This window comes from Rhinopithecus roxellana, chromosome 1 (assembly GCF_007565055.1).
Source record: "Rhinopithecus roxellana isolate Shanxi Qingling chromosome 1, ASM756505v1, whole genome shotgun sequence".
Lineage (NCBI taxonomy): Eukaryota > Metazoa > Chordata > Mammalia > Primates > Cercopithecidae > Rhinopithecus > Rhinopithecus roxellana.
Window position 1 is genome coordinate 27,645,424 of NC_044549.1, and position 72,089 is coordinate 27,717,512.

General features: G+C 35.8%; 1 pseudogene; it reads right to left on the reverse strand.

Moving 5' to 3' along the window:
* Positions 1–42,636: 42,636 nt before the first annotated feature.
* Positions 42,637–42,735, reverse strand: LOC115892127 (annotated as a pseudogene).
* Between the last annotated feature and the right edge of the window lie 29,354 nt (positions 42,736–72,089).

Below are 72,089 nucleotides of genomic sequence, written 5' to 3' on the forward strand. Positions count from 1 at the left end.
TGTTTTATAGCTTTCAGCATGCAAGTCCTATACATGTTTTATTACATTTACACCTAAGTACTTCTTTTTTATCTCTGAGTGTTTTTATATGGTATTGTATTTTGAATTTTGGTGTCCATGTGTTCATTACTAGTACATAGCAACACAATTAATTGTATATGCTTATCTTGTATCCTGCAACTTTGCTGAGCTCATTTATTAGTTACAGGAGTTTTGGGGTAGATTTATTGGGATTTTCTACATAAACAATCATGTTATCTGTAAATAGGGACAGTTTTATTTCTCCCTGTCTCATCTATATGATTTTAATTTCCTTTTCCTGCTGTAGCGCACTACATAGAACTTCCATCACTATATTGAGTAAGAGTGGTGAAAGCTGACCTCCACGGTTTTTCCTGATTCAGAAACACATTTGGAAAAAATTAACACACCATTATGATAAAAACTCTCATAAAATAGAATGGAAGAAATTTCTTCAACTTGATAAGAATTGACAAAACAGTATAGCTACCATTATATTTAATGGCAAAAGACTTAATATTTTCTTTCTAATTCAGTTCTGTAAGTTCCTGCATCACTTATTTTGCAACTTGTTCAGTGCATAAGCATTAGGATCATACATTCTTGACAGAGTGACATATTTGATTGTTTATAATATATATCATTATAAAACATTCTTCTCTGTTTCTGGCAATTTTCTTTGATCAATCCAGCCTTCTCTGGATTAATACCTGTGTGATATTCTCCCATTTTTTAATTTTAATTTACCTACATCATTATATATAAAATAAATATATTATAGATATCATAAAATTAGGTTATAGTTTTTAATTTATTCTGCCAATTGCTGTCTTTTAATTGAAATCATTTTTATTTAATATAATTTTTACATTTTAGGGCCTAAATCTGCCATTTTAGATTGTTTGGGTGTGGGGAGGGTCATTCTCTTTGTTTTCCTTTACGTGTTTTTGTTTCCCTGTTTTTTTATGGATTATTTGAACTTCTTAGAACTTCATTTTTATTTTTCTATAGTGCTTTTTGTGTGTCGCTTTGTGTATATAATCTTGTAGTGGTTCCTGTAGATTTTTCATTATTTATAGATTACACCACATTCTACTTGCATTGACATTTTGCCAGTTTGAGTAAAATTTAAAAATCTTATTTCCTGTGGTGTTCCTTTACCTTCCCCAATTTATAATCTAATCAACCTAAATATTTCCTCTATTTACATTTAGAACCACATCAAGTGGTTTTATATTTTTGCTTCAACCATCAAACATAATTTAGAAAACTCAAGAAGATAAAGAAATATATTGTACTTGTCCATGTTTTTGCTTACTATGTATTTGTTCTTTCCTCATTTCCTAAGATTCTTTCTTCTGTTGTTATTCTTGCATTTAATGAACTTCCTTTAGCTATTCTTTTAGGACAAATTCTGAGCGGGTGACAAATTCTCTTAGCTTTGGATCATCTGATATTACATGATTTCCCCTTTCATTTCTAAAAAATAATTTCACTAGATAAAGGATTCTGGGATGACAGTTCTGTTCTTTTTATTTCAGCAATTCAAAAATATTGTGCCACTTTTTTCTGGTCTTCATAACTTCTGATGACTAATCCATTGTCACTCATATGGTTTTTCCACTTCAGGTAGTGTCACACCTCTCTCTGTCTTTCTCTCTCTCTCCCTTTCTCTCTCTCTACTTTAAGGAATTTTTCTTTATCTATAATGTTAACCACTATGTATGTCAGTATCGATTTTTTTTATTTAACTTGTCCGGGTTTTGTTCAGCTTCTTGAATCTATAGGTTTATGTATTTTGCCAAATTTGGCAAGTTTTTCAACCATTATTTCTTTGAATACTTCTTCAACTCCATACACTTTCTTCTCCTTTCTAGGACTCTGATAACATAAATAGTGTATCCTTCTAGGAATCTGATAACATAAATAGTGAAATAGTAACACAGGTCCCTAAGACTTTGTTCATTTTATAGTCTATTTTCTCAACTTTTTTTTTAGATTGGGTAATTTCCATTGTTCTATTTTCAAGTTCACTGATTCTTTTATCTCTCCTACCATTCTGCTGTGGAGCAAATTCATTGAGTTTTTAAAACTTTTGGTTATTATATTTTTAAGTTCTAGAATTTTCATTTGGTTCTCTTTATATATTCTATTTCTTTGCTGAGACTTTCCTTTTTTTGAGCCTGTTAGTGTTCATTGAGGTATATTTATTATGGCTGCTTTAAAATCTTTTTCAGTTAATTATGACATCTCTGTCTGTTTGATGTTGGCATCTATTGACTGCCTTTTTTCATTCAGTGTGAGATCTTCCTTATTTTTTGTATAATGTATGACTTTTTATTGAAACCTGAACATTATAGGTATTATATCATAAAACTCTGTATCTTAATTAAACCTTCTGCTTTAGTTGACTTTTCTGACACCACTCAAGTCGGGGAAGGAATGGCACTGACTTGTTACTGCCCAGTACAAGAAGATGTCCAGGTTCTCCACCAAGCCTTTGTATGTACCTGAGGTGGGATTCCTTGTTACTTTCGAGCAGGGTTGGAGTTCCTTCCCTCCAATAGGCCTCCACTGATAACTCCCTTGCTAGAAAAGGTAGAAGTGCCTGCTATTGCTCATAGCCTAGCTTCCACTAACTCTACAAGGAGATGGCCCTCTTATCAGTGGGTGGTGGTTTGAGGCCTGACTCTACTAAACCTCCTCTGATACCACCCTAGAAGGGAAGAAGAGAAGCACTTTATTACTGCTGGGTAGTGGGGGAAGTTCAGACTTGCCACTTGGTCTCCTCTGACACCCCGACACCCTGCAGGAATGAAAGTCCTCGTTCTTATTTGGTTTTTCTGTCAACACCTTGTCAGGGTGGGGGCTCATTAGTGCCTGGCCAAGATGTTCCTTCTTGGTCTTTGCTGGAATGGGTAGGAAATTTTTCTGTGATTTGTGCCTGAAGCAAAGTGGTTATTGTCCAAAAGTTTTCTGCCTTGCTAGGCTGCCCCTTTCCTGCTCTTTTGGCTAAACAGAAACGACATTTGTTGGTTTTGTTCTGTTCTGTTTTGTCTTGTTTTATTTTGTTGTCTGCTCCTGTTGGCATTTCTAGGTTGCCAGCTTTTTCAGCTTCAAGTCTAGGATATTCCAAGCAAAACACAACCCAGGAACTCATTGCTGTGCCATTCCTTGGGTCATGAAGTCCCTAGCCATCTACCTTTCTGTCTCCGCCTTTCAGAGACTTTTTATATTTGTTTTATGTACAATATTCAGGGTTTTTTTGTTGTACTTAGTGAGAGTAATAAAAAAAATACATGTACTCCATCTTCACAAAATAGCAGTTTCATCATTTGCATTTTAAGGGTTACATGGGGTTGTTACATGGGGAATAGACTACAGCAGAAATGGAGCAAGAAAGCACATAAACTAGACCACAGTAGATGTTATCCAAAAGAAGTTCTGCAACTTATTAGCTACAATCTGGGCATGTTATTTGATCCTTTAACATATTAGTTGAATGTATTACTTGATAAATTACATCATATATTTTGACAGTGAGGCCAAGAGAATTTTGTGGAATATTAATTGTGGAGGGTAAAGAGAAGATTTAAAGATAACTCCTGGGTTTGAAACTGAATGGTGATACACTATTGATTGACAGAGATGAGAGAAGTAAGAGTATGGAGGATCAAGAGTTTGGATTTAGACATGATGAATTCTGGATATCGATGTAGATACTGACAAATATTTAAAAAGCAGCTGGAGCCCGGGGAAGAGATTGGGGCTAGAGGTGTAAATCTGGGATTAATCAGCCTACAAAACCAGCTACACAACTAGATGAGTATAGGGAAAGAAGATAAGATAAAATAATCTACCAACCTGAGAATAAATGATGTTCCCTTGAGGTAGTTGTGGAAGAAGGCAATAACAGAAATAAAATGATGAATATTGAAAATAAGAAGCACTTTCCATGAGTGAAGCTATGGGGTTCATACATCTTCACACATATAGGGGCATCCACAGGGGTCACATCGGAAAATCCTGAGCTGCCAGAAAGTCTTCAAACTTTAAGGAAGAAATATCTCCCTGCACCATGGTCTTTTGAATAGTTCCATGCTGGACTCTGACATATCCCCCAACATTATCTGAATATCAAGGTACAGTCAGCTCAGCTTACTGCCAAGCAAGCACTTTCCTGAGGCAACTTAGAATATGCTAATAGGAATGTAAAAACACTAAATTTATTTTACGTACATAAGACTCATACTGGATTATTCATCTTCAGCTGTGAATCCTATTTTAATGTTTAATGAAATCAAAGGCATCTGAATAAAAAGTTTAAAAATTTATAATAAACAACTGCTTGTCAAGACACTTTATTACTGGTACACTATATGCCTGCAGATATAATTTTATGCAGTTTAGATGCAAAAATGTAAAACTATCTTTCATATATGTAAGGACTATTTACTTTATCTCTGCTCCTCTTCTGAGATGACTTTTGGAACATTTTGTCCCCTGTAAAGCTGTGAAAATTGGTAGGAGCTAATACCCTCTTGCTGAGTCCTTAACTGCAGACTTAGCTTTTTAAAGACCCATCAAGGCTGGTTGATAAGCTATGGTAAATCAACATATTTCAAGAAGTCTCCCCATTCCTCAGTGGATATAGAATCCTGGGAAATATTAAATAGCCTATCATGCTATCCTTAACTATCCCTCAGAAGTAATTGCTGAGAACTTTAAAAATATTATGTTGACAAGTGAACATCTTCAAAATTAGACTTCAATATTGCACCCCAAAATAAATGAAACATTTCAGAAGAAAGTGCCTTAAATATAATTACTCAAACTTTGACACCAACTGAATGAAAATTTGTCAGTATTCAAGTTATTAAGTGTCAGTGATTAGTTTTGGATGAGGGGAGTATAATAGACTCTGAATTCTTAAGGTCAATAAATGTCTGAAAACAAATTTGGAGTAATTATGTTTTTGTCTTACATGGCCTTGTTACTATAACTGAATATGTCAGCTCAACACCTGAGGTCTTGCTTGAGCCTCATGCTTACTGTAATATTTAAAGATTCCTGTAACTTTCACACAGGGCTATATAAAATTAGTTTACTACAAGGAAGGAAGGCATCACCTGCATTTCTAAAACTTCTCAGAAAGAGTGGAAATACCACTGATCACTTGGTTATTATCACAAATACATGAAAGATGAGAAATAATAGAAATCTAAGCATTTTAATAGGGTACATAATTGGAAGATAACTCTACTGAAGTTAAGAGTATAAATATCTTAATGACTTAGACAAATTATTTAAATTTTCTTTGCCCTACAACATTTGTTAAGAAGCTAGAAGTATTTGGTAGAGAAGCCCTACAACTTTTCAGCATTAAGTTCATTTAAAAATTACATCTCAAATCAAGATTCTTAAGATGCAAGACTTGAGATATCATTACATCTTGAATTTGGAGGCATATAATCATGGCATCTTAGTTTTCTTTCAATAGCATATGTAGTAGATTTCATTTTTCAAAATGGTAGCAACATCTCTCATTCCACCTGCACTTCTCACAATGTGTTATAGGCATTTCTATAAAAGGCCTATAACATTCCTTTTAAGTTCTGGCTATGTGACTTATTTCAAAAGTGTTCTTCCAGTTCAAGATCAAATATACATTCTTTTATATTGTTTTCTAATAATTTTATGATTTGGTTTTACATGAATATATTTAATCTATTTTTAATTCAGAGTTGTATGAGTAAAAATCCTATCTTAAACTTTTATAGAATGTTATCAACTTACTCTCTTAGTTACTGAATAACCCATTTTCCCTGATGATTTAAAACGTCCACTTTATAGTATGTCAAATTCAGAAAGAGGAAAACAGTTGTTTCTAGGCTCTTTATTATATTTCTATTAGCTATTATCTTTTTAATTAATAATGGTTAAATTCTGATTTAACTACTCTTTGTTAATGCTTTGATGTTAACAGGGCAAGCTCCTACGACTATGTTTTTCAATATTGTCTTAAATATTTTTGACATTTATTCTAACTTATAAATTTATGTTAACTTCTTGAGTTTGATGGAAAAAATCATGATTATAGATTTGCTTTCTGATAATTGAAATATTTAAAATAATAAATTTTCCCACCCACAAAATTTTCCATTTTTCCATGTATGCAGCTCTTCCAAAATTTCTCAGATAACATTTTAGATATATTTTAGAACGTTAAACCTAAATTTCTTGGACATTATTTGTTCACCTTTTACTTAGGTGCTTCAAAGTTTGCTGCTTTTATTGTTGCTGCGCATGATTTTTATTTAGACTTTTAATGTTACATTTCCTCATTTGTAAAATTCACATATAGGCATACAGGAAAGTAATTACATTCATATGCTGATATTTTATCTAGCAATGTTGCAAATAAGCTTATGAATACTGATAGCTTGTATATGAGACAATCGCCTTCCCCACATTACCCATTGTATTAGTCTGTTTTCACACGTCTAATAAAGACATACCCGAGACTGGGTAATTTATGCAGGAAAGAGGTTTAATGGACTCACAATTCCACATGGCTGGGGAGGCTTCACAATGATGGTGGAAGGCAAGGAGGAGCAAGTCGCATCTTACTCCTCTTTATAAACCCATCAGATTTCCTGAGATTTATTCACTATCACAAGAACAGCTCGGTAGAGACCCAGTCCCATGACTCAATTATCTCTCACTAGGTCCCTTCCACAACACATAGGAATTGTGGGAGCTACAATTCAAGATGAGATTTGGGTGGGGACACAGCCAAACCATATCATCCACTTATATTGTCATTGCTGCTGTTATTGCTGTTGCCTGGTCTGGGCTTCTGGTAAAAAATTGTCCTTCTTTCTTGTTACTCTTTTCAATAAAACTTCAAATATTATTAAGTATGATACTTATTTTTATAGATCTTTGTAAAGAATCTTTATCAAGATGATGATAACAACCTTTTGAATCCTTGTTTGCTAAGGAATGCCATTTAAGTTATATTTTAAAGGCTGTACTTATGCTTTAAGATGTTGATATTGTATATGGCACTGACAGATTTTGTTGTTGTTAAATCATTGTTACATTTCTGGGGTAGACATTACATGTTCATATGACATATTTTAATTTCAATGGACTGTTTCATACTATTTGTAAATGTTTATTTAAGAGTTTTGCATCCATGTTTACATGGATGTTTTTTCCTGTGAGCTTGCATGTTGTTTCCCCTTCTCAGATTTTAAAATATATGTATTCCCCTTTTTTATCCTTTATTGAATTAATCAAATTTTCTTTGTTGCTTTTATTTTTACTAATAATTTGAAAGTATACATTTTATTTTTCTTCTTCCAATTATAGTAAACTTTAATTTTTAAATAACTTCTTTGTAATTATAATGATACTGTTTTTAACAATGACTAGTATTAAACTTTGTACATATTATACCCCCTCCAAAAGTCAAGAACTAGAACATGCTTTTGCTTTCATTCACTATCCCATGTTGATACCACCTAGATATTTTTTATTATAAGTAGTCAATTTCAGAAAAAATAATTACAGTTAATACTTATTTAGAATTTATAATAATTTTAAATAATTTAATTACTTGTCATAACTTCGGGTATCCTATTTCTTCTTCTTAGGTTCATATTTGTCTTCTTGCTGGAGGGCACCCAAGAGTAAATCAACCTCTGTCTATAAGAGATGATACATTTTCTGAATCATTCATGAGCAAAACCACCCTATTCCTTTCTCCCAATTGAATGATTAGATAGTTACAAGTTCAAAGTTACTTACCTTCAAATGTATGTTTCTATTATCTTCTTGCATGTGGTGAATCTAGTAAATGTTCAGGTAAATCCAATTTCAATCTTACCATTATTTCCTAGTAAACAATTCTCTTTCTCTGGAAGATTTTAGGGTTTGTCTTTGTCCTTGGTGTTCTAAATTTTATTAGGATAGGTGGTACTCTGATAGCTTACTCTAAATATTGCTGAGTGCTTGCAGAGGTATGTGCATTTAACCTGAAGACCTAACTTTTTCAATTCTAGGAAATGTTTGTCTAATATTTTATTTATTTAATACAAGGTATTACCTGTCTTCTACTCTTTTCTAAGTCTTCTAGTATATGCAATTTGGAACATGGGACCTATTGTCTATATTTTATCTTACCTTTCATACTTTTCATCTTTTTCTTTTGTCCTGCATTCTAAAAATATTTGATTATTTAGGACAGTAAGCCCTCACTGAAAATTGTCAATAGGTTCTCGAAAATTTTGACTTTAAGCAAAACAATGCATAATGAAACCAATATTACCATTGGGTAATTGATATAAACCAGAATCAAGATCCTATGGTATATTTCTAGTTGCAAAACATCATCAAACTTCCGAATAAAGACCAAAAACAATTACAGTATTAAACATTGAAATAAATGTGAGGTAAACATACATTTTAAAAGATTAATAAAAACAAGACATCATTTACCCAGTTTTTGGTGAATCAGTGACAGCAGTCACAGTTGTGGTGGGTCAAATCAAAGAATAAATGTTTTCAAAGCAAAACTTGTAAGGAGCACCTCCTACCACTATGCAGTTCAAAAAAATATGATAACGAATATGATGGGTTCACTGAAAGTCTTTGTACTGCATTGTTTTTGTCATGTATTTGTATGATCATAGAGTTAACACATTTTTATTTCATAATTTATATTTATTCCTTCCTTCATTCATTTATTTTCCAACTCCCTTATTCCAGTTCAGGATCACAGGTGGATGAAGCCTATACCAGGAGCTCAGGGTGCAAGGCAGGAACCAGCTGTGGACAGGATGCCATCCCATTGCAGGGCACACTTACACACACACTCACAATCACTCACACTGCAGCAATGTAGACACACCAATTTACCTAATGTGCACACCTTTGGGATGTGGGAGGAAACAAGAGTACCTAGAGAAAAACCATGCAGATACATGGAGGACATGCAAACTCCACCCAGACAGTGGCTCTGCGAAGAATCTTTTTTTTCATCAGCATAAAATACTGAACGGAATGACGTTGATCAAGAATCTGCTTATGTAAATTCACTCTTCTGTTTCAGGAGCCATTCTGCTCTCCTTAGTTCATCTATTTTGCTGTTATGTGGATTGATCAGTTTTTATTATCCATATGATGTAGCTGATTAAGTTTTAGGTGGCAATATTTGCTTACATTTCTCTGTGCAAAATACACCCAACTAAGAAATTCTTTTCTTTTTGTAACACTCTGTTTCTTTGGGTTTGAGTTCTGTTTATTGCCTTTGTTATCTCTCCTTCACAGTGATAAATTTCCCTACATACTTGGTGAATTTTTATTATGTACTCCTTTTTAAAGAGAGTTTCTCTTATTAGAATGGCTGCTTAGTATTTCATTGTTTCTGTTGTCTCTATTGCAATCCTGCTTTTGCCCCGGGAATGAACTTTAATGCTGACTGGCAGAACAGTTAATAGAAAGATAAAACACATTCTGTGATTGTCGTGCTGCTATTTTTAGCCTTCAGGATAATTTAAGTGCACTTTGGCCTTGAAATTTAAATAAACAGGTAGAAAATAATGTTTACTTTGCCTGCAAGACAAAGACAAATAATTTCTTGGAGAACTTTAGGTAGAATATTATCACCACCAGATTCCAGTATAAAAGTGACAGCTCAAAAAAAAAAAAAAAAAAAAAAAGCATTCCTGCTTTAAAAAGAAAAAACATGATGGGGTTATTTCACTTTAGAATGGAGGTTTGTATTTCAAGATATTGTTTCCTCTAGGCCATTCCATGCAAAGGAGTTCAGTAGGAATGATGTCTATGACATTCAGAACATTAGCTTCTGGCAGAGTCACAAGTAGAAAAGTCATTTCAACATAAATGATTTTAAAATCAAATGAGATTCAACTTTACAAGAGATATTGGATTAAGCGGCTTAACTTCTATGAACTCCCAAGACTTATTTAGAAACTGAGATTGATCACAGTAACATATATTCCACAGGGTTTTTATGAGAACTGACTGGGTAAATATATCTGATTTTATTTGACAAACTGTAAAATCTTATAAAAAGTCATTTATCACAATTGGCCCTTGCTATGTAACAAACCACCCATATTTTTAATTATTATTAAGTGGATTTATAACTTAAAAAAATAAAAATTTTAAGCTTGCTTTTGCTTTTGTATGTAATCATGTCTTTCTATCTCATCTCTGTTTCATACAGATAAGAATAAATAATAATATTTTGATATCCTTAATATCCCACTCCAAAGTTTCATATATAAATCACGTCTCCCCATTGTGCTTGGACATAAGAATCTCTTGGGTTGCTCGTTACATAAATAATGTTTTGTAGGGTTTTTTTTTTTTTTTTTTTTTTTTTAGGAGATTCAGATTCAGCAGAGACCCAAACAAATACGTTTATAAAAAGCACCCAAAGTAAAACCTATGATCCAAAATATTTGGCAAGGACTGGTTTAAAGTGCAAGCTATAAATGGTTCTCTAACAAGACTTACAAATTCATCCAGTGCTAATGACAAAAGGTAAAATGTTATAATCCAGTAACAAACTGCCCAAAATGTGTCTAAAGTCACCTGTTTTCATATTATTATCCCAAGGAAAAATAAGGTAAAGTGCTTAGAAGCAGCCATTTTCTCTAGTCTGTGTTCCACATGTGTTATTCCAGATAGAAGAGATTAAATTCTACTTGCTAAGACTTCCAAATAAGAAACAATTATCTTCTTTGTGATAATCCATTCTGATTTTCCACTGTCCAAAATCTCTCTTTCACATCTGGGTTAAAAAACATATAACTTGATTGTTAATATATTATCATTACCATTGAAATACAAATAACTTTATCTTAAATCTTAAGTAAGCTTATGCAGTGTTCCCCAAATTATAAGCTACCCTTCACTATTCAAAAGCTTCTTTCTTGCTAAGAGGGGCCAAAAATTTCAGAGAAAATTAAAGAAAAAAAAAACCTTGGTACCCCTACATACACCTAAACACCTCTGAAATGTGCTGCGAGCAACACATGTGCAGAGGTAAGAAAGATGTTTTCCAAGAAACACATGATCAGCGTGAATGCATCATGTTCAGACCTTTAGTAAAACAGAATAGCCAGGAGGGCCTAGAAAATATATACAGCTGTTTCCAAGATGTTTTTATTTACAATTTCATGGACAGTGTACTTTGCTAAAAAATATCTGTAGAAGGTACACATTCATCTGCAAGATTGCCTTAAGGTCCCGTCTGCAGCAGTGATCACTAATGAATACGCAATACATTTTTTTAGGTTCAACAGTTTTCAGATAGGTTGGTGACAAACAACCTTGACTGCATTTGCTCTCAAGGACTTACTTAAGGGCTAGAGACTCTGATACGGTGCCAGTCTTACTAGCATAGGAGAAAAACTGCCTTGATTGTGCCCTTCTCTGCTGAAAAGCCTGGCAGTTGTATTCAGATCCTTTCTCACTAGCAGCCTCTTCAATGGCTTGGTGTGAAACAGACATTCTAAGAATGCCTGTTTAAATCTTAGATGATGAAAAGAAGTAGACTACCTTGTCATGAAGACTTGTGGAAACAGTGGACAACATTGAAATTAAAAATATTCCTGGGTATGCACAGATGAAATTCCATTGTGTGATTTTGGTTCCTGCACCTTTGATCTCTATTTTAGTTGAAAAACCTTTATACAGTGAGATATATAGAAATTCATCATACCCACATTGAAAGATTCATGATTGTGGCCAGTATAGCTTAATCATTTTTTATAACTGTTTTGTATTATGACATATAATGCACATATGAAAAGTACAAAAATTATAAGGGTACAGCTCAATGACTTACAACAAAGCAAAGTCCTCTGAAACTGTCATCAGGACAACAAAGACAATAATTGCTAACCATACAGGCTCACCCCCAGCCATTTCCCTTTCCCACCTCCTCCAAAGAAACCACTATCCTGCCTTCTAACACTGTATCTTAGTTTTGACTATTTGGTAAACTTAATATTGATGAAAGTATACAGTACATACATTTATTTGTATCTGGCTCCCCTCCCACACACACACTGTAATTGTGCTATTCAGCCTTGTCATGGGGTATGATGGTAGTTTCTTCATTTCTGTATGGCATTTCATTATATAACTGTCACACATTTATTCATCTATTTTGCTAGATGGACATTTATGTTTTTCCTGTTTGGGGCTATTATGAATAGTGAGGCTCTAAATGTCTATTTACATGTCTTTTGAGGCAAATATATGCATTTTCTGCTGGATGTACCTAGAAGTAAAAATGATGAATTATACTGTATGCAAAAGGTCTGCTTTAAAAGATAGTGCTAAGTATTTTTCCAAAGTGGTTTCACCAATTTATTTTCCTACCAGTAGTGTAGGAAGACTCCTGTATCTCCACATTCTCAGCAAACAATAACTAATGTTGTCTTTTGAAATTTAGTCATTTTGATGATTGTGTAGCGGTACCTAACTTGCCGTTCTCTAATTACCAATGAGGTTAGGTTCCTTTTAATATATTCATGTGGTCATTATTTGGGTATTTTCTTTTGTGAACTTCCTATTCAAATATTGTACCGATTTTTCTATTATGTCGTCTGCCTTTTCTTACTGATTTGCAGATTTAAAAAACTCTAGTCATGCATTTTTTGTTGGTTATCTATATTTAGAAATACCTTCGCTCTCTGGCTTGTCTTTTCACTGGGTATGCACAGATGCATACCTAGACTAAAGATACAAAAACATAATCTATCCTTCTGATTAATTCTCTTTTCTTCAATTTCTCTCAGCACTTTTGCTTCTAGAGCTCTGGAATTTTCTATGTAATGGTCTTGCCCATGTTTACAATTATTCCTAAATATTTGTGTGTTTTTGCTTTGTTTTGTTTTTGTTTTTGTTTTTGAGAGAGTTTCACCCTTCCACCCAGGCTGGAGTGCAGTGATATGATCTCAGCTCACTGCAACCTCTGTCTCTCAGGCTTAGGTAATCCTGCCACCTCAGCCTCCTGAGTAGCTGGGACTACAGGAGTATTCCAACACCCCCAAATGATTTTTGTATTTTTTGTAGAGACAGGGTTTTGCCATGTTGCTAAGGGTGGTCTTGAACCACTGGGGTCAAGTAATCCACCAACCTCAGCCTACCAAAGTACTAGAATTACAGGCATGAGTCACTGCATCTGGCCAATATTTGACTTTTTTTTTTATGCTAAGGTATGTGGTAACTGATTTACCTTATTGGTTTCTACATGTGTTACTTATAGCTATAACGACCATGGTTTTCTACATGTGTTACTTATATCTATAAATACTATGATGTTTTTTCATAAAGCTTATATCTAGCAATTTTGCTATATGCATTTATAAATTCTAGGAACTTATTTTATGAATTTTCTACATAAATAATCCTATAATCCACAAATAATGACAGTTTTATTTCTTCTTTTCCAATATTTACATTTTATTTTTACATTGTGTCTTATTTCACCAACAAGGACCTCTAGATTAAAACAGACATCTTTTTATGATAGTCATTTTAAAATGAAAAACTTTCAAAAATTTCATCAAGTTCATGTTTGCTGTAGGATTTTTAAGATATACCTTACAAATAAATGTTTTACTTTAACAAATGCTTTTATAGAAATCACTGAGATGATTGTTCATGTTTTTTGTTTTGTTAGTGTGGAATTATATTAGTTCTTTTTTCACTAATGTATTTTTAACAGCTTTATTAAGACATAATGTGCATACCATAAAATTTACCTGTTTCAAGTTTACAGTTCAATGGGTTTTAGTATATTTATAGAATTGTACAGCCATTGCCATAAAATAATTTTAGAACATTTTTATCATACCAAAAAGAAACCTCCTACCCATTAGTATTCACTCCTATCCCTCACCTTGGGTGAGGGACACACAGCCAGACCATATCAGTTACCTTTAAATTTGTAAGCCACATATTCAATTTTTCCTAACAAATGCTACAACATTTCTATTCTTCCAACCCTGACAACGTTCTTAGCATATATGATCTATTCAGTAACAGACACATCTTGTTGTTTTAATTGAATTTAATTTACTCTCTTTTAAAAACTAACTCAAAAATTACTTATTGCTTTCTATATTTCACTATCAGATTATGCCTCTCTCCTAAAGAAGTCAACAACTTCCTATATATGTATCTTGCTTTTTACATAAGGACTAAAATCCAAAATTCCAAAGAGAAAAAACCTATTAGGCAATTTTTACCTCACTTTACAGACACCTTCAAATATATGTACCAGACATGAAACCCAACACAAAACAATTGTTCAAAGTTGAGCATAATGTCTACCATTCTCAAAATTTGAGCACATGGATGTTCTGAGAGAAATGTTTCATTGAACATTTTAAGGCATGCAGTAATAATAATAGCCAACGCTTACATAGGGCTTATATACTGCCAGCCACTGTTTTATTGTCCTAATAAATACATACATATATAATGTTAATCTTCACGACAACCCTACAAATAGCTACCACTATTATATTATTCCCATTATACAGATGAATAAATTAGCACAGGGCATTTAAGTAAATTGCCCAAGGTCACTAGTTTTTGTTTTTGTTGTTGTTGTTTTGTTTTTTGAGATGGAACTTCATCCTGTTACCCAATCTGGAGTGCAGTGGTGCAATCTCGGCTCACTGCAAACTCCGTCTCCTGGGTTCAAGGGATTCTCCTGCCTCAGCCTCCCAAGTAGCTGGAATTATAGGTGCATGCCACCATGCCTGGCTAATTTTTGTATTTTTAGTAGTGACAGGGTTTCGTCATGTTGGCCAGGCTGGTCTCGAACTCCTGACCTCAGATGATCCACCTGCCTCGGCCTCCCAAAGTGCTGGGATTACAGGCGTGAGCAACCACGCACGACCAAAGTCACAAGTTTGTAAGTGCCAGAGATGAATTTGAACCTAGGCAATGTGGCTCCAAAATCCATGTCCTTAACTACCCTCTGGCACATTACCTAAGGAATGATTCACGAAAGTCTATGCCCACCTATAACTTATATCAATCATTAGCAGCACACTTTTGAAACAGGAATGTGTGACTATTAGTATTAGTACTTCTCACAATGGCTTGTAATGGCTAATTGCAACAAAATAGAATCAAGGAGCTAAGACCAATCTTTAAGAAGCATTTTAATATTAAAACTTTAGTATCGAGCCTTTGCACTATATTTAGAAATTTCTTTGTTTAGACCTTAAAACATTAAATTCAATTACTGTTAAGTTAAATGTTATATTTAGAAATTCCTTTTTTTAGACCTCCAAACATTACATTGCCCCCAAATCACAGCTTTTGTAATCAAGAAGTTACAAAAATAAATGCCATGAATTTGGCAAGTTTAACTATAACAAAGAGTAAGAATAATAAAAATCTAGGTCTATATCTACCTGCAACTGCTCAGGGATCATGCACATATTACTCCAATATGGCTACCTGAATATTCCCTGTCACAGGTAATGATCCTCCCCAAAGCAGTATAGCCCTTTATTTCCAGGCAAATTTTCATATGCACCACAGGGATGAAATGAGTTTCTCTGTAGTAAGAGAGTAAAGTAAATGGCAGTGCTAAGTAGGAGACCCAACTACTCAAATAACCCTGACTCCAGCTTGGATTGACAGCCTTACTCTTCATGCACTAATGCAAAATTCAACTCAGGCTCAGCTACCTCCGTGAGGAGCTTCCAACTACGTGCTTTCCTCGAATTCTCTATACTCCCTGGGGTCCATTCAGCTCTCTGATGTTATATCAGTCTTATAATTTCAGACCCACAGAGGCCCAGGAAGATCAAGCACTAGCAAAGAAGATAGGAATCTTGAGAAAACATATCCTTGAGCTCCTCTAGGTAAAATAACAGAAAATAAGCAAAAGGAGTAGGTTTAGTTGTGCAGAGCAATCTGCGTCTGAGAGGTTGTGACTCTCTCTGTATGAATACCTTTTTCTTTTTCAGCCTTCGGATTTAATACAGATAGCACCTTTTCTGCCCAATGTACTTGAAAAAAATTTGTGCAATGATTTAAAATAATTTCCAAAAGTGTATATTGTCCTAAAATATTCAATGAGGTTTATTTCCTTTCTTATACAATAATAAGTCTCTCTTGTACATACAATAGGATATTTCAGATACATTTTGTTGCATATTTGGCACCCTTTTGAATATTCATATTGCCCAACAAGCCATTTATTAGAACTTTCATAGAGGCACTTTTTAATCTCCTATATAACAGCATAAATTCCAAGTCTTCAATGTGAATTCACTAAAGCTGTATTCAAATAGAGTAATTATCCTTAACTGTATATGTTTAGAATATATCTAAGATACTTATGTATTAAATCTGATAGTTCTGATTGCCTTTATTTTGATAGTGAGTTATGAATCCCCTACACTTAAGAGGAAATGTGTTTTCAAGCCCCAAAGGTAGAAATCTTTTAGAAACATATGGAAAATAAAGTCCTATTTCTCTGTCCATTCCAGTATACAGCATATTGTAAAATAAATACTCCAAAGTGGTTTGACTTCATAATGGTAATTGCTTAAAAACTGCCCCAAAGTTAGGCTTGGCACTACAGATTTTGTCTGGGGGCCAATTGGTATGGCTCTGTTAATACTCTAAAACACTGTTATGGAACTGCCAACCTTTCAGTAGGTATTTAATTGAAATATTGCAAATAAAGTATCAAGTTGATATTCAGCTTCTTTTATAAAATTCAATCATGGCTACTGGCCAAAAGATTTTCAAAACATATATGCAACAAATTTGGTATAAATGCTTAGGGACTACAATTAAAACTACTATTAAACTTCTTATAATCAAATGTTTTATTATACAGTTGCATTTGGTGACTAGCTTATTATTAGTTACACCAAAAAGCAAGACAGCTTTCCTTAACTCAGTTACATATGATATATTATACTTATTTTTCAAGGCCTTTTGTACACTTAGTTACCCTGTGATTCATTGGTAGACATTTATACTATTGTTTATAGAGGAAATAAAATTTAAAACAGTTCATCCAAAGAAGAAAAGTGGGAATGCTAAGAACACCATGATGTCAGAAATATACTCACCCACTGCAAATTCTGGCCAGTGACTAGGGTGTGTCTGACCACGTTTGCCAGCACTCTCTGACATAGAACAAAGGCAAACTGCATCCTATGCATTGAAGTTTGCCTCTTCTCCTAATATCTCTAATTTGTCTGTTCCAAAGGTGAAAAGATACAATCATTTATGTGCATAAAAAGCATCCTAGTAATACCTGTAAGTCAGGGACACTCTTTCATTTATACTGTATTGTAATCAAAGTTCACAGTCTTCAAATTCTAGAGAATCATTTAAGATAATTAGTATGGCCATGTGCTATAAACTGTCACTTATATAAAGAAAGAGCATTAACGGCTGGGCATGGTGGCTCATGCCTGTAATCCCAACACTTTGGGAGGCCAAGGCAGGTCGATCACTTAAGGTGGTGAGTTTGAGACCAGCCTGACCAACATGGAGAAGCCTCATCTCTACTAAAAATACGAAATTAGCTGGGCGTGGTGGCACGTGCCTATAATCCCAGCTACTTGGGAGGCTGAGGCAGGAGACTCGCTTGAACCTGGGAGGCGGAGGTTGCAGTGAGCTGAGATCATGCCATTGCACTCCAGCCTGGGCAACAAGAACCAAACTCCACCAAAAAAAAAAAAAAAAGAAAAGAAAAGAAAAGAAAAGAAAGAAAAGAAAAGAAAAGAAAAGAAAAGAAAAGAAAAGAAAAGAAAAAAGAAAGAGAGAGAAAAGAGCACTAACCTGAGTATTTTAATTTTCCTTGGAAATTATCTTTCTCTATAGAAGAAGTGCTTGAAATCAAGTTATCATTTCTTCTTCTCCAAAAAGTCCATCAAGAATAATTTAGTCAGTATTGAACATATTCTAGTTACTATGGAGGTTTTAAAAAAAGTAAAATGTATGTTCTCTACCACTAAAAAATCACATCTGGTTGGTTATAAAAACACAGGAAAAAGCAACTAAAACAAACAAACAAACAAACAAACAAACACCCAAAGCAACTGGGAAAAAATTCAAGTCAGTGTAATAGGATACCCTAGAAAGTTTTCAAGCTATACTTGCTATGGGAGTTTAGCAAGGAATGGAAGAGTTTGGTCCCAGGCTGTTACTTAAGAAAGTATAGCTGTTGGATTGATTGGTGAAGAGGAAAGACAATATTCCATGTGGAAGGGAGATAGTTTGGGAGATGGTATAGCATAGGAATGACTATTCAGAAGAGAGGGGCTAACGAAAGTGATTGACAGCGACAGCAATAAGATGTTTAGGATAGTTTCTACTGGATTGAGAGTGCTAAATGTCACATAAGAATCTGTAGAAACAAACAAACCACCAAAAGGATTGAAGTAAGAAAATGATGAGCTATAAGCATTGTCATAGATTAATCTGGAGGCTGGGATAAAGAAGGGTATTAAGAAACTAATGATTACTTTGGGCACTTTAAATGTATATAACATACTGGAAAAGAAGACAGGCTCTAGAATGAATGTGGCTGGGCTGGACTCCCAGTTCTTCCACTTATCAGCTCTGTAATCTTGGACAAACTTTTGGAATTCCTGTGCTACAATTTTCCCATCTAAAATTTTGACATAATAAAGTACTTAATTCACTGGGTAATTATGAAAGTCAAATGGATTAATATGGGCTAAAGTTTTTATATAAATCTAGCCCATCATAATCACTCAATAAAATATTACTATCATTAAGAATTATATGTACATGTTGCATATTCACATAAACACAATTTCATGTTAATTCTCCTATATCTAAAAAGTATTATCTAACAGCATAGGATGCTGTTTCCCCAGAAATCTTGTTTCTTTTGCCTTTGTTCTACGACAGAGATTTTGAAGTTTTCAAAACTATATTCACAGCAGTTTGCAAGTTGTAAAGCAGAGTATAGGTATGCAATAAATATTTCCTGAAGAAAAAAAAGCCACATAGAGATGGAAGGATGGGTAGATACTGGACATTGATTATTAAGCTGTCAAGAGAAAAGTTCATGAAGGAAACAAGATTGCATCAACTCTATTCTAGCTCCCTCATAGAGAAATGCATTGAGCCAATGTCTATAATGTGTTCCAAGGAATTATATGAAAAATTCTTGAAATTAGGCACAAGAGTCAACTGACAACTTAATCATGATAGGTGTCCCCAAACAGATGTGGAATCACACAGAAAATTTAAGATGAGTTAGTAAAGCTGAAGTGATTAACTGGGAAGAGGTCTCTTCAAAGAGAAAAAGACTTGAATCTTCCAAAAAAATATGTAAAAGCAGAGACACAGAGCTTTGCATGTGAGAAAGAAGAGTATTGGGAATAGCTTTTAAGAGAAGAGAAGCTTTACCTTCTCCTCCAAAAGGTTAGAGCTGTGCCCTCTGTGACCCACATATTTCAGACCAAATGTGATCACATAGCATGTAGCTACGCATGCTTCTAGATTAACAAGCCACCAGTGCATCCTAGAAATGTACGAAGCAGACCTCTTGGGTGAAAACTATAAGAACATGAGAATCAGGAGAAATAGTACAGATGAGAGGGATCCCACCTCTGCAAGGCTGTTTATACTCATGATTGTACTGTTCCAACCTTCAGCTGCTGGAATAAGGAGAAAGCAATTCAAAATACAAAAGTCTTGGCAACATAGCTGAGAAGAAAGGCTGGCTAGCCTGAAGTGCCACTGGCTTAAATTTAGTAGATTAGACTTTTTTTTTTTTTTTTTTTTTTTTTTTTTTTTTTACTTCTGATTCAACTTCTTAGAACTTACGCTGTGTTCTTGCAAGATGTAGTGCATGAAAACAACAACGACGAAAAATGGGGAATGATTCAGTGTAACAGAACTTTGCAGTAAAATCACAAAGTAAAAACGATCCCTAAAATGTTTTAATATTGAACTACTATGGCAGTGTTTATTAGCCCAGAGATTATTTACACATACAATGTGAAAAATATTTAATAAAATTATATTGAAAATACATGACTGAGCTAGCAATCTAATCATTATATAGATGCTACAAATTATGACCTCATGGGGACTGTATTTTTGATTGTTGACCTAAAGAGGAAAAAGACTCTGGTGGTTATGAGCTGGCTGAGAAGAAAGAAGTTTGAACATATCCTTATTTAATCCTCCAATGTCATTTCCTCAATGGGGCTCTCCCAAACATCCCTATAGAAAATAAGTAGCCAGCAGTCACTCTATATCACAGAAGGAATCTATGCATAAATTTATAAAGTTTAATTATTTTTTATTGGATTGTTTTCTTTTTCATTGAAGGCAATGTAAGGTATATGAGAGAGGGGGTAGTAACATTCTGAGAGGCCGTACAGCAAAATGATTAAAAGCACAGACTTGAGGGCTAAACACACTGAGTAGGAATGCTGGCTCTGCCGTGTACTAGATTTGTAGTCTTGGGCATTCTACTTCACGTCTCTATGTGTACTGACTTGTAAAATAAAGTTAATAATAAGATTAATACATCCTAAAACACATAACTCAAATCTGTTTAGTCAATAATAATCACTACAGATGGTCCCCAACTTATGATGGTTTAACTTATGATTTTTCTACTTTATGATGGGACAAAATAGATACTCATTCAGTAGAAACCATACTTGAATTTTGGATTTTGAATTTTCCCTGTCCAGTGATGCAGTATAATACTGTTACGTGAGATATTCAACACTTCATTATAAAATAGACTTTGTGTTAGATGATTTTGCTCAACTGTAGGCTAATGTAAATATTCTGAGCACATTTAATATAAGCTAGGCTAAGCTATGATGTTTGATAGATTAGGTGTATTAAATGCATTTTCAACTTACAATATTTCTACTTATGATGGATTGATTGAAATGAAACTCCATCATAAAATGAGGAACATTCGTATAGGAACGTCAGCTTTTATTATTAATGTTTACCACTTTCTTCAATGCCTAGAATAGCAAATGAATGAATAAATATTCAACACACCTATACACACATACACCCTGCACCTCCTACTTCCTAATTAAATGTAGAATATTCATAATCAGGTGTTCCTTTATAAATAGTTAAAACTGCGCAAAGTACCTGTCTATGTCAACTATATACACGGAGCACTACATACTATCTTTAAGCTGTATTTGGCACTATGGGAATTAGTGCTTCCACTGAATTCACTGCTTCTCAACCTATTGTCCTCAGAGTTACTGCAAAACATCTTCAAATCCATAGTGCATCAAATATAGTTAATTGACTGAATAAATTTGTCTTGCATCTGACTGTTTTTCAAATATATGTAATTTTAATTAATAAAGTATAAATGTATTTAAAACTACTACTAAGTTCAAGGGGACCTTTATTGTTTTGTAGTTCCTCAGCAACTGATTCAAAGAATGCAACTAGAATCTCTTGGGATTCTGTAAAGTTTGACATTTAAAAGAAATCTTGTACTTGGAAAGGTTGAGAACCACAGGTCTAGGTTATGGTACATCATTAAAATGTCATCTCTGCCTCCCTGAGCTCCCTGGCAAGCAGCAAAGGGCACTTGAGTCAGGGATATACAAAGCCTAAAAGTGCTCCTGCTAAGCCTTCTCTTCTAAAGGGCTCTGGCAGTCATTGCCTGAGTTTGTCCACATTTGTGAAATCTGTTTTAGCAAAAAGGTCAGCCTTTGGCCAGAAACAGCTTAAACCACTGTGGACAAAGATTTCCTTCTTTTTGAATACAGATAAATTGAGAGAAGGTAGTTGACCACAAGGCTTACACTGTTGCAATGTTTTCCGAATTCCAGCGATGTCTTTCTAAACATTTACCTTCATTTAGAGGCTTTTCAATTAGGTGCTAAAATATTAGCAACTTCACCCACTAATTACCCGCTATCACTATAACCACATTCTAACATTCATGCAACAAATATATATGCACCTACACTGCAATAAACACTGGAGGTGAAATGGTGAACATGAGAAACAGTAAAGCCATTGTGGAACTCCATATCAAGAAGAAAGTTCTAGAATCTCATTAGATTCCAGTTTTCTGGAAATTTCTAAATAAAGGACACTACTATCAAGAAGACATAAGCTCTGTGTTATTTATTCTTTTGTGTCTATAAGCATAGTTAAAAAGTTAACGCAGCAGCCGGGGGCGGTGGCTCAAGCCTGTAATCCCAGCACTTTGGGAGGCCGAGGCGGGCGGATCACGAGGTCAGGCGATCCAGACCATCCTGGCTAACAGGATGAAATCCCTTCTCTACTAAAAAATACAAAAAACTAGCCGGGCGAGGTGGCGGGTGCCTGTAGTCCCAGCTACTCGGGAGGCTGAGGCAGGAGAATGGCGTAAACCCGAGAGGCGGAGCTTGCAGTGAGCCGAGATCGTGCCACTGCACTCCAGCCTGGGCGACAGAGCGAGACTCCGTCTCAAAAAAAAAAAAAAAAAAAAAAAAAAAGTTAAAGCAGCAGCCCTTCAATTATCTGCATTATTATCAGTGATGGAGATAAGGCTTAGGCAGAACCAGTGCAATAGGTTTGTTTATAAAATCCAGTTTCATTTTGCTCTGCCTGAAAACACAAGACCCTGTTTGCAAATTGCCCTTGCTTAGGTCAGGACTGTGTGATCTGTCTGTCTTGTAAAAATGTAATGAAATTGATAGATGTAACTTACAGTCAGAAGTTGAAAGGAGGTATATGTTCTCCACCTTTCTTCTAAGACCATTAAAGACCCACTGCTAAAGTTACATTAGTAAGAAATAAACATTTCTATGATAAGTTCTGTTATTTCATGTCTTAATTTGCTACCTAACTAAAACACAGTGTGTTCTAAACAAGTTACTTTTCCAAATAAACTGAAGATTACTCATTAAGCAAAAGGGCATTGCAGATTTGTATTTTATGACTGAGCTCTCTGGAGAGTTATGTGACTTCTAAGTCACTATGCTTTCTCTGTAAAATGCATAGAATATCACATGCTATGCAATATTATCATGCAAATTAAGTCAGGGAACTAAATGAATAAATTTGTGTGTGTGTGTGTGCGTGTATTCACACTTCAGGTACATAAAACAGCTCCATAAATGCTAGTTTCCTCTGTCTTGTATTATTTCTAGTAAATATAAATTGACTAGCAATTAATTAGATGTTTAGAATACTATAGTTTCAAGGATAAACAGAATCTGAAAAATACCTAATTCAGTCCTTATTATATAGATGGGCAAACTAAAGTAGAGAAGTAAATAGCATTGCCTACAGTAAACTTTTTCTATTATACCATCTGCTATTAAATTAAAGTTAAAAAGTGCTAAGAAATTTAATAAATTATTATCCTTTATATTAGATACCATAGCATCAAAATGTGGAATTTAAAGAGTCATTCATATACAAGTTTTGTATTAAAATGGCTCCTCAGCCTTGCCCAAATGTACTGAAATTAGAGGCACAGATATTTCAAGCAGAAGGCAGGTATGGTGACAATGAAGTGTAGTGTTCTTTTCTTTATGCAAAGCTAATTGGCTTATGTATAAATTGTACAACTTTGACTTCATTAGTGAATCAAGTAAGTTAATTTGTGAAAGTAATGTAGCATAGAAGTTAACAGCATGAACACTCATCAATATAGACTTTGGTCTGAATTCCAGTTTCACTGTCTTCTAGTTCTGGGGCCATATGCAATTTTACCACTTTTTAGCTTTAAGATGCTAACTCTCAGTTTCCTCCCCTAAGAAATCAGGGTAAGAATATTTGCTATGTAGAATTTTTTTATTATTAAACGAGTTAATGTTTGTAAAATCACTTAGCACAGTGTCTAACAAATAGTAAACACCCACTAATGATAATTATCACGATGTGCATTAAATCTATTCCTTTCAATATAATCATACGATGGATAAATCTGGGTATAAATATTCATACTCACATATATATTATGAATGAAAGCATGTTACATCTGCTAAATAATTTTTGGCATCTCTAAGAAAATATTATTATTATAATTGAGTTACCATATAGAATTCCACTGTTGGAAAACATGAGTGAAATCTGATATATAATATAGGCTTAAAAATTAAAATGTGTATAAACTAAATTTTCAAAAATATTTAAGATGTTAGCGTAAACTCTTAAAGGTACTTATTAAATAGGAAATTTTTTTCTCTGCCTTAAGTACAGTATTACCAAATTTCACATATTATCAATTACTCACAGTACTATGACATTAACTATATATGCCACATCTGCTTCTGATTTGGGATACAGAAAGTAAGGAGTATGAACCCAAAGATATCCCAGACACTTGCTTTCTATTTAAATTGAACAGTTAACTTGCTTTTTACTCATTTACATTTTGCTTGTGAGATTGAAGTCGGTAATGTTGAGCAGTCTATTCTTCAGGTCAATAGACCACCACTAACTTTTTGGAGAACAAATTAATAGATTAAAAATTGAAGTAGTCAGCCCTGAACTGTTTTATTCACCCTCCAGAAAACTATCTTTCTAACTTGTGCTTCCAGGATCTTTTGAATTGCTAGCACCCTGCAAAACATTTCTTATGATCTCATCATGAATGTCATTTCTTTTTGTCTTCATTGCTTCTCACATTGCCCTTTTCGTGCCTGAACCAAATGAACAAACCTGACTGTGGAATGTGCATTAGAGTTTGGAATAACTCAATTCCATAACAGGTGTGAGTTTCAAGATGCCTTTGCACCTGCTGAGCTATGCTTTCCTTACCCAACTTGCTAGCCTACTTTCATGGGACTGGGAAACTGCCTCAGGTCCTGATTTATACTCCAGTTTTCTGACTAGGATTGGATATTGTTTCTGAGCTCCAACAATCACAACAGGGTTCTGAAACAGTCCCAATTTTCCTAAGAGTTGGACCCTCTCTCCCTTTTGCCAGCAACTGGCTAGAATCCTACTTCAACCCAGATGGATCTCCATACTCCAGAAACCACACAATTCCCATCCACCTGTTTCTGAGTAGCACTGCTACTGGAAAACTCCAGCTGCTGGGGCCCAAACACCTAATTTGAATCTTGGGATATCAACTCAAGCCCAGATAGAGAAAAAATTTGCTCCATCAACTTGGACCCTGAACCAGATCCCTGCCACCTTACTTGGAGGCCAACTCTCTCGCTGATTATGTTTCCCTAGTCCTGGTACTGCCTATTCCTAACTTATTTTTCTCTTCCTGAAGGCTAGATAATTGAGGGCTCATGGTGTCACATGACCTGCCCCACCAAGTTTATTACAATAAATACCTGTGGCAGCCTAATGCTGTCTTCTTTGTCTCTGGCACCTTCCTTAATACAGTGTCAATGAAAAGTATCCTCAGTTATACCAAATATTTCTCTAGAATATTTTGGGCTCATTTCCAAGTCCCTGATGCCTCACCAGCGAAATAATATGGGATTTTCTACAGTTAGGACACTGAGTTTTAAAAAATGTGTATAGTTTATGTACAGTCCTCTGTAGACCAAGAAAGGGAAGCCTTTGTTGCCAGCTCTTCTCTCACACCACATTTCTGGAGCTTTCTGTGTTAGTGCCACTCCCAGCTCCTAGTCTTCCTCCTGTCTTTTCCTGTCCTGTTTTTTTCCCCACTGTTCCTATTGTTTCTATTCTCTGCTTCACTTCTTTTCCTTTTCTTTTTTTCCATCCTCAGTCTGCAATAAAGACCTTCATACTATAGCTTTGCATACTTGGAAGTATATCTATAGGACAGATTCCCTAAACTGGACTTACAGGGCCTGTACAACACTTTCTAATATGAAATAAAAAGCAATGGTGACATCCTACAAAAATGTTTTGCTTTCCATTCTGTGTTGAAAGAGCACAGATTTCTATACTATTCTAAGTTATGTTAAGAGCATTTGTGGTTGTGAGAAGGGTGACAAGGTGAGAGGAGGTGGGAGAGAAAGAAAAGAAGGGAAATAGAGAAAAGAGGAAGAGAGAAAACTGGAAGTTTTTCAGGCAGATTAGAGAAACATTTGGTGGGGAGGAAAACATTTAAACTATGCCCAAGCACAACGGCATTCACTTCCAAATTTAAAATTGTCTGCTGATGGTGGCCGAAAACCTGTAACTCTTTTTGTAAATCTTATTTTCACTATTATAGTCTTCTCAGGCTGACATAATTACCTTTTGGGGTTTCATCAGCCTTTGGCAAAATTACAGCATCTACTTTTCAAAAATGTTCTCTTTCCAGAAAGGAATCTACAGCCTCTTATTTTTTAATACATGGCAGGTGGCTAGCTGTTAACTAACTTTTTTTCCCTAAAGAATGACATAATTAACCCAAGTATGTTACATTCCCATTGCTGGATATCCTATAACAAGAAGTTGTTAAAATCTGACTTCATTTAATAATAAACTAGTGTTTGAAATCATTATTTTTTCATAACCTAGAATCTTGCCAAATTCACCCAAGTTTCCCTTTCACGTAATAGCCGTCTCTTATTCTCACTCAATTCATCCTGCAGCAGGTGACAGCTTTGTTGTCAGTCCACATGAGGATAGACTTTTGAACAAAGAAAAGGAAAAATTATCAAAGTAGGAATGCTGTGTCCTTCTTAAAAGTAGTTTGTCTTCTGATTTCATGTGCACACAGGCAACTGAAAATGTTTGGCTGACACTCCTCTGGGAAGTACGGTAAAGTTGAGGGAGAGTGGCTGGCCCCTTGATCTCAATACCAATGGTGTGTGAGGAATGACTCAAGGAGAATTAAGAACAGGTGGTACTTAAATTTTAGATTTCCAAGTTTAACTATATCAACTCAAGCAGGGAGATCAGGCCTTAGCCAATGACAAACCAAATTCTGAGCAGGCTGCTTTATAACTCTGATCCCAGTTGGTTATTTTGCAATGAGAAGCACGCTTTTGACTGAAAAGCTAGTCTTCTCTATTACCCAGGATAACCCCTGCCTAGAAAGAAGGTGGTTTTTAAACAAAATTGTTTGCTAAAACACAGTTATGTCAGCATGGAATCAGCAAATGGCGTATAACGTGATAAAAATAATAGCACCTGCTCATTTGATTGTTTATGATACTCTACACCAGAGCTGGCAATTTTTTCTCTGTCAAACTTCATGTTGTAAATATTTTTAACAGCACAGGCCACAGTCTGTATCACAGATATTCAACTCTGCTGTTGCAGTGTGACGCCACTGTAGAAAAGGTGAATAAATAAGTAGGCAAGGCTCTTTTTCCCTCAAAAAAACTGTATATACAAAAACAGGCAGCATGCCAGATTTGCCTTTGGTGTACTCTACATTCAGGTGTGCCACAATATATGAGATTTATCACAGTTACCAGAGGTAGATGTTACCTATTTTATAGGTAAAGAAACTGAGATTCAGAGGAGTTAAGTGCTTTACCGGAAGTGGTACTGTAAATAATGCTAAGTTCCTCAAACCAGACTTTGTATTTGAAGTCTCATTCTACTGTATCAAAGTTGAGTAGTCTGAAGTGTATTTTATCCAAGAAGTGGCGAAATCTCATTAAAAATTTGTATTAATTCAAAATGAAGTATATTCTTCCAATCTTCAGGATATTAGTGTCAATTGAGTATTATTACTTTTCCCTAACAACATAAGAGAAACACCAAAAATTTAATTCCTTAACTCAATTATTTTTCTAAACTCTAGGTGTATACTAGGATCTGACTTTGAACATTTAATTCCAATATGAGTCGGTGGCACCAAGAGAAGTTCCTTAAGTTTCTAAAACTGCATTTATCTTTTTCACAATTGCTAACCATGCTGAGTAGAAGTTTTGTTTTTCTTTTAACTTATCCATTAAAATATTTCCAACTCCTCTGGTTTCAACAATCCTTTTTCAGTCTCTTCAAAGTTAAACATCCTATTAGGGTTGTTTCAAATTTAACTCTTTCACATAATACACTATTTTATAGGTAAGTGCTCAGTCTTTCAGATTTCACTCTTTCTCTTTACTTTTCTCAAGTTTATATGTATGAGAGGGGTTGACCTTGTCCTTACAGAAGTGGGTGAAGGAGACATGAGGTGAATGTTCCTCAGATCCATGAGGTACTGGATCTCTATTGTCTCTTGTGCAGAATATATGAACCCCAGATTGGTGACTGCCAATAGGCAACAGGCTCCACTAGGCTTTTGGGATGACATGTTGGCAACTCTGCTAGAACTCATAGTACCCACATCTTCACCCAGTCTCAAAGTCTATGGTGGCAACCTTGTCTTGACTCCAAGTCTCTGCTATCCACGGGCAATTTTAACACCTCTTCATCACTTCACTGGGATATACAGGAAAGTCTGTGATTCTAGAATGCCCTGAAGACCATGTATCTACCTGCTTTACAGCAAAGATATGCATAACTACCGCATGCCATGTTAGAAGTATCTGTGGGCTAGACTCCCAACTGAGGCTTGAAGACACTCAGGAAACCATGATCAGCCTGAATGGACTCAGGCCCTCTCATAACCATGTCAATTCCTGTTTTCAATTTTAGACAGATAATAAAGCCCTTCTTCATGCAGAACCTTTTCTCTGTCCTCTCCTTTGCCATCCTTTCCCCACCAACTACCAGGACTTCAAGAAGCATATGCTCATTCATTTATTCTTAGTTTTTCTGTCTCTGTCTCTCTCTCTCTTCATCTCTTTCTCTTTCTCTTTCTTTTTCTCTTCCCTTCATGAGGCATAACATAAGTGAGGCCAATCAAACTTGATCTCAGTCATGAGATCTAGATAAAAGAATCTAGAAAATCCTGTTTAATGATGCCTGACTTTCAAGACAATTGTCTTCTGTAAATTTCTATTTGTAGGATCAGAAGCTGAATATTAGTTCACTTTCTCTGATTTCACCTGGCATTCTTAATCTCTTTCTGTGGCAGATAGATGCCTAAAGTTAACTGAGAAATTAAATGTGGATATATGACACACACACACACACACACACACACACACACATACATACATACAAAAATATATACATATTAATACATTTTTTTAAGTATAAACAGGAATAACATCAGGAAGGTGACTGGCTAGAGTGGTCTAGCATTTGCTGCACCCCCTAAACAAAAAGGAACCAAACAGTGAATAAACAACACGTTTCAGCTGGAGCAATTGAGAAAGTATGCTGAAGGAAAATGCAAAATCTCTGTGGATCATGGAAACCCAAGACAGCACCATAGAGAAGGGAGCAAGACACCCTACTCTTGCTAGACTGTCTCCCTCACCAGGACAGGCTTTGAATCAGGAGATATTTCTTCTTATAAGATAAAAGTAAGCTGGGGACCCCAAGTGGTCTCCATTGTCACCATAGATGTCAATGACCCTTTCTATAATATAGCCCCCCGGCTGAGTCTTCACAGGCCCTGAATCCAGTTTGGAGAGTTTCTGGGAATTTGCATACCTCCCAGAATCAGGGTGGTCTCAGAATAGGAGACCCCTTCAACCCCCATGACCTAAGCTGCTATGGCACAGCACCATCTTGAAAATGGACCTACTGTTAGAATGCTTCTGCCATGGGGTCCAGTGGCCACTCTTTCTATCCCTGAGGACCTACTGCCATTCCACTATGTGAACACTGTTGCCTGCAGCTCTATGATCCCACCTACATGAAGCTTTGGCCTGGTGGAACAACTGAGACCACAATGTTCAAACCCATGCAATGCCCCATCCCCACCAACCAGGCCGGAGGCAGCTCTGCCTCCTCAGAGAAACCACTGAACAACCAACCAAACTACTGTGTTCATGTGAAACTGCAACTGACTCAATGGCTAGTCTAGCAGCAGCCCTACCTCCACAAAGAGACCACCACACAGCCACCCAGCCTCCTGCACCTACATGTACCAGGCCTGACAACCATTCCAGCTCTTCTACTTAAAGAAAAGCCACACCACTGTCATCACAACTGCCATCACAATTCCCACAGCCTAGTCCACCAAGGCAATCACAGATACAATTGACAAGGATTACAGCTAAAGAAACTGTGTAAAGACCATGCTACCGAGCCCACCTTGAACTAAAGCCAATGCACCACACCCAACTGATGTCCTAGGACCCATCTACAGGAAAAAGTCTTACAAAAGCTTTTCCATAAATTTAGAAAGAGCAACTGTTTCACTAGATGTGCAGATATCAATATAGGGGAAACAGGAAACACAAAAAAGCAAGGAAATATAACACCTGAAAGGAACACAATAAGTTTCTAGTAGCTGTCCCCAAAGAAAAGAATATTTACAAAATACCTGAAAAGTATTTCAAAATAATGTTACGAAGGAAAGTCAGTGAGATACTGGAAAATACAGAGAAACAAGTCAATGAAATTAGAAAAACTATTATTGATCTGAATAAGAAATTCAACAAATAGATATCATAAAAAAGAGCTAAAAAGAAATCTTAAAGCTAAAGAATTCAAACAAAAAATACAAAAGAAGTCTTCAACCAACCAACTAAATCAAACAGAAGATAAAATTTCTATACCTGAATACAGTCCTTTGAAATAACCCAGTCAGAGTGGGGGGAAAAATAAAAATAAAAAAGAATGAACATTGCCTGTGGGATTTATTGGACAAAATTAAGCAAATTGTTGCATTGTAGAAGTACCAGAGAGAGAAAAGATGGAGAAAGGCACAGAAAATCTGTTTAACAAAATAGTAGCTGGAAATTTCCCAAGTCTTAGTAGAAATTGTGGACCTTTGGATCCATATCTGTATTCTCCTGGAAGCTCAAAGGTTACCAATTAGATTCAATCCAAAAAGATCCTCTCTGAGGCACTTTATAATTAAACTGTCCAAAGTCAAAAACAAAGAGAATTCTAAAAGCTTCAAGAGAAAAGCATCAAGTCACATATAAAGGAATTCCTGTTAGACTATCAGCAGATACTTCAGCAGAAACCTTGCAGGTCAAAAGTGAATGGAATAATGTAGTTGAAGTGCTGAAAATAAAATGAAAAACTGTTAGACAAGAATACTATATTCACCAATGCTATTATTTAGAAATAAAGAAATGAAGACCTTTTCAGATAAACAAAAGCTGAGGGAATTAATCACCACTAAACTAGCCTTACAAGAAATGTCTAAGAAAGTGCTACAATTGGAAATGGAAAAACAATAATTTTCATCATGAAAACACATATATCTATAAAACTAACCAATAAAGTTAAATTTATAATCAAACTCAGAATATCCCAGAGTTGTAATGGTGCTATGTACATCTTTCAGTCCTCTAGTATGAAGGTTCAAAGTCAGAATGGTCAGAAACAACAACAGCTCCAATTAGTGGTTCAGGAATACACAATAGCTAAAGATGTAAAATAAGGCAACAGAAATATAAATTGTCAGGCAGAGGAGAAGAGTCTAGGGGATTTTGATGTGACCAAAGTTAACTTGCTATTGTCTTAACTTTATATTATGACTATTATAGCTAAAAGACCCTTTATGTTAGTTCCATAATAATCACAAAGAAAGAAATTACAGCAGATAAACAAAAAAGAGAAAGTAAACAAAGCTTAGCACCAAAAAAAAAAAAAAAAAAAAAAAAAACCCCACAAACCGCACAGATAAATGACAAGAGAGGAGCAAAGGATCTACAAAACAACAATTAACAAACACTGGACATTAGATCCACATCTGTATTCTTCTGGAAACTCAAAGGTCTCCAATCAGATTCAATCCAAAAAGATCCTCTCTGAGGCACATCATAATCAAACTGTTTATAAACAGTTTTAGAAAAAATGTTGTCTAATCTAGAAAACAATCAACAAAATGACAGGAGTAGGTCCTTATTTATCAACAAAAACCTTGAATGTAAATAAACTATTCAATTAAAATATATAAAGTAACTGGATAAATATTTTTTCAAAATACCCAACTATATAGTGGCTACAAGAGACACACCTCACCATTAAAGACTAACAAACACTGAAAGTGAAGGAATGGAAAAGGGTATTTCATGTAAATAGAAACCAAAAGCAAGCAGGAGTAGATACTTACATCTGACAAAATAGACTACAAATTAAAGACTACAAAAAAAGATAAAGAAGGTCACTATATAATGATAAAGGAGTCAATTCAGTAAGAATACATAGCATCTATAAATATCTATGCACCCAATACCAAAGCTCCCAGGCATATAAAGCAAACATTAATAGATTTAAAGTGGAAGATAGACTGCAATACAATAATAATGGGGGACTTCAACACCCCACTCTCAATGGACAGATCATCTAGAAAGAAAATCAAGAAAGAAATACCAGACTTGAACTTTTCTATAGACCAAATGGACCACAGGCTAAATGGACCATAAATCAAAGGGACCACAGATTCGATGGACCTAAGAGACCTTCTGTCCAACATCTGCAGAATTCACAGTCTTCTCAACTGCACATGGAATGTTATCCAGGATAGAACATGTTAAAGCACAAAACAAATCTTAAAAATATAAGAACACTGAAATCATATCAAGTATACTTTCTGACCACGATGGAATAAAAATATAAATCAAGAATAAATAAATTTCAGAAACTTTACAAATACATGAGAATTAAACAACATGCTCCTAAATAACCAGTGGGTCAATACTTAAAATAAAAGTGGAAGTTAAAGCATTACACTGAAACCTATGGGACACAGCAAAAGCAGTTCTAAGAGGGTAGTTGATAGCAATAAACACTACATCAAAAAAGAAGAAAGATTTCTAATGAACAACCTAACAGTGCATCGCAAGGAATTAGAAAAAAAAGAAAATGAAAACAAATACAAAATTCATAGAAAGGAAGAAATAATAAAGCTCAGAGCAGAAATAAACAAATTAGAGACTAAAAGAATTCCTAAGACTGATGAAACAAGGTTTTTTTGAAAATATAAACAAAACTCACAAACCCTAGCTAAACTAAGAACAAAAAAGAAAAGACAAATAAAATCAGATATTAAAAAGTAGACATTACAACTGATAGCACATAACTACAAAGGACCATAAAAGACTATTACGAAAACTATACTCCAACAAATTTGATAACATACAAGAAATGGATAAATTCTTGGGCACATAGAACCTACTAAGATTAAATTATAAAATAAAAGAAACTCTCAAAAGACCAATAATGAATGAGGAAATTGAATCAGTAATAAAAAGTCTTCCATCAAAGAAAAGCCCAGGATATGATGGCTTCACTGCTGAATTCTACCAAACATTCAAAGAAGTAGTAACAATTTTCATCAAACTATTACAGAAAAATTAAAGAGGAAGAAATACTTCCAAACTTACTTTATGCGGAGAACATTACCCTGACTCTCAAACCAGACAATGACACAACCAAAAAAGAAAACTGCAAGACAATATTACTGGTAAACATAGCCAAAAATTTTTCAACAAAGTAATAGCAAACTGAATTCAACCACACATTAAAAAGATCATTCACTATAATCAGGTGGAATTCATGTCAAGAACACAAGCATGGTTTAACAAATGCAAATCAATAAACATTATATATTGCATTAACAGGAAAAAATAAAAAAACCATATGATCATTTCAATAGATGCAGAAATTCCTTTGACAAAATTCAGCAGTTCTTCATGATATAAAACACAAAACTCTCGACAAATTCGGTGCAGAAGATATATACCCCAACATAATAAAGGCCATATATGGCATACCCATAGCTAACATCATACTGAACCAGGAAAAGCTAAAATGTTTCTCCTCTAAGAACAGGAACAAGACAAGAATGCCCACTTTCACCATGTCTATTCCATATAGTACTGGACGTCCTGGCCTGAGCAATCAGACATGAGAAAGAAATAAAAGATATTCAATTAAATAGAAGGAAGTCAAATTGTCACTGTTCGCAGACATGATCTTATAAATAGAAAACCCAAAAGACTTCACCAAAAAACTGTTAGAGCTAAAAAAACAAGTTTATTAAAGTTGCAAGATAAAAAAATCAACATACAAAAATCAGTAGCATTTCAGGCTGGGCGTGGTGGCTCACGCCTGTAATCCCAGCACTTTGGGAGGCCGAGGCGGGTGGATCACGAGGTCAGGAGATCGAGACTATCCTGGCTAACACAGTGAAACCCCGTCTCTATTAAAAATAAAAGAAATTAGCCAGGTGTGGTGGTAGGCGCCTGTAGTCCCAGCTACTCCGGAGGCTGAGGCAGGAGAACAGCATGAACCCAGGAGGCGGAGCTTGCAGTGAGCCAAGATCACGCCACTGCACTCCAGCCTGGGCGACAGAGCAAGATTCTGTCTCTAGATAAATAAATAAATAAATAAATAAATAAATAAATAAATAAATAAATGAAAATCAGCAGCATTTCTATGCACTAACATCTGAAAAAGAAGTAAGAAAAAGATTCCACTTATAATAGCTACCATAAAAAAGATACCTAGGAATAAATTTAATCAAGAAGGTGAAATTTATATACATTGAAAACAACAAAACTTTGATGAAAAAATCGAAGAGTACAAAAATATATGAAAACGTTCATGGTTTGGAAGAATTAATATGCTTAAAATAACCATACTACCCAAAGGGATCTGCAGACTTAATGCATTCTCTATCAAAATATCAATGACATTCTTCATGGAAATAAAAAAAGCAATCCTAAAATTCATGCAGAATCACAAAAGAGCATGAACAGCCAAAGAAATCTTGAGTAAAAAGAACAAAGCTGGAAGCATCACACTACCTAATTTCAAAATATAGGAACCAAAACTGTATGGTTCTAGCATAAAAACAGACATATAGACCAATGGAGTAGAATAGAGAGCCCAGGGAAAAAATTGTGCACCTACAGACAATTGGTTTTCAACAAATGTGTGAGAACACATATTGGGAAAAAAGACCATCTCTTTAATAAATGGTGCTGGGAAAATTGGATATCCGCATGCAAAAAATGAGACTAGACCCCTACCTTTCACCGTATACAAAAGTCAACTCGAAATGGATAGAAAGGCTTAAACATAAAACCCAGAACTGTGGAACTACTAGAAGAAAACATAGAGGAAGTGCCTTATAACATTGGGTTGAGCAAGGATTTTAAGTAACACCTAAAAAGCACAGGTGATACAAGCAAAGACAAATAATCAGAATTAAAGAAAACTGAAAAGCTTTTACACCTCAAAAGAAACAATTAACAGAGTGAAGAGCCAGTCTCTACAAAGGCAAAAAAAAAAAAAAAAAAATTTGCAAATTATACATCTCACAAGGGGTTAATATCCAGAATATATAATCAACTTAAACAAATCAACAGGAAACACACACACACACACACACACACACACACACACAAATGACATAGTTTAAAAGTGGACAAAAGACGTTACTAGATATTTCTCAAAAGAAGACATACAAATGGCTAACAGGCGTACGAAAAAATGCTCAGCATCACTAATCATCAGGGAATTTGCATTAAAACCACAATGAGATACCACTTCACTCCAGTTAGAATAGCTATTATAAAAAAGACAAAAGAAAAGTGTCGGCAATGATCTGGAGAAAAGGAAACAGTTTTACACACTGCTTGTGGAATTGTAAATTAGTACAGTAACTATGGAAAACAGTATGGAGGTTTCTCAAAACATTAAAAATAGAACTACCATATTATCCAGTAATCTCACTACTGGTTATGTATCCAAAGGAAAGGAAATCATGTCAAAAATATATCTGTACTCCCATGTTTATTGTAGCACTATTTACAATAGCCAAGATAAGGAATCAACCTAACTATATAACAATAAATGAAATAAAGAAATGAAGAAAATTTGGCATATATACACATTAGAATACTATTTAGCCATAAAAAAGAATGAAATTCTGTTATTTTTTTTGACAACATGGATGAAACTGGAGGACATCATGCTAAGTGAATATGCTAGGCACAGAAAGGCAAATACTGCATAGTCTCATTCATGGGGAATCTGGAAAAAAAAAAAAAGTCGATATCACAGATGCAGGAAGTAGAACAGTGGTTACCAGAGACTGAGGAGGAAAGGCAGGAAGAGAAAGATGACAAGACGGTATGAAGTCACAATGAGAAGGAATAAGTTCTAGTGTTCTATCGCACAGTAGGGAGACTATGGCTAACCCTAAGTTATTGTATAGTACAAAACGGCTAGAAGAAAATCTTTTGAATGTTCTCACCACAAAGAAATAATAAATATATGAGGTGATAGACATGCTAACTACTTGGGTTTCTTCATTATATAACATACTTATGTATATAAACATTAATTGTGTCCCATAAATATGTACAATTACAATGGCAATCTTAAAATTATACATAAAATTATATTACATACTCACTGCTACAGTCTCTCTCAATATACTCACATATTTTCATAACATTAAATTTCTATGTTCCTAAAACATTTTTTATTGCTAATACTTTAGTTTGGATCATCAGAGCCAAAGAAATAAATATGTAAGTCACTTCCAAATGGAGAGTTATACTGCAGAGATAAAACCTTTCACAATTCATGGATTCTTTTAATAGCAGTAACAGAGAAAAGCACATTTCTACCTATTCAATAGATTAACATTTAAATCCTGGTCCTCAATCCACAGAATTGTGAAAATAGATAAAGCGGGGTGGGGGGAGATATCTAGAAACAATTACGTAAGATAGCCAAGATAGCATAATAGAATGTGTATTTGAAATACCTGGATTAGAATATAGGCCATTGAATTAAAACATGGCACTTCTCAACAACCTAAAAACTAAAAATGTCAGGTTTCTGTGAGACAAGATGTCATCTTATATTATCTATTATTATTATTATTATTATTATTATTATTATTGAGATGGAGTTTCGCTCTTGTCGCTCAGGCTGGAGTGCAGGGGCGCAATCTCGACTCACTGCAACCTCTGCCTCCTAGGTTCAAGCGATTCTCCTGACTCAGCCTCCTGAGTAGCTGGGAGTACGGGCATCTGCCACCACATCCAGCTAATTTTTGTATTTTTACTAGAGACAGGGTTTCACCATGTTGGCCAGGCTGGTCTCAAATTCCTGACATCAGGTGATTCATCCACCTTGAGTCTCAAAGTCCTGGGATTACAGGCGTGAGCAATCGTGCCCGGCCTTATTTCCTTAATAGTCTAGAGTCAAAGTTGAAATAATTTTCATCACACTCATGGCATCACAATTACCATTTTCTGTGATCCGCCCACCTCAGCCTTCCAAAGTGCTGTGATTACAGGTGTGAGCCACCTCACCCGACCACTGGTGAGAATTTTTAACTGGTTCATATGAAATTTTGGATTAGTCATTCTGCAGGGGATTGGTTTCAGCACTCCTTGTGGATTCCAGAATCCATGGATGCTCAAGTCCATTGTACAAAATGGTGTATTTGTGTATAACCTGCATGCATCCTTCCATATACTATAAATCATATTTACATTACTTATAATACCCAATGCAATGTAGATGCTCTACAAATAGTTGTTAAAGATATTTTCTGTTTGTAGTTGGTTGAATCCACTGATATGGAACCTGTAGATACAGAGAACTAATTGTGTAGAGGTTTATATTCTCTACTGAACAAAATTCATTTTCATTATTATGAACCGAGATCATTTTATTGCTAAGAATTTTTTAAAGGCTATTGGTTTTCTACAAGTTAATCACTACCTCTATGGAGTTGCATAATTACCCAGTCAATAGAAAGATGAGAGTTTCATGCCCCTGTAGAGTCAAATAATTTTTAGGGGGTCTACTAGGCAATGCCCAGTACTCCATTAAAAAAAATCCCTGGCACACTCTTTGGTCTATTTTCAAGTCTTGGACATTTTCTTTCCAGCAGTATTTCCCTCTCTAATCCCCTATGACCATAAATAATCTTTAAAGATTATTATTTTTTCCCTTTGATTTTTAGTTGACATATAATAATTGTACCTTTTTGTAGGATTCAGAGTGGTATTTTGATACTTTTATACATCATGTAATTATCAAAGAGAGTAATTAGCATAATCAACCCCTCAAACATTTACTATTTCTTAGTGTTGTGAACATTCAAAATCCTCTCAATCTAGCTTTTTGAAAATATGTAATAAATTATTATTAACCACATGTACTGTACAGTGCTCCAGAGCACCAGACTCATTTTTTTATCTAGCTGTAATTTGATATCTTTTAAACAATCTCTCCCCATTCTCTCCTCCTCCTTACCCTTCCCAGCCTCTAATATTCAGTTGTACTCTATACTTCCATGGACTCAAAACAGTTTTCTTGTTTTCACATATGAGTGAGATCATGTGGTATTTATCTCTCTGTGCCTGACATACTTTGCTTATCATAATGTTCATCAGGCTTACCCATGTTGCCACACTTGACAGGATTTTATTCTTTTTTATGGCTGAACAGTATTCCACTGTGTATATATGCCACACTTTGTTTATCCATTCATCCATCAATGAACATTTAGGTTGACTGCATATCTTAGCTATTATGTATGTTAAGTACTGCAATAAACATGGCGTTGCAGATATCCCTCTACGATACAGATGTATTTTCCTTTGAATAAATATCCAGAAGTGGGATTGCTGGATCATATGGTAGTTACATTTTCAGTTTTTTGAGAAACTACCATACTGTTTTGCACAATGCTGTATAAATTTACATTTCCACCAACGGTGTATGAGCTCCATTTTCTATGCATTCTCACCAGCATTTGTTATTTTCTATCTTTTTGTTAATAGCTATTCTAACTGGGGTGAGATGATATTGAGCCTGGAAGACATTATGTTAAGCAAAGTATGTCAGGCACAGAGAGATAAATACCACATATTCTCACTCATATGTGAAAACAAGAAACCTATTGATTTGCTTTTCCCTGAAAATGACGTTGAGCATTTTTTTTTTTTTTATGTTTGTTGGTTATTTGTATGTTTTCTTTTGAGAAATGTCTATTCAGTTCCTTTTCCCACTTTTTTTTTTTTTTTTTTTTTTTTGAGATAGAGTCTCGCTCTGTCGCCCAGGCTGGAGTGCAGTGGCGCAATCTCGGCTCACTGCAAGCTCTGCCTCCCATGTTTACGCCAGTCTCCTGCCTCAGCCTCCTGAGTAGCTGGAACTACAGGCGCCCGCCACCTCGCCCGGCTAGTGTTTTTGTATTTTTTAGTAGAGACGGGGTTTCACCGTGTTAGCCAGGATGGTCTCGATCTCCTGACCTTGTGATCCACCCGTCTCAGCCTCCCAAAGTGCTGGGATTACAGGCTTGAGCCACCGCGCCCGGCCTTCCCACTTTTTAAAGTGACTTTTTATTTTTATTTTTTGCTATTGAGTTGTTTGGGTTCCTTGTATATTCTGGATATTAGTCCCTTGTCAGATGAATAATTTGCAAATATTTATTCCCATTATATAGATTGTCTTTTCACTTTATTGATTGTTTCCTTTGTTGTGCAGAAGATTTTCAATTTAATACAGTCCTATTTAATTATTTTTGTTTTTGTTGTCTGTACTTTTAAAGCCTTAGGCATAAAATCTTTGCCTAGACTAATGTCCTGAAGTGTTTCTTCTGTTTTTTTTCTCTAGTAGTTTCATAGTTTTGTGTTTTGTGTTTAAGTGTTTAATCTTTTTAGTTGATTTTTGTACATATTGAAAGATAGGGATCTAGTTTTATTCTTCTGCATATGGATATCCAGTTTTCCCCATACCATTTGTTAAAGAGAATGTCCTTTCCCCAGCGTGTGTTCTTGTTTCATTTGTCAAAAATCAGTGGACTGTAAACATGTGGATTTATTTCTGGGTTCTTTATTCTGTTCCATTGTTCTGTGTGCCTGTTTTAATACCAAGACCATGTTATTCTGGTTCAGCTTTTTTCTCTTGCTCAGTATTGCTTTCACTATTCAGAGTCCTTTGAGGTTCCACACAAATTTTAGGATTGTTCTTTCTATTGTCATGAAGAATGTCATTGATATTTTGATAGGGATTGCACTGAATCTGAACATTGCTTTAGACAGTATGGTCATTTTTAACAATATTAATTCTACGAATGCATGAGCATAGGATGTCTTTCCATTTGTGCTTTCATTTTTTTTCATCAGTGTTTTGTAGTTTTCATTATAGTGGTCTTTCATCTCTTGGTTAAATGTATTTTTAGGTATTTTGGGTAGATATTATAAAGGTGATTGCTTTCTTAATTTCTTTTTCAGTTACTTATTAGTGTATAAAAATTCTACTGATTTTTGCATGTTGATTTTATAGACTGCAACTTTCCTGAACTTGTTTATCAGTTCTGAGAGGGTTTTGGCAAAAGTCTCTAGACTTTTCTACATATAAGATCATGTTGTCTGCAAAGAGGGATAATTTAACTTCCTCTTTTTTCAATTTGGATGACTTTTATTTCTTTATCTTGCCTAATTGTTCAGGCTGCCAGTATTGGAATATATTGAGTAAGAGTGGTAAAGTGGGCATCTTTGCCTTGTTCAAGTTCTCAGAGGAAAGACTTTCAGCTTTTCACCATCGAGTATGTTAGCTATTTACTTGTCTTATATGGCTCTTATTATGTAGACATATGTTACTTCCATGCCTAATTTGTTGAGGGATTTTGTCATGAAAAGATGTTGAATTTTGTCACATTCCTTTTCTGCATCTATTGAGCTGATCATATGGATTTTGTCCATCATTCTGTTGAAGTGATGTATCACATTGATCAATTTACATATGCTGAACCGTTCTTGCATACTGAGATAAATTCCACTTGTTCATTTTGTATAATTCTTTTAATATGCTGTTAATTTGATTTACTAGTCTTTTGGTGAGGATATTTGCATCTATATACATTAGGGATATTGCTCTGTACTTTCCTCTTTTCTGTTTTGTTCATGTCTGGTTTTGGTATCATGGCAATGCTGGCTTGTAGAATGAGTTAGGAAGAATTCTCTTCACTTCAATTTTTGGGAATAGTATGAGAATTGGTGTCCTTTAAAAGTCTGGTAGAATTCAGTGGTAAAGCCATCTAATCCTGAGCTTTTCTTTGTTGGGAGACTTTCTAGTACAGATTCAATCTTGTTACTCATTACTAATCTGTTCAGATTTTCTATTTCTTTCTGGTTCAATATTGGGAAGTTGCATATGTCCAGAAATTTATCCATTCCTTCCAGGTTTTTAAATATTTAGCTTGTAGTTGTTTGTAATAGTTTTTAATGATGCTTTAAATTTCCATAGTATCAGTCATAATGTCTCCTTTTTTATTTCACTTATTTGGATTCTCTCTCTTTTTTCTTGGTTAATCTAGCTAGTGGTTTATCGATTTTGTCTATCTTTTCAAAATACAACTTTTCATTTTGTTAATCATTTGTATTGCATTTTTTGTCTCTATTTCATTTACTTCTCCTCCTATCTTTATTGTTTTCTTCCTTCTACTTTCAGTTTAGTTTGTTCTTGCTTGTCTAGTTCCTTGAGGTGAATTTTTAGGTTGTTTATTTGAAATCTTTCCACTTTCTAATTTATGCATTTATTGCTATAAACTTCCCTCCTTGTGCTACTATTGCTATAACCCATAAGTTTTGGTATATTGTGTTTTCATTTTCATTTGTGTCAAGAAATTTTAAAAATTTAAATTTGTTCTTAATTTCTTTATTGACTCAATGGTTGTTCAGGGGCATGTTGTACAATTTCCATGTATCTGTACAGTTTCCAAAGTTCCTCTTGTTGTTGATTTCTAGTTTTATTCTATTGTGATTTGAAAAGACTTGACATGCTTTCAGTTGTTAAAAATTTCTTGAGACTTGCTTTGTAACCTAACATATGGTCTATCTTGGAGAATGTTATATGTGCTGATGAGAAAAATGTGTATTCTGCAGCTGTTGGATGAAATTTTCTATAAATGTCTTTTAGATCCATTTGGTCTAAAGTACAGTTTAAATCCAATGTTTCTTCATTGATATTTTTGTCTAGATGTTGAAGTTCTCAACTGTTGTTTTAGTAGGATCTCTCTCTCTCTTTAGCTCTAAGAATATTTACTTTATATATCTGGATGGTCTTGTGTTGGGTGAATATATATCTTTATAATTGTTGCATCCTTTCACTGAATTGATCCCTTTGTCATTAAATAATGACCTTCTTTGTCTCTTTTTATGTTTTTGCCAAAGGGGATATGCACATTAGCCCTGCCTCCTATCTGCCATCTTCTTCAAGTGCATTTTGTGTGTTTTCATGATAGTAGATATTCTTTTTTGTTTTCAGGTATAGGACTCAAGCATTTCTTTTCTTTTCTTTTTTTTTTTTTTTGATACAGAGGACTGGAGTGCAGTGGCGCGATCTCGGCTTACTCACTGCAAACTCCGCCTCCCGGGTTCATGCCATTCTCCTGTCTCAGCCTCTCAAGTAGCTGGGACTACAGGCGCCTGCCCGGCTAACTTTTTGTCTTTTTAGTAGAGACAGGGTTTCACCATGTTAGCCAGGATGGTCTTCATCTCCTGACCTCGTGATCCTCCCGCCTTGGCCTCCCAAAGTGCTGGGATTACAGGCGTGAGTCACCGCGCCCGGTCGGACTCAAGCATTTCTTATAGGGTTGGTCTAGCGGTAATAAAAAATATGGAATGCTTTACAAATTTGCATGTTATCCACTCACAGGAGCTATGCAAATCATCTATCATTTTAATTTTAGTATATGCGCTGCCAAAGTGGTCACTAAAGCTTATTCTTGACCACACACAAAAAAGTCAAGTCCTAACAGATATTGCCAGATTACGTATTTAGGCACACTTGTGGTGTTAATTATATGTGTCTCATTGATTTTTTCCATAAATCTAGAGTTGTATAATATGCAGTAACTATTAAGTCTAAAGGATTTATTTCATCCCGAAATATTTATAAGGCTTCTTGGATTGGAATTTTTAAGTCTTTTATTAACTGCTAGCTGTGAACCAAATATCTCCCACCCAAAAAATTATACCTTGAAATCCTAACTCCACAAATAATGGTATTAGGTGAGGCCTTTGGGAGGTGACTGGGTCATGATTTAGTCCTCATGAATGGGATTAGTGCCCTTATAAGGGTCTAAAGAGACCAGAGTTTTCCCTTCTGCCATGGAGTGACACAAGAAGAAGATGACTATCTATGGGCCAGCAATCATGTCCTCACCAGACAACAAATCTTCTAGCACCTTGATTTTGGACTTCTCAGCCTACAGAACTGTGAGAAATAAATTTCTGTTATTTATAAGCTACCTGATTTATGGTCTGTTATTATAATAATCTGAATGAACTAAGACGTTGCATTTCTATCTTGAAACTAGGAAACAAATCCCCAAAACTTTCTCTACCAGATTTTACCTCCAGTATTTATAGATTGGATGAATTCCTTTTCCTAGCAATTCCCAAGTTTTGTCGTAGTTCCTGGTCTGCTGAGTAACCTTTTTACCACCTGGTAGACTGAGAACTTATGAACACAAGTACCAGGCCAATATTCTTGAGAAGGCTTTGTAGGTACTGACTTTACATACGAAGTTGGAATTATTCCTCCTTAATATGGGGCATTAAAATTACCATTTGTAATAAAAAAGAGTAATGCAAAATCAAACACTTATTGAATCTATGCAAATAATGAATGCTTCTGTGAATCGTAAGGAGAGTGTATAAAGGTGTCTGCATTTCCAGGGGTCAGTGAGAATCAAAGTTCCTTTAAAAGTTTCCATTTTTGTTTACAAAAAATCTATTGTGGGTTAGATATATCTTAAAGAGAAGAAAAATTTTTCTCATATAGCCATAAAAATAAAACATAAATATTACCAAAATATTTCAAATATTACATTTAAATTTCTCTCTTTAATTTATTCATTTCTATAAAATTAATTTTTGTTCCACTGCATCTTGAGTCAGTAGTTTACTTCATGACTGGAAAAGAATTCTTGAGACTCTCAGTCCACTGTTATCTAAAAGTAGTCTAAATAATGTCATCTTCTAAGTCTGAATTCAGGACTTTCTCCTTTGAAGTAAAATATTAGAATGATAAGTAAAATTATCTATTAAGATTTTATAGATCAAGCTGGGCTCAGTGGCTCATGCCTGTAATCTCAGTAAATCGGGAGGGTGAGGTGAAAGTATCACTTGAGAAAAAAGTTTGAGAGCAGCCTTGGTAACATAGCTAGATCCAGTCTCTAAATAATAATAATAATAATAATAATAATAACAAAAAATTTAGCTGGTTCTATTGGCATGCACTTGTAGTCCCAGGTATTTGGGAGGCTGAGGTGGGAAGATCACTTGAGCCCAGGAATTCAAGACTGCAGTGAACCATGATCATGCCACTGCACTCCAACCTGGGCAACAGAGTGAGACTCCAACTCAAAAAAAAATTTTACAGATCAATTTGAGGAAAATTGTATCTATAAGTATTGAATCTTCTGATACATTATCATGCATATCTTTGTATTTATTTAGATTTTCTTTAAAGTATTTTTGGCTGTGTTTTGTAGTCTCAGTAGAAATATCTGGCATATCTTTTAATTTTTTCTGGTATTTAATATTTTGGATACTTTATTAGTCCATTTATATACGGATATAAAGAACTGCACAAGAGTAAGTAATTGATAAAGGAAAAAAATTTAGTTGACTCACAGTTCAGCAGGGCTGAAGAGGCCTCTGGAAACTTACAATCATGGTGGAAGGTGAAGGGGAAGCAAGGCACCTTCTTCACAAGGCGGCAGGAAGGAGAAGTGCTGAGCGAAGCGGGAAGAGCCCCTTATAAAACTATGAGGTCTCATGAGAATTCACTGACTATCATGATAACAGCATGGAGGAAACCGCCCCCATGATGCAATTACTGCTACATGGTCTCTCCTTTGACATGAGGTGATTCTGGGGATTATGGGAATTATAATTCAAGATGAGATTTGGGTGGGGACACAAAGCCTAACCATATCAGATACTAACTTTTATTTCTCAGAGAAAAGTGGAAAGTAGATAATTGAGAACTATAGGTAATATAGAATGGAAAACTTTTAGCAGGACCAAACCTCATGAATAAAAACAAAACAACTTTTTGCAGCCACTCATATTTCTTTATACCTTCTGTCTTGATGCTGCTGTAATGAATGGCAATAGACTGTGTGGCTTATAAACAATATAGGTTTATTTCTCACAGTTCGGGAGGCTGGAAGTCCGAGATCAGGGTGTCAGCATAGTTGGGTTATGGTAAGAGCCCTCTTCCGGAACCCAAATTCTACTTAATTTCTCACATGGCAGAAAGGAACAAGATAATTCTGTGGGGGCTCTTTCATTACTTTTACTAGCAAAAGCTGCAAGTACTTTTGCCCCAACCTAATACTTCTCCACACAAATTCAGGGATTAACTTATTCATAACTTTAATATTTTTAAGGTGAAATTTAGAAGAAGGATATTAGGGAAACAAACTACAGCCCCAATATCTGCAGTTGATATTGGGGCTAAACCTGATATTTTTCTTTTTAGTTTCCATTCTTCATTTCAAATTCACCTATCACATTGTTAGATCTCAGTAGCTTACTAACTGGTGTGACTCGATTTTTCCTTTCAGAGTGGTCTGAAACTTTGGTAATCATTTTCAGTCCAGGGCTCTTCCAAAGGTATATTTACAGCTACAGTGGGGCAAAGGAGTATCAGTTGTCATACAAGAAGATTGCCTGGGTTCCACATGTATTCGCCCCTGTCCCCACTATGCAAACCATCTCTACTTCCTCTATTGTTCACTGTTAAATACCCTGGGCAGGCAAGAAGAGAAGTTACCTTATTGCGCAGGGTATTTAACTGTGAACAATTACTGAAAATGATTACTAATAATGCTGAACTACACAAAATACTCATTTTGTATGCCAAAATGTCTGGCATAAGCAATAACTTGTAGTTTGGTTGAACCCTTTCTTTGTCCACTGACAAGAGTATGCCCCCTTACTGTCAATTAATGCTTCATGTGTTTTGAAGTTGTGTTAGCAGGTGTATACCTCTTTAGTATTGTCTTTTTTTGATAAATTAACTTTTTGTCACCATGAAATGAGTAATTTTTTGTAACAGTTTTTGTCTTAACATCTATTTTGTATGTTGATACAGCTACTTTAATTTTCTAATAATTATTGTTTGCCTTAGTATCTTTCCCTTCTTTTTAACCTATTAGTATCTATAAATCTAAACGTGTTAAACTGAATACTGTTTACAGGAGACATTTTAAGCATGTCTCATATAAACGGTATTTATTTTTGGAACTCTTTCCCAATAACTTTTAACATAGTTATGGTATGATTTTGGTACAAGTCTATCATTTTACTATTTGTTTTCTACTTGTATCAGTAGATCTTTGTTACTTCAACTTAGATTTTCTACCTTTCACTTTTTAAGATTTTTATGCAAAATATCATTCATTCAAAAGTTGAGATTGAAGTAACATATTGGTTGTTCTGAAGTCCAGAGAATAAAATCCCTTTCTTAGGTTATGTGATTAGAATGAGGTCTTTATCATTTATTGTCCCTAGCATATTGTGTTGAGATAAGCCTGGGCAACAGCTATAATCATATTGAATTAGCTTGTAAATATTTGAGTTGGGAGTGAGTTGCCTGCACTTTCCAGTATGTTGGTTATTCTTCAGATTCATCACCTTCAGGACTCAAAAATCCAGCCATTTTGAGAATGCACAGGATCATGTTTTCAGATCCTCCTTTACTGCAGGTCTTTTTGCAAAATTTGAGGGTATTGTTGGTGGAGAGAATTATCCAACCAGCAATTTGTTTTGTGCTTGGGCCTTTTTTGTACTCCGATTCAGTTACATGATCATTCAAGGTGATTCTGACCTCTCCTATTTTCCATAAAATCTTTCCATCTTTAGCACCTCTCACTTTAATTTGCCATAACTAAACCAGATACCTGTACCAAGGTGTGGAAGAATTCAGTAGGTACCAATGCCAGTTTATCAAGGCTTCTTTGAAGCATCTAATCTTCCTTAGTCATATTAAAATTTTAACCTTTCTTTGGTCTAGGTTTTTCTCATTGTTACCACAAGAACCAAGGTTTTTTTCATCTTTTACATTTTAACCAGAAGCAAAAAGATATTATATTCTACCCAGCATTTCTTGGTGTTAGAGCTTGAGAATTTTTAGGTTATCTGAGTTTTCCATCTTTCTGAAATAGAAATGAAAGTCACAGATTTACCTTTATAATATGGCTATTAGAGAAATAATATGTTAGGGTTTAAAACACTGATGTGCATTAAAATTACCTTTGAAGTTTACAAAAATATAGATACTTTGGTCCTATAGTGGATGATTCAAATTCACTCAGTTTTGGGCTAAATCCAAATGAAAATTATGTGGTTTCCAAATGTATTTTCCAAAAGCCTCTGAAGGTGATTTTGATGCAAACCAGAGTTTGAGAAAAATGGTAAAGTAGTTGAATGGTGGCGTAAACAGTCACAATATTTATCTATTCTTCATCCCCACTGTCCAGCACAATGATAGCAAGTGCTCTATTTGTACAAATGGATGAATGCATTTATTATGGGCAATTGGTTTTTCATGTAAATCAGCATGAGATAATTTAGACATTTTAGATGTTCTTTCAAGAAACAAAACTATAGTCATATTAGAGGACTGAATCAATTTACTTCTTCTGATGTTTATCAGTGTGCTTCTTGTTGCTTAATCCTTAGGACACCTCCTTACATATTATATTTGACCTCACTGAGGAAACTGATTCTATCCTTTCTCTTCCTAAAACAATTTTTTCCCTTGCCTTTGTTTACATCTTAATTTTCTGGTTTCTTCCTACCTACTGGCCACTTAATTTGAATTTTTAATTCTTTTTTTCTTTCCCTGTTAAAATGAAACTTCTGCTTTTGAAACTCACCATAGTTGTTTCAATAATCTCAAGAGGTGATGTGGTTTGGCTGTGTCCCCACCACCAAAATTTTATTTTGGATTGTAGTTCCCATAATCCCTGCCTGTTGTGGGAGTGACACAGTGGGAGGTAATTGAATCATGAGGATGGCTACACCCATGCTGCTGTTCTTGTGATAGTGAGTGAGTCCTCACAAGACCTGATGGTTTTTTAAGGAGCTTTTCCCCTCTTGCTTGGCACTTCTCCTTCCTGCTGCCACGTGAAGAAGGACATGTTTGCTTCCCTTTTTGCCATAATTGTAAGTTTCCTGAGGTCTCCCAGTCTCACTGAACTGTGAGTCAATTAAACTTCTTTCCTTTATACATTACCCAGTCTCATGTATGTCCTTATTAGCAGCATGGGAACAGACTAATACAAGAGGGGTGCAACAAAATCCTTGCAGTGAAAGAATTAACTATAAATTAATCATCATTCCCCTCTCTTTCTCTCCCTCTCCGTGTATGTATTATCTATGAACAGTAAACATTTATTAAGTTTTTTTTTTCTGTGCTACTTGCTGGGAATACAAAGAGTCTTTAGATACCATCCCTGGCCTTAAGGAGCTTATAAATCAAATAAATAAGAATATTTTATAATTCTGAAAGAATTCTGAGAATGCTGCCCTTAGCTATGAATACAATTTCCTTCCTGCCTGAAGCTTTTATACATTCTCCTCTTCACCCTCTTTTTTTTATTTTCTTGAAAATTTGTTTTAAGGACTTAGCTGTCTTCACATATGGGAATATGTGATTAGGAGAGAGGTGAAAGGGAAGTGAGGAGGAAAAGTAAGGGAAGAAAGAAGGGTCTCAAGGCACATGACTTTCTGATTCTTTGCTGTAAATAACATAAATTAAATTAAAATACATTACAGATCCCGAGCACATTGGCTTACACCATAATCCCAGCACTTTGGTAGGCCAAGGCAGGTGGATTGCCTTAGGTCAGGAGTTCAAAACCAGCCTGGCCAACATGGCAAAACCCGTCTCTACTAAAAATACAAAAATTAGCTGGGCGTGGTGGCGCATGCCTGTAATCCCTGCTACTCGGGAGGCTGAGGCAGGAGAATTACTTGAATCCAGGAGGCTGGGGTCGCAGTGAGCTGAGATCACACCACTGCACTCTAGCCTGGGTGACAGAGCGAGACTCTGTCTCAAAAACAAAAACAACAACAATAAAATTACAGTATTTTAACTCTCCAAAGGGTTCTTAGAATTTCATCCAATTTTATTTTGGCAACATTCCGTTTTACTATGGAAAAACTGGCTCAGGGTGTGCCTATGTGTTTACCAGACACCTTGACCCTTCAGGTTTTAAAACACATTTCTTGGCCGGGCGCGGTGGCTCAAGCCTGTAATCCCAGCACTTTGGGAGGCCGAGACGGGTGGATCATGAGGTCAGGAGATCGAGACCACCCTGGCCAACATGGTGAAACCCTGTCTCCACTAAAAAACCAAGAATTAGCTGAGCATGGTGGCACTCACCTGTAGTCCCAGCTACTCAGGAGGCTGAGGCAGAAGGATCGCTTGAACCCAGGAGGCAGAGGTTGCATTGAGCCGAGATTGTGCCATTGCACTACAACCTGGAGACAGAACAAGACTCCATCTCAAAAAAAAAAAAAAAAAAAAAAAAAAAAATCTTACCAGTTACCTCATTTATATGTTAAATAAAATACTTGACATATTATTTTAAAACATGTTAAAATATATAAGCAAACCAAGGACTGGAAGAAAATACTTGTAATAAGTAGCTGACAAAGGACTCATATCTAGAATATACAGAACGCTTCCAAAAATCAATAGGGAAAATATCAACCAAATGGAAAATCAAAAAGAAATTAACTTGAAAGGCTTTTTACAAAAGATATAGGAACGGCAAATAAGCACATTAAAAATGGTAATTCTCATTAGTCATCCAGGAATTGCTAAACAAAACATTTTTTAAAAGAGCGACAACAAGGCATGGCGTGGTGGCTCATACCTGTAATCCCAGGACTTTAGGAGGCCAAGGTGGGAGGATCACGAGGTCAGGAGATAGAGACCATCCTGGCTAACATGGTGAAGCCCCTGTCTCTACTAAAAATATAAAAAATTAGCCAGGCGTGGTGGCGGGCGCCTGTAGTCCCAGCTACTCAGGAGGCTGAGGCAGGAGAATGGCATAAACCTGGAAGGTGGAGCTTGCAGTGAGCCAAGATAACACCACTGCACTCCAGCCTGGGTGACAGAGCAAGACTCTGTCTCAAAAAATAAAAATAAATAAATAAATAAAAGAGTGACAACAACAAATATTCACAAGGATGTAGAATAAATAAAACTCTCAAAATCTGTGAGTGGGAGTAAAAAATGGTACAACCACTTTGGAAAATTGTCCATTTTTTATAAATTTAAACATATAGTTTGTCCATGCCTTAGCAATTCCTAGGCATTTATCCAAGAAAATTAAAAGCATATGCTCACGAAATGAATTGTACATAAATTTACATAGCAGATTTATTCATAGTAGCCAAAACTGCAAAGAACGCAAATGCCTATCTAGAGGATAGTAGAAAAACAAATTATGTTTGTATCATATTCATACTGCTCAGCAATTTAACAGCAACAACAAAAAACCCTACTGAGACTCTCAACAACATGAATGAATCCCTCAGACATTATTTTAAGTAAAAAAAAAAAAAAAAAAAAAGAGTCATTTTATTTTTCCATTCACCTATTGATGTTGGCTATTGTAAACAATCCTGTAATAAACACAGAAGTATAGATATTTCTTTAAGATCCTGTTTCCAATTGCTTTAGATGAAGTGGGATTGCTCAATTATATGATAACACTATTTTTAATTGTTTTGGGAACCTCCACTGTTTCTTTAGTGATTGCAAGATTTCACATTACCACCAACAGTGCACAAGGATTCCAACTTCTCCACTTTCTTGCCAACACCTATTTTCAATTTTTCTTGTAATGTTCATTTTAACAGGTATAAGTGATATCTAAATGTGGTTTTGGTTTATGTTTCCCTGATGATTAATGGTGTTGAACGTGTTTTCATATACCTCTTGGCCACTTGTATGTCAAAGATCTTGACCTACTTTAGTGTGTGTGTGTGTCTGTGTGTGTGTGTGTGTTTGGCAGGGAGGAGGTTATTTTACTGTTGAGTTGTAGGAATTCCTTATATATGTTGGATTTTAACCCCATATCAGATATAACAGATTCTTCATTCCGTTCATGGTTTTGCAAATATTTTCTACCATTCCATAGGTTGACTTTTCAATCTGATTATTTTTTTCCTTTTCTGTGCAAAAGCTTTGATGTAGCTTGACATACTCTCACTTGCCCACTTTTGTTTTGTTGCCTAAGCTTTTTATGTCAGATTTAAGAAATAATTGCCAAGGCTAATGTTACTAAGTTTTTCCCTATGTTTTCTTCTAGAAATTTTATAGTTTTAGATTTCAAATTTAAGTCTTTAATCCATTTTGAGTTGATTTTTGTGAATGGTGCAAGATAAGGGTCCAATTTCATTCTTTTACATGTGCATATCCAGTTTTATTAGTGTCATTTTGCAATACTATCTTTTCTCTATGGCACCCTTGCAGAAGATTCTTTGACCACATATACATGGGTTTATTTATGGGTTTATTTCTGGGCTCTTTTATTTTGTTGCTTTGGTCTATAAGTCTGAATTTATTCCAGTACCATACCATATTGATTACTGTAGCTTTATAATATGTTTTAAAATTAGAATATGTGAGGTCATCAGCTTCAGCTTTTTTATCAAGACTACTTTATTTATTTAACTTCCTTTGTGGTTCCACATAAATTTTAGGATTTTTTTACATTTTTGAAAAAAATATTAGTGAGATTTTGGTAGGGATTTTGTTAATCTATAGACCATTTTGGGTAGAATGGATACTTGGCCAATATTAGTTTTTCCAATCCACGAACATGGATGCCTTTTCATTTGTTTGTGTTCTGTAATCTCATTCAGCACTGTTTTGTAGATTTCAGTGTACAAATTTTTCAACTCCTTCAAAAAATTTATTTTTAAGTATTTTATTATTTTTGATGCTATTGGAAATGTGACTGCTTTATTGATTTCCTTTTTAGATTGTTTTTTTTAAAGTATAGAGGCACAACTGATTTTTGTATGTTTATTTTAGATCCCAAAACTTTGCTGAATTTACTTATTAATACTAACAGGCTTTTTGTGGAATCTTTGAGATTTTCTATGTATATGATGATGTCATCTATGTATATGATGATGTCATCTACAAACAGAGATATTACGTCTTCCATTCTTTCTATGTTTTTTATGTTTTCTTGCCTAGTTGCTCTGGCTAGTACTTCTAGAACTACGTTGAATAAAAGTGGTAAAAGGGCATTTTTTTCTTCTTCATGATCTTAGAAAAAAAGCTTTCCATTTTTTTACTGTTCAGTATGATGTTAGCTGTGGACATTTCACACATGACTCATCTTATGTTGAGGTAATTTTCTTCTATTCCTATTTTTTTGAGTATTTTCATCATGAAAGGATGTCAAATTTTGTCATATGTTCTTTCTACATCTATTGAGATCATCAAGTGATTTTCATCCTCATTTTGTTAACGTGGTACATCACACTAATTAATTTTCATATGTTGAAACATCTCTGCATCCCAGGGATAAATCCCACTTGGTTGTAAAGTACAATTATTTTAATGTGCTGTTAAATTTTGTTTTCTAGTGTTTTGGTAAGGATATTTTCATCTATATTCATCAGTAATATTGTTCTGAATTTTATTTTCTTGTAGTATCTTTTCTGACTTGTTTATCAGGCCAAAGCTAGACTCATAAAATAGGTTTGAAAGTGTTCTCTCCACTTCAAGTTTTTTGAAAACTTCACATTAATTATTTTTTAAATGTTTGATATTCCTTGGGGAAGTCAACTGATCTTGGGCTTTTCTTTGTTGGGAGATTTTTGATTACCAGTACAATCTCCTTACTAGTTATACTTCTAGTGAGATTTTTCTGTTTCTTCATGATTCAGTCTTGATAGATTGTATGTTTCTAGGAATGATCTATTTCTTCCAAATTATTCAAATCGTTGGCATAAAATTTTTCATAAAAGTATCTTTTCATCTCTCTAAACTCTGTGATATTTATTTTAACGTCTCCTGTTTCATCTATGATTTTGTTTGAGTCTTGGCCATGAGAGCTCCACCCTCATAAACTGATTAGTGCTTTCTAAAAGAACTTGAGGGGGCAAGTTTACCTCTTTCACTCTTCTCTCATGTGAGAATGCAGTCCTCTTTTTGCCCTTCTATCCCTTCTCCTATGTGAGGACACCTAGACATCCTGATCTATGACGAGCAGGCCTTTGCCAGACGCTGAACCTGTTGACACTTTGATTATGAATTTCCTCCTCCAGGACTGTGAGAAAATAATTTCTATTGTTTATAAATTACCCAGTCTTGGGTATTTGGTTATAGCACCACGAATGAACTAAGACAGAAAGTGGTACCAACAAACAGGGAAGTTGTTACAACAAATACCTAAAAATGTGAAAGCAACTTTGCACTAGGTAATGGATAAAGGCTGGGAGAATGTGGAGGTTGCTAAAAACAGCCTAGACTGTAATGAGCACAGCATTAATGGAAATTCTGGTGAAGGACAAAAAGAGAAGAACTGTAGGGAGAGTTACACTCTTCTTGGAGATGTAAATAGTTGTAATCGGAATGCTGGTAGAAATATAGATGATAAAGGCCATTTCAATGAGGTCTTAGGCAGAAATATAGAACGTCTTACTGGAAACTGGAGGGAGGAAGACCATCCTTCTTAAAAGTGGCAAATAACTTGACTGAATTATGTCCATGTCAAGTACTTTATGGAAGGCAGAATTTAAGAACAATGAATTCTAGTTTTGGTAAGATATTGCTAAGCAGGAAATAATTCCAGATGTTGCATGGCTTCTCATAACTGTTTATAATTTACACACAAAAGGGAAGCAGAACTTAAATATTTAGAAAATTCTCAGCCTAGCCAGATAGTAAAGAATAAGATGGTATGTTAGGCCATACGAAAGGTGTGGCATAATAGTAGTATGGATAGGCTGGGCACGTGGTGGCTCATGACTGTAATCCCAGCACTTTAAGAGGCTGAGGTGGGTGGATCACTTTAGGCCAGGAGTTTTAGAAAAGCCTGGTCAATATGATGAAACTCCATCTCTATTAAAAAATACAACAATTAGCCAGGTGTAGTGGCACATGCCTGTAATCCCAGCTACTCAGGAGGCGGAAGCACAAGAATCGCTTGAATCCGGGAGGCAGAGTTTGCAGTGAGCTGAGATGGCACCACTGCATTCCAGCCTGGAGGGCTGGAAGACCATCATCCTTCTTAAAAGTGACAAATAACTTGGCTGAATTATGTCCATGTCTAGTACTTTATGGAAGGCAGAACAATGAATTCTAGTTTTGGTGACAGAGCGAGATGCTGTCTCAAAAAAAATTTTTTTTAAATAGTATGGATGGAAGGAAGCCAGATGCTATCCAACAATACAATGAAACAATGACCCCAAAGGCATTTGAGAGATTTTTGAGGCTGCCACAAGCCCAGTGTGCTAGGGCCTCCAAGACCTAACCGTTTCAAAGGAGAGGTCCAGGGTACCTGTGGGAACTTAAGTCTCACTGCCCAGGGCCACTCCACTCTCTGCTCCCTGCATTCTGGTGCATCACTTCTTGACTGCCCTAACCATGCCACCAATGGACCCAGGTATGGCTTAGGTCACTACTCCCAAAGGTACAGGCCATAAACCGTGATGGTGTCTGCACAGTGCTAGCTCTGTAAGTGCACAGAGTGAAAAAACTGTGGAGGCATGGCAAACTCTACCTAGACTTTTCCTCTCTTGCTGTCTTCCTTTATGTTTCATTGATCTTTATGTAGTGACATACTTTGATTACTTTCTCACTTATTTTTGTGTATCCTCTGCTGGTATTTTCTTTATGGTAACCATGAGGCTTGCATAAAACATCTTATTATTATAACATATTCTAAATAAACATCCACTCATATTTTGTTTTTACACATTCAAGAGTGAGGGTAAAATAGAGGCATTTTAAAACAATCAAAACATGAGAGAATTTATCAGTCATACTCTCAGTGAGTGAATCACTAAATTTTTAACAAGAAATAATTGAATGAACAAAGAAAATTGGTTGAAAGATACCCCTGTGCACAAATAAACTGCCAAATTTTGGATCAGTCTGAACAAACACTGATGCTAAGAAAATAAACATTGTGAGATATAAAAACTAGAAAAAGTAAAATACCAAAAATAGTATCAAAATGAGAGGGAATAATAGGAATTAAAGACTTTTTTTCCTTTTTTTTTTTTTTTTTTTTTTTTTTTTGAGATGTAGTTTCACTCTTGTTGCCCAGGCTAGAGTACAATGATGCAATCTCGGCTCACTGAAACCTCCACCTCCCGGGTTCAAGCAATTCTCCTGCCTCGGCCTCCCAAGTAGATGAGATTACAGGTGCCTGCCACCACATCCAAATAATTGTTGTATTTTTAGCAGAGACAGGGTTTCACTATGTTTGCTAGGCTGGTCTCCAACTCCTGACCTCAGGTGATCCACCCGCCTTGGCCTCCCAAAGTGCTAGGATTACAGGTGTTAGCCACCATGCCTGACTGAATTAAAGCTTTTTAATCTGTGTGTATTGCTCTAGAAAGGACGTAAATATTAAATTTAATATCAAATATTAATATTAAATTAGCCTGCCAATCTAGGTATGCATGTCTTTATAATCATTGAAATCTATTCCTCAGGTCATAATCCCAAAAGACACTATATCTGTTCATTTCCCTTTCCCTACCCTCAGTTCAGGAGTTTAAAAAAGCAGTAAGATAACAACTACTCTTGTATATCTTTTGTAACAGACAAATCTATACCAGCAAACCTGTTTCATGATTATCTTCCTCTTCAGAGAGCTATGAGCACTTCACTTATCATTCTACCAGAAGTTAAATGTTTCCTCTTCATTCTCACCTTTTCTTTTTAAACTTGATTCAAGATTCTATCTCATTATTTCAAACTAAGGTAGTATAATATAATCACTTATGTGTATCTGAATTACCTGGAGAAAACTTTTCAAAATATAAAGCTGGATTCCACATTCATATTCCCAGATGCACCCGTGCAAGAGAACTGAGATGAATACTTACAGGAATGTTTTTAAAAGTTTCTCTCCATCCACGCTATTTTGATGCACAGCCCATAATCATCAAGCCAAATCTACTTACATATTATAGGATACCATGAGGCAAGATATAATTTATAACAAGTCTCTATAATACACTGAGTCTACCCTAAATCATAGTTTCCTACAGTAAAATTCCAATAGATCTTATGTTTAATCTGTAACTTGGTACCTTGCAAAAATCCTTTTTTTCTCATTTCATAGCAATATATGCTCATTATGGGATGGGCAAAATTTCTGGAAAAACATAATTGGTTTTAAATTCTAATATTTTCATTTTTATTCTAATTTTTCCATTTTTATTCTAATATGTATGTGTGTATGCACATATACTTTTTGCTAAAATTACATGTTTTTTCTTTTTATATATCAATTTGTTATTATCTTTCTTTATGTAATGTTATTTTGTGGCCACTCTCCAATGTCTTTATAAACATCTTCTAACACCTACATTTTTGTTTTTTTATTTCATCGTATAGGTGTACTGTGACTTATTTACAGTCTACATTGTTGAACATATAATAGTTTTCCATTCTTTACTAAGATAGTGACATGAAGTTCTTCATATCATTATCTGATGCTAAGAAAATAAAAAATTGTGGGATATAAAAACTAGATAAAAATAAAAGACTGAAACTAGTACCATGTAAAATGAGAGGATGTAATAGAGAGGGATAATTTCCTTAAGAGAGTCTCAGGAATGGGTTTACTGGGGATAAACATTTTTTTTTCCAGGCAGAATTTTGCTCTTGTCACCCAGGCTGGAGTGCAATGGTATGATCTCAGCTCACTGCAGCCTCTGCCTCCCCTGTTCAAGCAATTCTCCTGCCTCAGCCTCCTGAGTAGTTGGGATTATAGGCACCCACCACCACACGTGGCTACTTTTTGCATTTTTAGTAGAGATGGGGTTTCGCCATGTTGGCCAGGCTGGTCTCAAACTCCTGACCTCAGGTGATCCACCCACCTTGGCCTCCCAAAGTGCTGGGATTACAGGCATAAGCAACCGTACTCGGGTGGGGATAAACATTTTTAAAGCTCTTCATTTCACATAGATTATATTAAGGGTCTGTTATTTATGTGAAGTTTATTTCTTTATGGAGAATCACACCACCTCAGAAAATCTACACTCTTTTACAGACATTATGAAATATGTGGTCTCATGATAGAACATTACAATCTTCATAGAGTAGATGGGGTTGCAGAGAAATAAGAGATCTGAACTCTTTTCCCTTTATGACAACTTACTTGCTCTGTGGCCTAAAGCAATTCACTGAACAATTTTGTTAGAAAACTGCCTCGAGGTTCTATGGAGTAAGGAAGAACAGGAAGGTTACGTTCACGTTCTCTTGAAGATTAGACTGTGTGCTATAACATTCAAGCAGACAAAACAAGATATAAAATGAAGAGCCTAGTCCAACATACAAAAGCAAACAAGTGACTATATTACTCCAGGAGCAATATTGCAAAGGATTACATTTAACATATTTGTAGAAGTTTCCAGAAATTGAAACACCTTATTGGCCTTTCATAAGCAACCATTTTTTTTTTCTGTTTAAACTCCTAAAATGTTTCACTTTAACACAGCAAATTCACTTTATAAAGTTAACATTGTTCCATAATTATTTGTCTAATTTGTATATGTATAGGTTATTCCCTTTTTCCTGTTTCTTTCGCAAATGCTCATGTAAATTTAATACAAGAAATGGTTGAGTTATTTTTAAAGCATGGACAATAACATGTCTTCCGAACTGATGCTGATTCGGTGAAGGCAGGAGGAGCCTATTTGAAATTACACATCTGTTGCCATTTTAAATTATGTAGAAACTTTTGTTAATTTATAAAAGCATTTTTTCTACAAACACTTATGAGCACTTTGTATGGGTCCAGCTCTGTTAGACAATAAAGATTCAGAAAATAGTAAGAGATGATCTCTCTTCAAAGGGTTCACAGCATGGTAAGAGAGACAAACATGTATACAAATAATTAAAGTACCATGGATAAGCACTGCTACACTTGAGAAAACATTTAACCTAGAATAGAAAAGTAATAAATTGAGCCTTGTGGTCAGGTCTGGAAAAACTTTTCAGAGGAGGTAACTTTTGAACAGAAAAAAAAAAAAAAAAAAAAGAAAGAAAAAGAAAAAAGAAAGACTTCAAAGTAGTGAAGAGAAACACATTAAAATCAGAAGCTATAGCATGCTGCATTTAAAGAACATAGAATTGTCCAGGCACGGTGGCTCACGCCTGTAATCCCAGCACTTTGGGAGGCCGAGGCGGGCAGTCACAAGATCAGGAGATGGAGACCATCCTGGCTAACATGGTGAAACCCCGTCTTCACTAAACAATACAAAAAAATTAGCTGGGCATGGTGGCAGGTGCCTGTAGTCCCAGCTACTCGGGAGTCTGAGGCAGGAGAATGGTGGGAATCCAGGAGTGGGAGCTTGCAGTGAGCCAAGATCGCGCCACTGCACTCCAGCCTGGGCGACAGAATGAGACTCCATCTCAAAAAAAAAAAAAAAAAAAAAAAAAAGAAGGAACACAGAATTATAGAACATGTATGATGCTATGATGTCACATATCACAGAACTCTCTACTAAAATACATCCTGTCACTATCATCAGGTATCACTTCTCTTTTTGCTGTAATCCTTAAGAAGTTATTTGAAACTGTTTTATTTGGTGCTTCTATACACATATTTTGCATAATGCTCTCTAAACTAAAACTGATTTGTGAATGAAATTTAAAGAGAACATAAAAAAATCATTCAGTGATTGTGATAGAACCAGACAGACTGTGAGCCTTCAGGATTTAAGATGTCTGCCACAGGACAAATAACTGAGAAGGCCCTGAAATTCTTTCCAAATATCAGGTAATTTTTTTTTCTTTTGAGACGGAGTCTTACTCTGTCTCCCAGGCCGGAGTGCAGTGGCGCGATCTTGGCTCACTGCAAGCTCCGCTTCCCGGGTTCACGCCATTCTCCTGCCTCAGCCTCCCGAGTGGCTGGGACTACAGGCACCTGCCACCACACCCGGCTAATTTTTGTATTTTTAGTAGAGATGCGGTTTCACCGTGTTAGCCAGGATGGTCTCGATCTCCTGACCTCGTGATCCACCCGCCTCGGCCTCCCAAAGTGCTGGGATTACAGGCGTGAGCCACCGCTCCCGGCCATATCAGTGACTTTCTGATAATGACTTTGATCTCTTTGGAGTGAGGCATGATACAAGTACAAAGTATTTATTACTAACTTTTTCACAGGAAAAATTATCTCATAGAAAAATTTAAGAGCTAAACATTAAAAATTTCAACCTAGCCAAACAACATTCTTTATTTTATGACTAGCAGCCTGGCAAATTAAAAAAGAAAAAATAAAATGTTATGAGCAATTAACATCTCTCATGCAGTGTTTCTGTACAAATGTCTATTAAATATTAAGGTGGATCACCGCTGGCAGCTCTCCAGGGCTCTGCAGAGCACACAGCACATGCAGATCCTCTGTCTGCATCAGCAGAGGCTGCAATTCAGAGATAATCAAGTTCTTCTCCCGCTCTCTATCTGCAACTATCCATTTTCTTTTCGCTTTTTTCTCCTCCCCATTGAAAATCTAATTTGATAATTTAAAATACACCTTAAAAAAAAAAAAAAAAAAAAAAACTACACATAAAAAGAGAGAAACTAAACTGCACTGAAAGATTTATTATGACAGAATGTAATGTGGGATATGTTTGCTGTTTTTCCTAGTATTTCCCGGGATGAAGCATTCAGCTTAAGAAAAAGCGAATTTTATTATCTGTTCAGCAAAACCTAGAAAGAAGACTAGCCTGCCAGATACAGAGCTACAGAAAGCACAGTGGAAGGTTAGAAGGAAGAAGCACATTCCAGTAGTAATTCACACATACTCTCCCAGAGCAAATTTCCTCACAAATGGCAACAGGATTCTGTTCAAACATTTGCTAAATTAGATGTGCTCTATTTTCTTCTGGATGATTAAGTACTTGAAAGCTAATACTTTATCCTTAAATATTTGCATTATGATGATTTCTAAGACATGCATGAGGCATATCTGATACTGTATTTAAAGAGTATTCAAAAAGAGACTCTAGAACAGCTGTGTACTCCAAGAAATATTTCCTGTTCATAATCTTCTTTATGCTTCCAGAGTACCTTGCACTTACCACTACTGTTATGCAAATCACACTGTCTGGTTTTTACTTATTTACTCATTTACTCATCTCACCATACAGACAGAGGGCAGAATTTGAGATTTACCTGTTCTCGTATCTCCATACACTACCCTGGCAATATCAAGCATTAATACAATTTTTTAAGTGATTAAACAATAGCTTATAACCTTGAGGAGTTGATATTATAGTATTAAATATAATAATGGCATAAGTATTTCTATTTTGAAATTAAATCCTATTAAAATGTAATTTAAGACATTGACATTTCAAGGGTTACAACTAAGTGTCTTCTCAAATGATGCTGAAATTATCATTCTTTGAAAGTGAAAACAATTCATATTCCAGATTTTTAATTCAAATGGTTTTATTGTGACATCTTACAAGAGAAGGAAAAAATATTTCTACTGGTAGTTTGAATCCTATGATTTTGGAAAATATGTTTTTTAAAGTCAGGTTAGCCTGAATTCCTAAAGTTTCTTTGAATTTATAAAACATATTATTATAACCAGATACATATTTGGTTACACATAAACCTACAGTATTTTTTCTAATATTTTAGAAATTTTTTCTTAAAAATTAGGTCAATGTTCAATAATTATTCAAAGTATTCAAATATTTCTCTTTCTGAGTAAATCCTGCTAAAGTATTTAGGCCATGAGTGCTTTAATCAGAAGGAACCCTCTGTGCTTTGAGTAGCCATTCTCATGATTACTTACCACCCTTAAACACCTCAGAAATCAAGATAAAATCAGTAAGAACTGATATACGTGCCTATAACTACCATGTGCCAGGAACTTGCAGTGTCGTTTACATGAATGTGTTATTCAGAAGAGCTGCCTCTTGGTTTCTGATTTCTAGCATCCAAAGTAGAATTTGATTGCACACAATACTCAGTATCTCAAAGCTGTCATTTGATTTCTCAGCTCTAGTAGCTTTGTAGGTAGATGGATAATGTTTTTTCTGCACCCTTGAGAAGAGTTGTCGTTTTAAAGTAATACAAAAACAATTCAAGAAGCAGTGGAAACCATTTTAAAAGTAATGGACTGCGATGCCATCAGAACGGGTGGACTCTAATCTTGGTCTGTTGGTACCTAACTGTGTGGTGTTTAGCTAATCTCTCGCCTCTCTGTGTCACAGCTCACTTCCTCATAAACAGAGACGGTTCAAGGATTTACTTATTCATTCCAGGTAGTTACTGCGCACCGACCATATGCAAGACATTATGCTAAACTACACAGATGATACAAGTAGTCTTCAAATTGCTAATAGAAATAACTAGTTCTTTTAGAAATTGATGTAGTTACCTCCAGAAACCCAGAAATTACTAAATCTTGTCCTGCCGATCACCCATTCTTTCTAAGCCATTCCCAAGGGAATTACACATACATTTATTGACTTGTGTATATTGAACCACCCCTGCATCCCTGGAATGAAACCCACTTGATCATCGTAAATTATAATTTTTATGTGCTGTTGGATTTGGTTAGCTAGTAATTTGTCGAGAATTTTTGCATCTATGTTAATCAAGGATATTGGTCTGTCAGGGTTTTCTTTTTTGTTATCTCCTTTCCTGGCTTTGTATCAGAGTGATATTGGCTTCACAGAATGAGTTAGGAAGGATTCTCTTTCTCAATATTTTGTAATAGTTTCAATAGGCCTGGCGCCTACTAAAACTATTGAATATCTGGTAGAACTCAGCTGTGAATCTGTCTGGCCACGGGCTTTTTATTGTTGTTGGCAACAAATAATCCCCCCAAAAGGTGGGCAAATGACATGAATAGATATGGTTCAAAAGAAGACACACAAATGGCCAAGACACATTTTAAAATGCTCAACATCACTAGTCATCAGGGAAACACAAATTAAAACTGCAATGATAGATCATCTTACCCCAGCCAGAAGGGCCATTATTAAAAAGTCAAAGAACAATAGGTGTTGGTGTGGATATGGTGAAAAGGAAAAGCTTATACACTGTTGGGGAGAATATAAATTAGCACAACCCTTATAGCAAACAGTATGAAGATTTCTCAGAGAAGTAAAAGTAGATCTTCCATTTGATCGACAAATCCTACTACTGGCTATATACCCAAAGGAAAAGTCATTATTATCAAAAAGACACCTGCGAGCATGTTTATCACAGCACAATTCACAATTGTAAGGATATGGAACTAATCTAAGTGCTAATCAACCAATGAGTGAATAAAGAAAATGTGGTATACATACAGCATGGAATACTACTCATCCATAAAAAAGAATGAAATAATGTATTTTGCAGCAACTTGGTTGGAGCTGGAGGTCATCGTTATAAGTGAAATAACTCAGTATTGGAAAACCAAATACCATATGTTCTCACTTATAAGTGAGGGCTAAGTGATGGGTAAACAAAGGCATACAGAGTGGTATGATGGACATTGGAGCCTCAGAAAAGGGGGGACAGATTAACAAAAACAACATATAAGGTATAATGTACACTACTCGGGTGACGGGTGCATTAAAATCTCAGACTTCATCACTATAACATTCATCCATGTAACCAGAAACCACTTGTACTCCTAAAGCTACTGAAATTTTCTTTTAAAAATGATGGGTGCTGACGAGTTGATGGGTGCAGCACACCAACATGGCACAAGTATACATATGTAACAAACCTGCACGTTATGCACATGTACCCTAGAACTTAAAGTGTAATTAAAAAAAAGAAAGAAAGAAAGAAACTGAGTCAACAGCTAATAAGCAGAAAATCTCAGACTGGAACCAAGGATTTGAATCTAAGGCATGTGTTCTTAATACTACCTCCTAAAACAGTATAAGGAACCAGATATCAGTTTTGAAATTGATGCTGTTAATCCCAAACAAATACCATTACCTTCAAAATAGCTTCCAGCAATAGAATAGATACGTTGTACTTACAAAGACCAATGTTGTTTCCCTCCTCTAGTTTGCTTTGGAACTCTCGGGCTGTTAAAACAACAAGATGACTATTCTTTGCCATCAGCCTGCACCACACACTGCCTGGAATGGTGACAAATAGACTCCTCTGCTCTCATCTTTGTTTAGAAATCTGTCCCTTTTTCTATATTGTATCTAGAGAGGACCAAAAGACTGCCTGTGTTTTGTGCATCTTTATGAGTGTGTGTTCTCTGTGAAAAGGCATACTCATATGATAAAGAAAATAAACTTCTCTAAATACTCTTTCGATTAACGTGACAGTTCTAACTCCATTGATTGTAATCTACATGCTACGAGGAAGAATGGCATTAAACATGTCAGTTTGGTTTATAGAATGGAGCCTGGCTCAACTACCTGTCCCCTATAATCACAAAGGTGATGACATTTAAACAGAGAGTAAAAGATTAAATATAGCAAGAACTGACTTAAATCCATTATTCCACCTTGCTATTAGAAAAGAATTGAGCACATTGTCTGAGTTGTAACACAATGGCCCGCCCACTTCTCAAATATGACTCAATACATAGTCTTCTCTCATGAGGATGGATATAAGAAGAGGTAAACAGAAATGGAAGCTTCTAAGTACATAGAGAAGACTGGAAGTATTTCTTTCCCACATGTACAAATGAAGTATTCTTTCTCTTTCAAAGAGAGTTCCTTTTATCTTCAAAACAGTAGCATCATAATGAGTAAAAAGATATTAGTTTTCCTGATTTCCATATGACACAATTGTGGAAGATGTTTCCAAATACCTAAGTTCAAGACATACATGACCTGTTACATAGGCTAGAATACACTTTACCCACAATTTCTAAGACTGGTCCAATATTAATTCATATATGTCATTTATTTAAAGCAATGGAGATTTATAAAGAATCTGTTTCAATATAGATTCTTCTCCCATTGATACATTCAGCATAGCTAATGGACACTAATAAAATTGATAAATCTTAATATGCTTGCCCCTTTATTTTATATTTGAGACTCTTCTTCCAGAATTTAACTGTGGATTTGGAGTTTGTGTGATTCAACTCCAGCCAGAAACTATATTTGTGATTCTATATGATGATTACCCATCAGACAATAGGGCAGATTACCATCGAAGAAAGAAGGAACAAGAATGTCCACTCTGACTTAATTTTATATTACTCCTCTGAAATGTACCACTGTGACCCAAAATAGAAACCTCAAAGTGAACTGGTTTCCAAAGTGAATCTTCTAGATTTCCTTCAGATCAATTATTCTCAGTCAGCATCTATAGAACCACGGGTGATTCATCAAATTATATGCTATCACCCAAGCTATCATATCACCACTTTAGAATTCTTTTATACAAAAACTCTTCAATTTAGCAGCTATAAATTTTCTAAAGATATTAATGACTGTAAATGTGGTTAGATTGTCAGTGGATGTACAATATTGTGCTTAATTAAGGATAACCCAATACTGGAAAAAGTATTTTTTTCAACACTTAGTTGACTCAGAATCGGACTCATGTTCCAGGTAAGAACAAGCATGCAGGCATCATATTTTCCTTTATAAGTTAGAGAGTACATAAAACATTTCAGGGATTTTTTTCCACTGTCTCCTAAAGGAGAATAAAGACTATCTTTGTGTCCACCACAGCCTCTAGTGTTCCTGGTGACTGGAATATTTATCCAAGGGACCAAGCTAAAACATAAATGACATCCTTGATGCCTCTATCTCCTTCATGACTCACATCCAACTGATTAACTACCTTTCTGCCACACGCACGTGCTTATAGACACACACACACTCTCTCTCTCTTACTCTCTCTCTCTTTCTCTCTCTCTCTCTTTCTCTCTTCCATCCTCTGCCACTGCAACTCATTCCCTCATCATCTTGTTTTATCATCCCAACTAATTTATTAACAACTTCACTTATTGTACCAAATAATATGCTAGTTACTAGGTACACTAAAAAATAAAATAAAAAGCACAAATCAAATATTTCTCATCAATCACAGCTAGATGTGAAAAGAGATGCATAGTCAAACAATTAGATTCAGAATGTTAAATATACTAAAAGCATGTACTAAGAGAAAACCAATTTTCATTAAGCGAGTCAGATGTGTATATGTGGCTTTGATGGCCTGGACTAAGAAGTGGATGAGGAACAAGGAAGGGTACATCAAGGAAAGGGAATAGCATGTGCGAGGCAATGAGATACTGAAGATCAAGGCATATTGAGAGATATCTGCATAGTTCAATGTTTTTGAAAGCCCCAGGCTGTGGGCAGCATACTGGTTGCACACTCACAGCATCACTGTTCTGACTGGGGATCCTCCACCATTGACCCACTGCATCAACAGACCACCTACAGCCATACCCCACAACGCACTCTGATCCCAGCAAGCACAAGGAACTGTGAATCATTGGAGAGTCACACGCCTCCTGGCAACCTAAATTTCGGCATGGACCACCCCTAAGGAAAGAGGGGATGCAGCCCTCCAAAGCCCCCTTTGGGACAAAGAAAACATGGCTCAGTGGTGCAATTGAAGAGGACAGCACCAAGGCCCAGGAAGACACTGGGAGAGGGAATCATCTCTTGCACCCCTCCCCAGAGCACTGAAATACAAAAGGAGGGGTGAGTGCAGGTAAAAGCCTATAGGCTGGTCCTAACTCTATGCACCATCTACTGGGCTGCAGCCTGAATTACACCATCAAACAAAAATACATCGTTTCAATGTACAGCACCTGTGAAACCCACTGCAGAAACCTGTCTACAACCATGGAAACCATACAGAGACTTGGCTCTCTGCAAGTACCCAGAAGCAAAGCCAATGGACTAAATAAAACATACACCACAGTCAGGCAGTGGCTCATGCCTGTAATCCCAGGACTTTGGGAAGCCAAGGCGGGCAGATCACCTGAGGTCAGGAGTTCTAGACTATACTGTAGGTTTATGTGTAACCAAATATGTATCTGGTTATAATAATATGTTTTATAAATTCAAAGAAACTTTAGGAATTCAGGCTAACCCAACTTTAAAAAACATATTTTCCAAAATCATAGGATTCAAACTACCAGTGGAAATATTTTTTCCTTCTCTTGTAAGATGTCACAAAAAATCCCGTGTCTACTAAAAAATACAAAATTGGCTGCGCATGGTGGTGCATGCCTGTAATCCTAGCTACTCGGGAGGCTGAGGCAGGAGAATCACTTGAGCCCGGGAGGTGGAGGTCACGGTGAGCTGAAATCGCGCCATTGCACTCCAGCCTGGGCAACAAGAATGAAACTCCATCCCAAAATAAACAAATAAATAAATAAATAAATAATTCATACACCACAGTCAAACCCTTAAGGGAAAAAAGAATATAAAAACAAACAACCCCATCCAAACAACAGCAAATTCAAAAAGGAAAAGAAGTCACCACTCTCTCAGATGGGAAGGAATCAGAGCAAGAACTCAGCCAATTCAAAAGGCCAGAGCATTTCATCACATCCAAAGGATCACACTAGCTCCCTAGTAATGGATACTAACCAGATTGAAATGTCTGAAGTGACAGACATAGAATTCAGAAACTGGATGGCAAAGAAGCAACAAGATCCATGAGAAAGTTGAAATCCAATCCAATAAAGCCAGAAAAGCCATCCAAGATTTGAAAGACAACATAGTTATATTAAGAAAGAATGAAACAGAGCTTCAGGGATTGAAAAACTCACTACGGTTATTTCAAAATACAGTTTAAAACCTTAACAGCAGACTAGATCAAGCAGAGGAAAGAATTATAGAGCTCAAAGATCAGTCCTTCAAATCAACCCAGTCAGGCAACAACAACAACAAAAGAGAATTTTTAAAAATGATCAAAGCATCCAAGAAACATGAGATTAGGCAAAGTGACCAAATTTGTTACTCATTAGCATTCCTGTGAGAGAAGAAGAGAGAGTAAGCAACTTGGAAAACATATTTGAGGATATAATCTATGAAAATGTCCCCCATCTCATTACAGAGGTTAACATGCAAATTCCAGAAACTCAGAGAACTACTGCAAGATATTATACCAGACGACCATCCCCAAGGCACATAGTTGTCAGAGTTTCCAAAGTCAATGTGAAAAAAAAAAAAAACCTTAAACAAATCCAGAAGAAAAAAACAAATAACCCCATTAAAAAGTAGGTAAAGGACACAAACAGACAGTTGTCAAAAGAAGACACACAAACGGCCAAAGAATATATGAAAAAATGCTCAAAGTCACTACTCATCAGAGAAATAAAAATCAAAACTACAATGAGATACAGAATGTTCATAGTTTAAAAAAAACTGTTAGTGAGGCTGCAGAGAAAAGGAAATGCTTATATACTGTTGGTGGTAATGTACATTAGTTCTGCCCACGTAGAAAGCAGTGTGGAGATTATTCGAAGAACTAAAAATAGAACTAGCATTTCATCCAGCAATCCCCTTACTAGGTATATACCCAGAGAAAAATAAATTTTTCTACCCAAAAAGTACCTGTACTCATGTATTTTTCACAACACCATTCACAATAGCAAAGTCACAGAAACATCCTGGGTGCCCACATAAAGATGGAAACAATAGACACTGGGGGCTTAGAAAAGAGAGAGGGGAGTAAGGACTAAAAACTTTCTATTGAGTACAATCTTCACTGTCTGGGTGATGAGATCCATAGAAGCCCAAATTGCAGCATCACAAAATATACTCTTCTAACAAACTTGCACATGTACCCTCAAATTTAAAATAAAAATTAAATGTAGAAAAAAGTTACAGCCCTAATGCACAACTTAGAAGATATTAAATCATTGACCTCAGCTTCTACCTACGAATCTAGAAAATGAAGAGCCAAGTGAACCCAAAGAATGAAGAGAAAGGAAATAGTACATATTAGCACAGAAATAAATAAAGCAGAAGACAGAAAACAATACACATCAATAAAACAAAAACTTATTCTTTGAGGTTAATAAAATTAGTTGACCTCCAGCCATACTGATTAGGGAAAAGAGAAGACACAAATTATAAATACCAGGAGTGACAGAGGTGATAAATTATAAATCTCATACTGCTATTAAGATCATAATATGGAAATGTTATTAACTTCATGCCAATAAACTCAACAACTTAGATTAAATAAAAATATCTTGAAAGACAAACTACCAGATCTTACTCAAAAAGCAATATATATTCTGAATAGCCCTATATCTATTTTAAAAATTGAATTTGTTGTTGAAGACGTTACCACAAAGAATACTTCAGGCCAGATGGTTTCATTGGAGAATTCTACCAAATACTTAAGAAAGAAATAATATCATTTTTACATGAATCATCCACAAATTTAAAGGAGAGTCAATACTCTTAACTTATTCTATGAAGCCAGCTTTATACAGATACTGAAACCAGATAAATATATTATGAGAAAAGAAAATTACAGAACAAGATTGTTTACAAACACAGATACAATAATTTTTGACACACTATCAGCAAATTACTTCCTACAATATATAGCAAGAACAATATCATAATCAGATGAGTTTTATCATAGAAATGCATGATTGATTCAATCATTCAGAAGTCAATCAATGTAGGCCAGGCATGGTGGCTCATGCCTGTAATCTCAACACTTTGGGAAGCCGAGGCGGGCAAATCACTTGAGGTCAGGTGTTTGAGACCAGCCTGGGCAACATGGTGAAACCCCATCTCTACTAAAAATACAAAAATTAGCTGGGCGTGGTGTCGGGTGCCTGTAATCCCAGCTACCCAGGAGGCTGAAGCAGGAGAATTGCTTGAATGAGGGAAGCGGAGGTTGCAGTGAGCCGAGATCGCGCCACTGCACTCCAGCCTGGGCGACAGAGATAGACTCCATTTCAAAAAAAGCAAGAAGAAAAAAAAAAAAGAAGAAGTCAATCAGTGTAATTCACCATAGCAACCAACTAAAATTGAAAACCACACGATCATCTCAATAGTCAAAGAAGAAGCATTTGACAAAATATGTCATCCATTCTTGATAAAAACTCTCACCAAACTAGAATCAGAAGGTTACTTCCTCAAACTGATAAAAGGTATCTATGAAACATCTACAGCTAACATCATATTAAATGGTAAAAAGATGTTTGCTTTTCTCCTAAGAGCAGGAATAAGACCAGGATATCTGTCCACATCTCTTCTATTCAACATTACACTGAAGGTTCTATCCCGTGCAATAAAGTAAGCAAATAAATAAATAAATGGCACCCATACTGGGGAAAAAAAAAGTAAAACTGTCATTAGTTACAGTTGACATGGTCATCCTCATAGAAAATTTTATGAAACATGCAAAAAAGATACAAAAACTAATATGTGAAGATGGCCGAATAGGAACAGCTCCAGTCTCCAACTCCCAGCGCGAGCGACACAGAAGACCGGTGATTTCTGCATTTTCAACTGAGGTACTGGGGTCATCTCACTAGGGAGTGCCGGACAATCGGTGCTGGTCAGCTGCTGCAGCCTGACCAGCGAGAGCTGAAGCAGGGCGAGGCATCGCCTCACCTGGAAGCGCAAGGGGGAAGGGGATCCGTTTTCCTAGCCAGGGGAACTGAGACACACAACACCTGGAAAATCGGGTAACTCCCACCCCAATACTGCGCTGTAAGCATACAGGCACACCAGGAGAATATATCCCAATCCTGGCCGGGAGGGTCCCACGCCCACGAAGCCTCCCTCACTGCTAACACAGCAGTCTGCCGCGATCTATCGGCAAGGCAGCAGCGAGGCTGGGGGAGGGGCACCCGCCATTGCTGAGGCTTAAGTAGGTAAACAAAGCCGCTGGGAAGCTCGAACTGGGTGGAGCTCACAGCAGCTCAAGGAAGCCTGCCTGTCTCTGTAGTCTCCACCTCTGGGGACAGCGCACAGCTGAAGACCAACAGGGGAAGTAGCGGGAGCCGGTGCAGACGCGAACGACTCTGTCTGACAGCTTTGGGGAAAGCCGTGGATCTCCCAACGCGGAGGTTGAGATCTGAGAACGGACAGACTGCCTGCTCAGGTGTATCTCTGACCCCTGAGTAGCCTAGCTGGGAGAAATCCCCCACTAGGGGCAGTCTGACACCCCACACCTCACAGGGTGGAGTACACCCCTGAGAGGAAACTTCCAAAGGAAGAATCAGACAGGTACACTCGCTGTTCAGCAATATTCTATCTTCGGCAACCTCTGCTGCTGATACCCAGGCAAACAGGGTCTGAAGTGGACCTCAAGCAATCTCCAACAGACCAACAGACAGTCCTTCTGACTGTCAGAAGGAAAACTATCAAACAGGAAGGACACCTATACCAAAACCCCATCAGTACGTCACCACCATCAAAGACCAGAGACAGATAAAACCACAAAGATGGGGAAGAAGCAGGGCAGAAAAGCTGGAAATTCAAAAAATAAGAGCGCATCTCCCCCTGCGAAGGAGCGCAGCCCATCGCCAGCAACGGATCAAAGCTGGTCAGAGAATGACTTGGACGAGAGGAGAGAAGAAGGCTTCAGTCCATCAAACTTATCAGAGCTAAAGGAGGAATTACGTACCCAGCGCAAAGAAACTAAAAATCTTGAAAAAAGAGTGGAAGAATTGACAGCTAGACTAATTAATGCAGAGAAGATCATAAACGAAATGACAGAGATGAAAACCATGACACGAGAAATACGTGACAAATGCACAAGCTTCAGTAACCGACTCGATCAACTGGAAGAAAGAGTATCAGCGATTGAAGATCAAATGAATGAAATGAAGCGAGAAGAGAAACCAAAAGAAAAAAGAAGAAAAAGAAATGAGCAAAGCCTGCAAGAAGTATGGGATTACGTAAAAAGACCAAATCTACGTCTGATTGGGGTGCCTGAAAGTGAGGGGGAAAATGGAACCAAGTTGGAAAACACTCTTCAGGATATCATCCAGGAGAACTTCCCCAACCTAGTAGGGCAGGCCAACATTCAAATTCAGGAAATACAGAGAACGCCACAAAGATACTCCTCCAGAAGAGCAACTCCAAGACACATAATTGCCAGATTCACCAAAGTTGAAATGAAGGAAAAAATCTTAAGGGCAGCCAGAGAGAAAGGTCGGGTAACCCACAAAGGGAAGCCCATCAGACTAACAGCAGACCTCTCGGCAGAAACTCTACAAGCCAGAAGAGAGTGGGGGCCAATATTCAACGTTCTTAAAGAAAAGAATTTTAAACCCAGAATTTCATATCCAGCCAAACTAAGTTTCATAAGTGAAGGAGAAATAAAATCCTTTACAGATAAGCAAATGCTTAGAGATTTTGTCACCACCAGGCCTGCCTTACAAGAGACCCTGAAGGAAGCCCTAAACATGGAAAGGAACAACCGCTACCAGCCATCACAAAAACATGCCAAAATGTAAAGACCATCGAGGCTAGGAAGAAACTGCATCGACTAACGAGCAAAATAACCAGTTAATATCATAATGGCAGGATCAAGTTCACACATAACAATATTAACCTTAAATGTTAATGGACTAAATGCTCCAATTAAAAGACACAGACTGGCAAACTGGATAAAGAGTCAAGACCCATCAGTCTGCTGTATTCAGGAGACCCATCTCACATGCAGAGACATACATAGGCTCAAAATAAAGGGATGGAGGAAGATCTACCAAGCAAATGGAGAACAAAAAAAAGCAGGGGTTGCAATCCTTGTCTCTGATAAAACAGACTTTAAACCATCAAAGATCAAAAGAGACAAAGAAGGCCATTACATAATGGTAAAGGGATCAATTCAACAGGAAGAGCTAACTCTCCTAAATATATATGCACCCAATACAGGAGCACCCAGAT